This window comes from Leucoraja erinacea, chromosome 26 (assembly GCF_028641065.1).
Source record: "Leucoraja erinacea ecotype New England chromosome 26, Leri_hhj_1, whole genome shotgun sequence".
Taxonomy (NCBI): domain Eukaryota; kingdom Metazoa; phylum Chordata; class Chondrichthyes; order Rajiformes; family Rajidae; genus Leucoraja; species Leucoraja erinaceus.
Window position 1 is genome coordinate 32,576,935 of NC_073402.1, and position 71,755 is coordinate 32,648,689.

At 49.2% G+C, this 71,755-nt stretch overlaps 3 protein-coding genes across 4 annotated transcripts in view; 1 reads left to right on the forward strand and 2 right to left on the reverse strand.

The window, feature by feature from the left end:
- The first annotated feature begins 15,192 nt into the window (after nt 1-15,192).
- LOC129709961 (testis-specific serine/threonine-protein kinase 3-like) lies at nt 15,193-18,543 on the forward strand. Its single transcript, XM_055656676.1, has 2 exons — nt 15,193-15,851; nt 17,861-18,543. Exons 1-2 carry the CDS (start codon nt 15,707-15,709, stop codon nt 18,526-18,528), a joined length of 813 nt encoding a protein of 270 aa, XP_055512651.1. The 5' UTR covers nt 15,193-15,706; the 3' UTR covers nt 18,529-18,543.
- Nucleotides 18,544-22,766: 4,223 nt separating this feature from the next.
- bsdc1 (BSD domain containing 1) lies at nt 22,767-42,642 on the reverse strand. 2 transcript variants are annotated; one of them, XM_055656678.1, is made up of 11 exons: nt 42,572-42,642; nt 40,252-40,315; nt 38,950-39,066; nt 35,086-35,253; nt 34,693-34,747; nt 32,087-32,202; nt 29,931-29,999; nt 27,802-27,889; nt 26,868-27,407; nt 24,255-24,361; nt 22,767-24,152 (listed from the first exon to the last, which is right to left on the reverse strand). In XM_055656678.1, exons 1-11 carry the CDS (start codon nt 42,580-42,582, stop codon nt 24,120-24,122), a joined length of 1,368 nt encoding a protein of 455 aa, XP_055512653.1. In that variant the 5' UTR covers nt 42,583-42,642; the 3' UTR covers nt 22,767-24,119. The 2 variants fall into 2 exon arrangements, with proteins under 2 accessions (XP_055512653.1, XP_055512652.1); XM_055656677.1 differs by lacking the exon at nt 42,572-42,642 and adding an exon at nt 41,937-41,959.
- A 10,337-nt stretch (nt 42,643-52,979) lies between these two features.
- Nucleotides 52,980-71,755, reverse strand: part of LOC129709583 (uncharacterized protein KIAA1522-like) — a 40,457-nt gene continuing 21,681 nt past the window's right edge. Inside the window, exons 2-8 of the mRNA XM_055656033.1 lie at nt 67,679-67,840; nt 63,857-63,927; nt 62,935-63,079; nt 61,055-61,180; nt 58,068-60,220; nt 56,459-57,377; nt 52,980-54,195 (exon numbers count right to left, since the gene is read on the reverse strand). Coding sequence (XP_055512008.1) covers nt 54,152-54,195; nt 56,459-57,377; nt 58,068-60,220; nt 61,055-61,180; nt 62,935-63,079; nt 63,857-63,927; nt 67,679-67,840 — 3,620 coding nt within the window. The 3' untranslated portion in view covers nt 52,980-54,151. The remainder of the gene's footprint in view (nt 54,196-56,458; nt 57,378-58,067; nt 60,221-61,054; nt 61,181-62,934; nt 63,080-63,856; nt 63,928-67,678; nt 67,841-71,755) is intronic.

A 71,755-nucleotide genomic window follows, 5' to 3' on the forward strand; every position in this document is an offset into this window, starting at 1 on the left:
GGGGACCTATTTGTGTTGGAATGCCGCATTGAGTTAGCTGTAATATAAGGCCGCATTCAAGAAACTTCAATCAGATAAACTTCAAAATGTTCATTATTTTGTAAAAATCTAACTACTATGTACTGACTTCAAGAAAATGAACAAAATGGTTCATTCTAAAGTTAATGAACGTTTTAATGACGTTGTTGAGACTGCTTTTTGGTGGGAAAGCATTTGAATATTTGGTTGCAACATGGAGATACGCAGTTTCAGCTGATCTTCTAGATGGGTATCCACCATTTGTGACCTTATTGAAATCATATTCTATGTCGCTCCTCCAGGGAGATGCTAAATGCATTTCGTTGTCTGTGTACTGTACACTGACAATGACAATTAAAGTTGAATCTGAATCTGAATCTTAAGTGGTTGAAAAGCAAGAAAGCATTTTTCACGCATGTCAAAGTTAACGTACATTCTAGAGTCGAATTAGAACCAAATCATGAGCATAACAGGTGTTAAAATAGCCCTCATGACTTACTAATGTTTTAATTGTTGCCGTCAGTCGGGGAGGATTATTTCGATGGATCCTCTTTTACTCTTTGGTGTTTTAGATACGTTCATCTTAAGATTAAAATAAGAATAATAAAGACCAACAAAAGCATATTAATAAAAATAAAATGATTTGTTCTACAACATTTGGATTCATTCAAAACATAGAAACATAGAAATTAGGTGCAGGAGTAGGCCATGCGGCCCTTCGAGCCTGCACCGCCATTCAATATGATCATGGCTGATCATCCAACTCAGTATCCCGTACCTGCCTTCTCTCCATACCCCCTGATCCCCTCTCAATCTTGTAAGTTTCTATAAGATCCCCTCTCAATCTCCTAAATTCTAGAGAGTATAAACCAAGTATATCCAGTCTTTCTTCATAAGACAGTCCTGGCATCCCAGGAATCAATCTGGTGAACCTTCTCTGCACTCCCTCTATGACAATAATGTCCTTCCTCAGATTTGGAGACCAAAACTGTACGCAATACTCCAGGTGTGTTCTCACTAAGACCCTGTACAACTGCAGTAGAACCTCCCTGCTCCTATACTCAAATCCTTTTGCTATGAAAGCTAACATACCATTCGCTTTCTTCACTGCCTGCTGCACCTGCATGCCTACTTTCAATGACTGGTGTACCATGACACCCAGGTCTCGCTGCATCTCCCCTTTTCCTAATCGGCCACCATTTAGATAATAGTCTGCTTTCCTGTTTTTTTTTGCCACCAAAATGGATAACCTCAAATTTATCCACATTATACTGCATCTGCCAAACATTTGCCCACTCACCCAGCCTATCCAAGTCACCTTGCAGTCTCCTAGCAACCTCCTCACAGCAAACACTGCCCCCCAGCTTCGTGTCATCCGCAAACTTGGAGATATTGCCTTCAATTCCCTCATCCAGATCATTCCTATATATTGTAAACAGCTGGGGTCCCAGCACTGAGCCTTGCGGTATCCCACTAGTCACTGCCTGCCATTGTGAAAAGGACCCGTTTACTCCTACTCTTTGCCGACTTAATGGCCTAGAAGGCCGCAGGTTCCTCACCCCTGATCTACCTCATTGGTGACCCTTGGACTATCCTTGATCGGGCTTTACCTTGCACTAAACGTTATTCCCTTTATCCTGTATCTGTACAGTGTGGACGGCTCGAGTGTAATCATGTGTTGTCTTTCCACTGACTGGTACACGTGACAATAAACTAAACCCCCCCGCCCCCCGCACTTGTCCCCCCCGCCCCCCATTGTCGCTGTTTGATGATATTTAAGTCTTTGGAATATTTAACTGCAGCGTCTCTAGGGTCAAAGCCTCTGTTCCCATGACAACGGCAGCGGCGCCTTTAATTTCAGAGCCGCGTCTGTTCGGTGGAAAAATGCCAAGTCCTTTAGTAATCGTGGCATTTACATGTGGCATTTACATGTGGCATGTGTGTGGCATTTACACGTGGCATGGGAGGCATTTGTATGAGGCATTTACGTGGGGCTTGTTGGTGGCATTTACATGTGGCATGTGTGTGGCCTTTACATGTGGCATGTGTGAGGCATTTACATGTGGCATTTACATGTGGCATGTGTGTGGCATTTACATGTGGCATGTGTGTGGCATTTACGTGTGGCATTTACATGTGGCATGTGTGTGTGGCATTTACATGTGGCATGTGTGAGGCATTTACATGTGGCATTTACATGTGGCATGTGTGAGGCATTTACATGTGGCATTTACATGTGGCATGTGTGTGGCATTTACATGTGGCATTTACATGTGGCATGTGTGAGGTGGCGTGTAGCGACAGAGGGGCACCGACCCGCCCTCCCCCTGCCCGCAGCGACATGTTCTGCGGCTTTCACCCCCAACACCCCCCCCCCAACCCCTTCTACCCCCCCCCCGCCCCCTCCACCTCCCCTCCAGCCTATTGTGTGTTTCACCATTTACACCTCTGCTCAAAGAGAAGCCTTGTCCACCTGCTTTCAGAGCGAATCTTTGCCCTGAGCCGACATTTTGTATGGAGCGCTGACCCTGGCGAGGGAGGGGGAGAGGACGAGAGAGGAGGTGGGAGAAAGGGGTGGGAGAGGGGGGGGGGGGTGGGGGTGGGGGTGGGGGAGGGGGGGGGGGGAGGGGGGTGGGGGTGGGGGGGGGGGGGGGGTGGGGGTGGGGGTGGGGGGGGGGGGGGAGGGGGGAGGGGGGGGGTGGGGGGGGTGGGGGTGGGGGTGAGGGTGGGGGGTGGGAGGGGGGAGGTGAGGGTGGGGGTGGGGGGTGGGGGTGGGGTTGGGGTGAGGGAGGGAGAAGGGGACGGGGGAGGAAAGGGTTTGAATGAGTAACTCCACAAGATGAGAAGGGACGGGGGGAAGGGAGTGTTGTAGCCACACATCGGACGCTGTGAACCCGCACGCCTGCTCCACCGCTCCACCTAGTGGCGGCTGCCGGACCAGCAGCCCACCCGCTCCAGCACCAGCCAGCGTTGCATGTATGTACCGTTGCATGCGGCGAGCAGTGCAGATTGTGCCGCCTGTGGTTCTGCATCCGTGTTCCTGCTCCTCACTCCACCCACCAACAGCACAAGGAGCTGCCAATCGCCTCACAACCTGCACCTCCCCCACCCACCGTCTGCCTCAGTCTCTGGGAGACAAATATCACCACCATCGCCAGAGTGATGCCGCACACTCACTGGATGAACAGCTCCTCGTATTCCGCTTGGGTAGTTTACAACCAATGTATGAACATTGAACTCTCCAATTACAAGAACATCCCCGCCCCACTCCCATCCATTTCCACGAACATTTATCCCACTACCCCAGTCCCTGCTTCACAAAATCAACACCTTGTACAAGGCAGAGATATCCTTTCCAAATGAAATAAATCCCATGATTAACTGGAGGCGCGGGGAACTGCAGATGCTGGGATCTTCAGAAAAAGTGTTTGGGTCAGGCAGCATCTGTGGAGGGAACGGGAGAATCGTCCTAATCCGAAACTTCCACCACTACATACCACCCCCACAGATGCTGCCTGACCCGCTGAGTCTGTCCATTCCCCCCACAGATGCTGCCTGACCCGCTGAGTCTGTCCATTCCCCCCACAGATGCTGCCTGACTTGTTGAGATCCTCCAGCACTATCTTCCTTCCTCACCATGAACTGTCAGATATCTTATCCGTGGTCCCACCTACAAGTAGCACTAGAACTGGGTTTATTCTCCCGTCAATAACATTTCTCGATACATTATGGATTTGTATTGTTCTCCATTTCCAAGATGCTTTAAGGTTTGATATATGAATGTCAGTTTATAAACCAGGGCTGTGCAGCTGAATGCAGAATGTGTGGCTTGTGCCTGTTGACTATATTGCATGAATGTGGGGCCTGCAGGTGATTAGTTCTGAGCTCAGTTGTAAACAACTGGCCATCTGGTGTTTTGTCCGAATTTCCTTGTCAACGAGGTGTTGTTTTTAATACCTGATGCGTGCCAGGAAATACTGAATGATGTGATCAATGTTCGAGGCTGGAGACTCCCAACCACAATTAGATGTGACTGGATATCATGAAGAACAAGCATTTCATTGTGTCTCAGTACAAGCAATAAAGGAACTAAGGTAAATAAAGTAACTAATTTGCTGCAAGGGCCAGGATCACAGGAATTGATTAATGATAGACCTCTATCCAGAGGATATTGATTGACAATGGGCAACACAGTGGCGCAGCGAGCGGCAGGGACCCAGGTTCGATCCACTCCTAGGGTGCTGTCTGTGTGGAGTTTGCACGTTCTCCCTGTGCCTGCGTGGGTTTCCTCCGGGTACTCCGGTTTCCTCCCACATCCCAAATACGTGTGGGTTTGTAGGTTAATGGGCTTCTGTGAAGTGCCCCAAGTGTGTAGGGAGTGGGATATTGTAGACCTAGTGTGAACGGGTGATCAACGGTTGGCACGGGCTCAATGGGCCGAAGGGCCTGTTTCTCTGCTGTATCTCTAAACTAAACAAACGACAATCCACTGCTTAGAGATATTAACAGTTGAAAGATCTGGTCAAATATTACAGACCATGTTTGGTAATAAATTCAATTATCATCTTCCCAATGTGAGACCATTTTGGAAGGAAGTACAGTCAATGTACAGATACCAGTGTAACATCACCAACCCTAAATAGGAACTCTGTTTCTCTCCCCACGGGCACCGCCCCGCCCGCTGAACATTTCTATTTTCTGCCTTTATTTCAGATTTTCAGTATCTGCAGCTTCCTCAGTTTATTGACGACCTGTCTCTGCCCATTGTTTGGTTCAGCACGTACAAATATCGTGAATACTTGCCGATTCCTCATGGGTCCAAGACTGAAATGTCACATTTCCAAAGCTCACAACTTTCACCCGAATGTACAGAGGATGAGGTGAAGCCAAGACCATTGTCATCACACCAGCCAATCTGTCATTGTCACTTGATGTAATAGATGGGATGAGACTTTTCCCCAGAGTCTGGGAATCAGGAACCAGAGGTGAGAGGGGAAAGACTCAATAGGAACCTGAGAAGAAATCTTCCACCATCACACTCTGCTTCCTTCCATGAAGCCAATTTGTTATCCATTCAGCTATCTCTCGTTGGATTCCCTGCGGTCTATCCTTCAAGAGCAGCCTACTATGCAGCACCTTGTCAAATGCCTTACTGAAACCCATGTACACAACATCTATAGATCTGCCCCGTCGACTTTTTTTGTCACGTCTTCAAAAAAATCCATCAGATCAGCCCCAAATCAGCCCTTGCCCATCCAAATACCTGTATAACCTAACCCTGAGAATACTCTCCAGTAACTTTCCAACTACAGATGTTAAGCTCACTGGCCTATAGTTCCCAGCGTTTTCCCTGCAGCCCTTCTTGAAAAGAGGCACAACATTTGCCACAGTCCAGTCTTCTGTTGTGATAGGGTGAATTGAACATTGCCTGATAATAGGTTTGAACAAACTGTCCCTGAATCTAGACGTGTGGATTCTCACCTCTATACCTCTTGCCTGATGGGAGAGGGGAGATCTTTACATTTTTAGTTTTAGTTTTACTGATACAGTGTGGAAACAGGCCCTTTGGCCCACCGAGTCCTCGACACCCCACACTCTAGTTCTATCCTACACTCTAGCGGCGATTTACAGAAGCCAATTAACCTACAAACCTGCATGGCTTTGTAGTATGGGAGAAACACAGCTTCTTGACTTGATACAGCTTGACCAGCTGCCTGGCACAGCGGATTGAGCTGGTGTGTTAGCAATGTTGCCACAACATGACAATGACGTGTGCAAATTGGCACTAGGGCAGAGGCTGGGCTGGGTCACCAGGAACCTCATTACAACCCGTCTCGGGGCAACCGCTCCAGGTGCAGAGACACCAAGCCAACACCAGCTGTGTCAGTGCCTCTATCAAAGCTTCCTGTTCACCTGCCAAACGGGGACAGACCACAGCGACCACACGCCCAGTTACAGCTCAGTCTGGGACCTGCATAGAAACTGCATGCAGCACCTGCTTGATACAAGAGGAATAAGAATGGGACTTTCAGACCACAATATCTGCGCTGAAAATGAGGCCATCACTTATCTGCCTGCACATGACCCATATGGTGCTTCAGCCCACAATGTCTATGCTGTACATGACCCATATGGTGCTTCAGCCCACAATGTCTATGCTGTACATGACCCATATGGTGCTTCAGCCCACAATGTCTATGCTGTACATGACCCATATGGTGCTTCAGCCCACAATGTCTATGCTGTACATGATGCCACCTCCTCTGTCTGCACATGTCCCACATCCCTTCACTCCCTGCTGATCCATGTTCTAATCAAAAAATCTTTTAAACGCCACTATCGTATCTGCCTCCACCACCACCGACAGCAGCACTTTCCAGCAGGCACCCACCACCCTCTGTGTAAACATCCTGCCCTGACCATCTCCTTTAAACTTTGCCCCTCTCACCTTAAACCTATGCCCTCTAGCATTTGATTTTTCCATCCTGCGGAACAGATTTTGACTGCTTTATCTATACCTCTTGTTATCTTAAGTCTGCCCAACCTCACCCTTGAATCCAGGCATCATTCTGGTCAACTCCTCTGCACTCTCTCCAAAGCCTCCTCATCCTGTAATGGGGCGACCTGAATTATCTGCAATACTCCAAATAATGTAATGTGCAAGATGTGGTCTGTACTGTTCCGTGGCCGAGGTCGGATCAAGGTCATGAGGGTCGTGAGGGTCGTGAGGGTCATGAGGGTCGTGAGGGTCATGAAGGTCATGAGGGTCGTGAGGGTCGTGAGGGTCGTGAGGGTCATGAGGGTCGTGAGGGTCGTGAGGGTCATGAGGGTCGTGAGGGTCATGAGGGTTGGTTCAAGAACCTAACGGTTGCAGGAAAGTAACTGCTGCTGAATAATTTATGTATAATTTATTAAATTGTCATTTAAAACTGGGGTGCCTGGAAACTTCTAGAATTCGCTTCCCCTGAGGATGGTGGAAGCCAAATCTTTGGCACTATTCAAATTGGATATAAATAAACATTTGAATGATTGAGGAAATAAAAATGATGGGGAGCCGGTACAGAGAGCCCAGCATTGATCAGCCAGGATCTCAGTGGACAGAGAGGCATCTGTCAGGGCAAAGAGACTCTCTTTACATTCTTCTTCCTGATGTTGGGCAAATGATTGGCCAGTAAGATTCAGTACATGATTACTGTGCAATAATACTGTACATGGTTAGGACACAGGAGTACTATACAGGAGGGCTATACATGGGTATGATACATGATTACTCTACATGATTACTGTACATTATTACTGTACATTATTACTGTAGATGATTACTGAACATTATTACTGTAGATGATTACTGTCCATGAGTACTGTACATTATTACTATACATTATTACTGAACATTATTACTGTAGATGATTACTGTAGATGATTACTGTACATGAGTACTGAACATGATACATGAGCACAATACGACCAACATTCCAAAATCGTCATTTATGTTCCAATGATTAGCAAATTGATATTGTATCATTATTATAATGACAACACAATGATAGGATTTACAATTGGGATGTAGAATGGTGTTAGATGAATCCAGGAGATTATTCCGGCCTCAATTCATGGGAAATTTTCAATGTGTGAATGGAATCATTGTCCATTATTCAAATTGAAAAATACTAACAATTGCAAACGTTCGATGTTAATGCCAGAATAAGAATTGCTTCATAGGATGATTTTCCTTTGGGATTTATAAGCGGAGAAGAACATGATTATCTGATCAGGGATGTGATGGATTTGTGGCGTTACTATTCACATTACCATTGGATGGTCCATTAAAAGATGTGAACACTACAGAGCTTTGTGTCCTGCAGTGTGTTCTGTGTTGTGAAACCCCCAATCTCTGGGGAGCCGAACGATGTACAGTGTGTGATCCAATAAGACAATGGCTGAAGCAAAACCGCACCTGGACCAAAAGGGGAACCAGCTGAATACGAACCCACGATGGGTTTAACTCGTCCCTGGTGATTCACTGAAGGAATATATTGGACTCAGAGCGGCCTGATCAGTGACAGGGGGTTCAATCGATCATTCAGCTAAGTGCTGTTGTCCCTTAACTTATTGATCATGGGCTGAATGCATTCAATTAGCATCAACTGAATCAGGTTGAATGAATGGGGCATTGTGTTAAAGGCTCTTAAAATAGACCTTGTATCAAATTGGAGTCAAAATGTTGACATTTAAACTCACCTAACACAAGGAAAGCAGGAATGCATGTGTCAGGAACGAGACCTAACTCCCAAATTTGGCGGAGTGGTGGCAGGAATTTAATGCAGACAACTATGAGATCATGTATTTCAGGACATGCAAAGTAAACGGCAGGGACATCGGCAAGGTTAATGTCAGAAGGACCTTGGAGCACAAATGTCCACATAACTCCCTGAAAATGACAGTATGGGTGGAGAGGGGTGAAGAAAGATTGCCCTTCGTCAACTGATCGCATTGATCAGCCAATACTTGTAGTAATGTGTACAGTTGTGGTTACCAGAGGAAGTGTGTGGTTTCATGAACTGACACTACCATGGGCTTGTTTAGCATCAATCTGATCTGAATCTGAATGGTGGCCAGCCTCCAATGCCAGAATAACCATGCTGACACTGCTTGATTTGGGAACAGCTCCATCCAGGACCGCAAAGAATTGCAACAAATTGTGGGCGCAAGCAGCCTAGACCAGACCATCACACAATCCAACCTCCCTGCTATTGAACATTGATAACTCACACAGCCTGAGCAAGGCCAGCGGCATAATCAATAATCAGTCTCACCCCAGTCACTCCCTCCCTAGTCTCACCTCTCCCATCAAGCAAAAGGTACAGAAGTGTGAAAACGCACACCTACAGATTCAGGGAAGTTTCTTCCCAGCTGTTATCAGGCAACTAAATCACCGTACCATCAACTAGAGAGCAGTGCTGAACTACTATCTACCTCTTGATGTCCCTCAGACTATCCTTGTTCGGACTTTGCTGGCTTTACCTTGCATTGAACGTTATTCCCTTATCATGTATCTGTACACTGTAAAGACATTGATAGTAATCATGTATAGACACAAAATGCTGGAGTAACTCAGCGGGACAGGCAGCATCTCTGGAGAGAAGGGATTGTAATCATGTATTGTCTTTCTGCTGACTGGTTAGCATGCCACAAAAGCTTTTCATGGTACCTTGGTACACGTGACAATAAACTAAACTAGAGACCAGATGTGTGTCCAGATGTGGCCACACTAACACCGTGTAGAACTACAACAACATTATTTCCAAACTCTCATTCTCCCACATGAAGGTCACTGGGCCTGTGGCCGTGGTCATGCACCACACACCCAGATCACTCCGATATTTACTCATCTGCTGACCTTCCCCATTTGGATAATTATACGGGCGGTACTATTTGATTACGGGTTAAGGGGAGAAGACGGGAGAATGGGGTTGTGAGGGATAGATAGATCAGCCATGACTAAATGGGCCGAATGGCCCTCTGGCCCAATTTTGTTCCAATCACATGAATAGATTCTTGCTCCGGTAGTGAACTTGCATAATTGGGCATGCGATTGACCAGTGCAGGACAATGCAAGGTGGCACATTCCCATGCCCCCTGGACATAGTGGGGCATTTTGATTGAGAACAAGCAGGGTACATTCTAGAGGAATGGAATTCACCACAAGGTAGATATACTAACCCTCATTGGGGCAGGTTGCAGATAATGCCACTGCAGTGATTGGATCTCCAATAATAATGAGGTGGAGTACACATAGAAACATGGACAATAGGTGCAGGGGAGGCCATTCGGCCCTTCGAGCCAGCACCACCATTCAATACAATCATGGCTGATCATCCAAAATCAGTACCCCGACCCTGCTTCCCCCCTATATCCCTTGATTCTATTTGCCCCTAAGAGCTCAATCTATCTCTCTCTTGAACACGTAGCAAGATCCAGTGAAATCCATCTTCTCCACAGATGCTTCTCCCAACAAATGTTGTCTTTTTAAGATCCTTGTGTCGACGGTAAATGCTTGTTCAGCGACCCAGTCAAACCATGACGTACATGCAAGACAATTGGGCGACAATGTGCCAGCTGTTCATCAGAAACAGATCATATTGTTGTTCTGGAACCTTCTCTTGCCCACACGGGCCTTGGACAGAGTTCTAAATGTACTGAAGGCGCGAGCAACTGTGGGTGCTGGAGTAACTCAGCGGGTCAGGCAGCATCTGCCGGGAACGACCCACCCACGTCCTCCACAGATGCTGCCTGACCCGCTGAGTTCCTCCAGCACTCGGGTGAAGGAAGGGCAGCGACGTGGATGGTATCTGAAGACTATTTTTATTGCATGTACAGAGACATTTTCTGAGGCAGCCACTACAATACCCTAGTCTTCCACTACCTGCTCCCATATTCTCACATTTATACTAATATTCCGTGGCTGGTTACGTGGCGCGGGCCGGAGGGTTCCTGTCCATCGCGATATACACGTCGATGGACACGTGTGGAATCGTCAGGCAGTGACTCCCCGGACATCTCCTCAGCTGTCTGGCGGGGGAGAAAAAGCTGCGTTAGGTGTACACACGGCCATAGAACAGAGTACACAAGAGGTGTACACACGGGCAGAGAACAGTGTACACAATAGGTGTACACACGGCCATGGAACAGAGTACACAAGAGGTGTACACACGGCCATAGAACAGCGTACACAAGAGTGTACACACGGCCATAGAACAGAGTACACAAGAGGTGTACACACGGGCAGAGAACAGTGTACACAATAGGTGTACACACGGCCATGGAACAGAGTACACAAGAGGTGTACACACGGGCAGAGAACAGTGTACACAATAGGCGTACACACGGCCATGGAACAGCCATAGAACAGTGTACACAATAGGTGTACACACGGCCATAGAACAGAGTACACAAGAGGTGTACACACGGGCAGAGAACAGTGTACACAATAGGTGTACACACGGCCATGGAACAGCCATAGAACAGTGTACACAATAGGTGTACACACGGCCATGGAACAGAGTACACAATAGGTGTACACACGGCCATAGAACAGCCATAGAACAGTGTACACAATAGGTGTACACACGGCCATGGAACAGAGTGCACAAGAGGTGTACACACGGCACATAGAACAGTGTACACAAGAGTGTACACAGGGCAGAGAACAGATTATAGGGGCGGCGCAGCGGTGACGTTTCACAAAGTGCTGGAGTAACTCGGCGGGTCAGGCAGAATCTTTGTTGAGAAGGAATGGGTGACGTTACGGGTCGAGTCCTAGCAAAGTTACTCCAGGTTTTTGCGTCGGTCTTCAGTTTTACGCTGGGATTTGATTTGCGAATGAGTCGGCGTTGTTGGTCCAGGTCAACCACGTCACAGACCCATCGCCCAGAGTCCGCGTCCCGACCCGAACCCTCACCTATCCATGTTCCCCACAGATGCTGCCTGACCCGCTGAGTTACTCCAGCACTCTGTGAAACGTCACCTATCCATGTTCTCCACAGATGCTGCCTGACCCGCTGAGTTACTCCAGCACTCTGTGAAACATCACCTATCCATGTTCTCCACAGATGCTGCCTGACCCGCTGAGTTACTCTGTACTTTTTTTTGCGGGGAATGTCAACTTGGTCGGCATGGACAAGGTGGGCCGAAGGGCCTATTTCCGTACTACACGGCTCTGTGACTCTCCAAGTTCATTGTTTACAGGTTAGGAATTGTCCGGGCAAGGGGCGCAGTGAGGAGACGAGTCGGGCGCACAGATTGCAGGCGTGGGACCGGGAGACGGGGCCATCGCGCCGGCGCTTCTTGCCTTGAACCCGCGGCGAGACGGCCCGGGCTCTGTGGCGTCACAGCGACCTCGCCCGGGCCCCGGGATCTCGGTGACTTCAGGACTTTCACAGCCGACAAACTGAATGCCCCCTTTCCCCGGGGCCCCTGTACCGGGACAGGCCGGGACAGACCGGGACAGAGCGGGACCGAGAGGGACAGACCGGGACGGAGCGGGACAGACCGGGACAGACCGGGACAGACCGGGACAGAGCGGGACAGACCGGGACGGAGCGGGACAGACCGGGACGGAGCGGGACAGACCGGGACGGACCGGGACAGACCGGGACGGACCGGGACGGAGCGGGACAGACCGGGACAGACCGGGACGGAGCGGGACAGACCGGGACAGACCGGGACGGAGCGGGACGGAGCGGGACAGGGCGAGCCGAGCCGAGCCGGTCTGTGAGATGACGCCAGCATTGCTCATTGCCGGTGCCGTGACGCGCGTGGTCCCGATTACCCGCTGTCCCGGGCGCGGTCCCGCGGTCCCGCCGGCGGCGCGCACCTACCTGGCGGCTCGCTGGCTCGGGAGCTCGGGCTCCGGATTGAGTGGCCGGGACAGAGAGCCCTTCGAATCGCCCGCCTCGATCGGGAATCTCCGTGGCTCGGTGTGCGTCGGGGAGCTCATCTCTGGGGGGGCGGGAGGCAGAACAAGGTCAGGCCGGGCGCGGGCACGGTGTGGGCGCGGGCACGATGTGGGCGCGGGCGCCGGCACGATGTGGGCGCGGGCACGATGGGTGTGAGCGCGAGCATGGTGTAGGCGCGGGCACGGTGTGGGCGCGGGCACGATTTGTGTTGTCGCGGGCACCATGTGGGTGTGGGTGTGGTGGGCGCGGGCACGGTGTGGGCGCGGGCACGGTGAGAGTGTGGGCGCGGTCACGGTGAGGGTGTGGGCGCGGGCACGGTGTAGGTGTGGTGGGCGGGCACGGTGTGGGTGTGGGCGCGGGCACGGTGAGGGCGCGGGCGCGGGCAGGGTGTGGGCGCGGGCACGGTGAGGGTGGGGCGCGGGCACGGTGAGGGTGTGGGCGCGGGCACGGTGTGGGCGCGGGCACGGTGTGGGTGTGGGCGCGGGCACGATGAGGGTGTGGGCGCGGGCACGATGAGGGTGAGGGCGCGGGCACGGTGTGGGTGTGGGCGCGGGCACGGTGAGGGTGAGGGCGCGGGCACGATGAGGGCGGGCACGGTGGGGGCGCGGGCACGATGAGGGTGAGGGCGCGGGCACGGTGTGGGTGTGGGCGCGGGCACGGTGTGGGTGGGGGCGCGGGCACGATGAGGGTGAGGGCGCGGGCACGGGTGGGGCGCGGGCACGGTGTGGGCGCGGGCACGGTGTGGGCGCGGGCACGGTGTGGGTGTGGGCGCGGGCACGGTGTGGGTGTGGGCGCGCGGGCACGGTGAGGGCGCGGGCACGGTGAGGGCGCGGGCACGGTGAGGGCGCGGGCACGGTGAGGGCGCGGGCACGGTGAGGTGTGGGCGCGGGCACGGTGAGGGCGCGGGCACGGTGTGGGCGCGGGCACGATGTGGGCGAAGGCGCGGGCACGGTGTGGGCGCGGGCACGGTGTGGGAGGGGTGGGCGCGGGCACGGTGGGCGCGGGCACGGCGAGGGGTGTGGGCGCGGGCACGGTGTGGGCGCGGGCACGGTGTGGGCGCGGGCACGGTGAGGTGTGAGGGCGCGGGCACGGTGAGGGTGGGCGCGGGCACGGTATGGGCGCGGGCACGGTGTGGGCGCGGGCACGATATGGGCGCGGGCACGGCACGGTGTGGCGCGGGCACGGTGACGGTGTGGGGCGCGGGCACGGTGAGGGCGGGGCGCGGGCACGGTATGGGCGCGGGCGCGGGCGTGGTGAGGGCGCGGGCACGGGGCGCGGGCACGGTGGTGGGGCGCGGGCACGGTATGGGCGCGGGCACGGTGTGGGCGCGGGCACGGTATGGGCGCGGGCACGGTGTGGGCGCGGGCACGACGCGGGATTGGCGCTACTCACTGGCATCAGGAGATGGAGTGAGTGGTTTAGCGACAACTCCGCTCGGGCTCCGATTGATCAGAATGCGGCGCCGGGGTCGGCGGCTCAGCCGGTTCACGGCCCCGCGTCACAATCAGCGCCGTCAATGGACGTCGGCAGCGCGCCTCGGGAGCGAGCGCCGCCTCTGGGCCTCGGGAGCGAGCGCCGCCGCTGGGCCTCGGGAGCGAGCGCCGCCGCTGGGCCTCGGGAGCGAGCGCCGCCGCCGGGCCTCGGGAGCGCGCCGTTCCGCTGCGCTGGTGGGGATTGGACGCAGCTCCGGCCTTTCCCCGGTTTCCGTGGTGTCCGGTCCGGCCCGGGCCGCGCGGACAGAGCCCCGGGGACGGGCCGAGTGGTCGCGGCGCGATGTTAGAGACATCTTGGTCATCGCTCCTCAACCTTCAAACTGGTGATTGGATGGATTTATAAACAGAGAAAGCGCGGGGAATTGTCAGCGGGTCGGGCAGCATCTGTGGAGAAAGACTGAGCGGGAACGTTGCAGCTCCAACGCGTGATCAGGAACCAGGGTTTGGTTCTCTTTGGACGAGGCATCAATGATTTGGATGAGAACATACACGGCAAGATTAGCCAGTTTGAACTAACAACAAAAGTGAGTTCCTATAGTGAAGAAGGTTGTGAAAGATTGCAGCAGGATCTGGATCGATTGGCCAGGTGGGCGGAGGAATAGTTGATGGAATTTAATACAGAGGAGTGTGAGGTGTTACATTTTGGGATGTCGAACATGGGCAGGACCTACACAGTGAATGGTCGGCCTCTGGGGAGTGTTGTAGAGCAGAGGGATCTAGGAGTACAGGTGCATGGTTCCTTGAAGGTCGAGTCGCAGGTAGACAAGGTGGTCAACAAGGCTTTTGGCACTTTGGCCTTCAACAGTCAGAGTATTGAGTATAGAAGTGGGGAGGTCATGTTGCAGTTGTACAAGACGTTGGTGAGACCACAGTTAGATTATTGTGTTCAGTTCTGGGCACCATGTTATAGGAAAGATTGAAAGGGTTCAGAATAGATTTACGATGATGTTGCCAGGACTAGAGGGTGTGAGCTATAGGGAGAGGTTAAGTAGGCTGGGTCTCTACTCAGGATGAAGGGAGGATGAAGGGTGATCTTATAAAGGTGTACACAAGCATGAGAGGAATAGATCGGGTAGATGCACGGAGTCTCTTGCCCAGAGTTGGGGAATCGAGGACCAGAGGAAATGGGTTCAAGGTGAAGGGGAAATATTTAATAGGAATCTGAGGGGTACCTTTTTCACACAGAGGGTGGTGGGTGTATGGAGCAAGCTGCCAGAGGAGGTAGTTGAGGCTGGGACTATCCCAACGTTTAAAAACAATGACCCGCACCGGCTCCAATCAGACCGTGCCATTGACGGAGAGATTTCTCCTCGCCTGCAGCGAGACGGTCCCGGATGGGCCGAGTTCCCCCCGACGCTGGCTCAGTTTCACAGTAACAGGACCCGCCTGTGACGTGGAATTAAGGGGTTAACTTGATCACCACTACCGCCGCGTCAAGAGATCAGGCACCAAAGCTAACCAGACCCTAACCAGTAACCAGTGAAACTATCAATGCTTGTGGCAGGCGGGGATCCCACAAGTCTCCTTAGTAACAGCGAAATTGTGGCATCACAATCAGGACACATTTATATCTGCTGGGATTACTATGCCTGAGTGGTCACACCCGGGATTGCTTTTTTTATAATGTTCAATTTTAGAAATAATTTAGGAAGCCCAGAAACGTTGGTTAGGTTCCGTGGAACTGGATAAATTGAGGAATGTGATCGCTGAGACTCGCTGGAAGGTGGATGCAAAGCGATGGATAAACTGCTCCTGTCTAAAGGATACCAGCTGGGGGAAACTATCGGAGAGGGCACATACTCCAAGGTGAAGGAGGCGTACAGCAGGAATCTGCAGCGCAAGGTGGCCATCAAAATCATCGACAGACGCACAGCGCCGAAGGGTAAGGTAAACGCCGCCTCCACTCAGCCCAGATGTGGTTTAGATCCCACTTAGTGTCCGCTCAGCTGATGACAGTTTCCGCCGGTGACGGACAGCTTTAGCTCAAGGCTCGTCATAGAGCCACAGAGCTGGACAGCACGGAGACAGGCCCTTCGGCCCACCTTGTCCATGCCGACCAAGTTGGCGTACAGGGCAAGTCCAATGTGGCTGTCATTGGCCCATGTCCCTGTAACCCCAGTCTATCCACACATCTGCCAAGGGGACACACAAGGATCTACAGATGCTGGAATCTTGCGTAGACCAGGAAATGAGTAACTCAGCGGGGAGGTCAGCGTGTCTGGACAACACGGTGAGGTGACCCTTCCATCTACATCTGTCCAATAGTCTTTTAAAACTTGTCACTGTACCCGCCTCTAAAGCTTCCTCTGGCAGCTCGTTCCAGCCGCGGACTAGCGTCCGAGTGGAAAAGTTGTCCCGTGGCCAGTCTTAACTCACCCCTCTCTCGCTCCAAGCCTCTGCCCCCTAGTTCTAGAGTCCTCTGCCACGGAAAATAGTGAACGTTCAACTTTATCCGTGCCCCTCATGCTCTTGTACACCTCAGTAAGTCCCCCCCCCCCCCCCCCCCCCCGCTCCAGAGTTAAAGTCCCAATCGGTCCAACCTCTCCGTCACCCGGGTAATATCCTGGCCATTCGCATCTTCACCCTTTCCAATGAATCGCGAGATCTGATGCGATGGACAAAGTTCATGTCCATAAGTGATAGGAGCAGAATTAGGCCATTCGGCCCATCAGGCTTACTCCGCCACTCAATCATGGCTGATCTAACTCTCCCTCCTAACTCCATCCTCCCGCCTTCTCCCCCGACAACGTGATGTGATGAATGGAGAGGGTAAACAGTACAACAACGCTCCCGTTATTATTGGGGGGGGGGGGGGGGGGAGTGAGGATGGGGTCAGGGGGGAGAGGGGTCTGAGGAGACATCTCCACATAGAGTCTAGTACACGGTGGGCGCAGAGAAGCGGCGCGGCCGACACTAATCGCCCAGATGTTGACTCTCAGGTGGTGGGGATAGATTTACCTGGTAGCCAGCAGAGACACGATGGGCCGAAGCGCCTATTCCACGCTGTTTGGTTGGATGATGGAGGAGTGAAGCAGCGGAACAAATTATCTTTAGCACTAGTAAAACAAATGCTGGAGGAAGTCAGCGAGTCGAGCAGAGACCCCCTCCCTCCCCCCCCTTCCCTTCCCGCGGGCGGGGCAGTACAGCACAGAACAGGCCCTTCAGCCCAACTTGTCCATGTCCACCAAGTCAGCAAGGCGGGGAGTCCAATATGGCCCAATCCGTGAAACACCTCCCATCCACAGATCTGTCCAAATGTGTTTTATAACTTCATCTGCCGCTTATTCCTGATACAAACCACACTCAGTGGAAAAGTTACCCCGAGGGACGGGAGCGTGGACTTCCCTCTTAAATCTACCCCCTCTCGCCTTAATCCTATACCCTCTGCTTTCCGGATCCTCTCCCCTGGGAAAAGGACTTTGGGCGTTCACTTTATCCGTGCCTCTCATGATCTTGTACACCTCAATATGTTCACCCCTCCGCCTCCTACAAAGAATAAGGCCCAGTCTATCCAACCAGAAGTGGAATTATCTGCCACAGAAGGCAGTGGAGGCCAACTCACTGGATGTTTCTAATGGGGAGAAGGCAGGAACGGGGTATTGATTGTGGATGATCAGCCATGATCATATTTGAATGCGGTGCTTGACTCGAAGGGCCGAATGGCCTACTCCTGCACCTATTTTCTATGTTTCTAACCTCTTATAACTCAAGCCCAAAATTGGAGCCGGGGCAGTTGTCGGGGGGCCGGGTTCTCGGGCCGGGGGGCGGGGGGCCGGGGGGGGCCGGGGGGGGGGGGGGGGGGGGGGGGGGGGGGGGGGGGGGGGTTCTCGGGGCCGGGGGCTGGGGGCCGGGCCGGTTCTTGAAGCTGATCCATGCGCTATCCGCCTGCAGATTTCATCCACAAATTCCTGCCGCGGGAGCTGCAGATCGTGCAGGTTTTGGACCACCAGAACATCGTGAAGGTACACGAGGTGTGGGAATCTGAGGACGGCCGTATCGGGATGGTGATGGAGCTGGCAGAGGGCGGCGATATCTTGGAGCACATCCGTAGGGAGGGGCCGCTGTCCGAGCTGCTGGCGCGGCCGCTTTTCCGCCAGTTAGTGAACGCTATCCGCTATTGCCACGACCGCGGCATCGCGCACCGCGACCTCAAGTGCGAGAACACTCTGCTGGACAAAAGCTTCAACGTCAAGCTAGCCGACTTCGGCTTCGCCACGCACTTTGGCGGTGGCGCGGCCGAGCTGAGCCAGACCTTCTGCGGGAGCACGGCGTATGCGGCACCCGAGGTTCTACAAGGAGTGCCGCACCAGAGCTCCAAGAGCGACGTGTGGAGTTTGGGCATCGTGTTGTACATCGTGCTGTGCGGCCACTTGCCCTTCGACGACTCCAACATCCCCAAGATGCTGTGGTTGCAACAGAACGGTGTCGCCTTCCCGCAGCAGCGCCAGCTCAGCCGCGAGGTCCGTGACCTGGTCGGTCGCTTGTTGGAGCCAGACTGCTCTCTCAGGCCCCTCATCTCCCACGTCTGCTCGCACCCCTGGCTGGCGGAGCCGCAATAAAATGCTCTTACACTGGCGGCTCGCCTCTGTCCCTCGCTCCCGCCCGCCCGCGTCCGGCCGCTCCCCCCCCCCCCCCCCCCCCCCTCAAATCCCCCCAACCCCCCCCCCACCCCCCGCTTCCCCCAACCCCCCCACACCCCCCCCTCCCACATGCGGGTGTGAGTCTGCGAGGGGACAGCCCCGCCCAGGCAGCGGAGACAGAGGGAACGGGACATGGGGCGGGGGGATTGTAGGCCAGGTGACCGTGAACACCGGCAGGGCTGTAGTAGACGTCCCCTGTGATGGAGACAGAGAGATTAACAAAGGGGAGAGAGGTCCAGGTGAAGCTGAGAGCAGGTTGGGTTGGCGGCGAAGATAATGAAACCTCTAACCCTAATGCAGCAGAGATAAAGCTGGGCCCGTGGCTACAGCGCTCTGGGTCGGTGGTAGAGCAGTGGCCGTGACGGTGGGGGTCTCTCACCCCCTGCCCCACCCCCTGCTCACTTCCCAGTCGCACTAAACGGCTGGACCTGAAACTGTTTCACTTCCCACATCTACCTCGCCCCCAGCTGCTCCCTGCATTGTCCTTATTTCAGATTTCCAGCAGCTGCTGTTGTGAGATCGGGCCTTGCTTGAAACGAGGTGTCAGACCATGCCCCAAGATTACTGGGCTCATGATCTGTGAGCAAGGCTGGCCAGATGTACATCAGTCTGAAGAAGGATCGCAACGCGAAACGTCACCCATTCCTTCTCTCCAGATTCCAGATGCTGCCTGTCCCGCTGAGTTACTCCAGCATTTTGTGTCTGTCTTGGGTTTAAACCAGCATCTGCAGTTCCTTCCTACCCAGCGTATATGGTGGAGAAATGGCAGATGGAATTTAATCCAAGCAAGACTTTGAGAGGTTGATTGTATGGGGAAAATATACAAGAACATGATTCGCAACAGCTCCAAGTCCAGAGCTCTCTGAAAGTGGCATCACAAGTAGATAGTAGTAAAAAATGCATGTGGTATTCTTGCTTTCACAGGCAAGAGCATTGATTACAAGAGTCAGGATGTCATGATGCAGATTGTGAGGACTTAGGTTCAGCCACATTTGGAATATTACATGGAGTTCTGGTCTCTCTATTAGAGGGTGGGTGTGGAGGCTTTGGAAAGGGTGTGGGTGCAGATGAGATTTGCCAGTATTTAGGGAGAAGGTGGACAGACTTTCATTGTTTTCCCTGGCATGCCAGAGGCTGCAGAGAGACCTTGTAGAAGTATAAACATTATGAGAGGCATAGCTTCATGGTAAGATGTGCGGAGCAACACACTCACTGGGTGAGTTTCAGGGGTTTGTGGTGGAGGCATATACAATAATGGCATTGAAGAGGCTTTTGTATAGGAATTGGAGGCATAGATAGGTGGTCTTGGCATTATGTACAGCTCCGGCACTATGGGCCGAATGGCCTCTCCTTGTGCTGTTCTATGTCTGCAACTTCCACTAAAAGCAAAAGCAATCCTCAAACCAGCAAGGACAGAACGTTGCTATGGAAACCCGGGCTCAGGTGTCCAGGTAAGGATTCCCATATAAATGTTGCTGGGTCATCATTGCCCAGTTGTACAATACCCTTCCCTGAGAAGTTTTGCTGCTACCTGCGACACTTGCACGCTTACATCGCAAACATGGCAATAACAAATCACATTATAACTATGTACATTACATAAAACAAACAGTAACTTCAATATCTGCTTTTATTTTGCACTGTTTCCAAGTAGTAAAAAAACTGACATTGAGATCCTAAGACTTGGAAACTCAAACATTAAGTTAAATAATGTATAATTTTTCTAAAGACCAATGATTTTCAAGAAATGCTATTCCTTAAAACAAGAGGCAAGGCAGCTGTACGGAGATAATACTATAAATTATTCGGAAAATGTAAAAATGGTGGGTGCTGGAAATGTGAAACGAGAGAGAGAATGCAGAGAATGTTCAGTAGGTCAGGCAGCATCTGTGGAGAAAGACAATGTACCATGCTGACTGCATTTCATCACAACATTGCCCCACTAGCCACAGACAATGCCTGCTGTCTATTCCTGATGTTTGCCCATTTACTGGGAAGCTAATGTAGGGAAATGTAACGTCCACAGCCACAGTTTCATATCACAATATTTGTTTGATGTTGCCACTTAAAGGTACTGGTACATTTAAATATCAATGATTCCCCTTTCACTGAAACCGGACAGGAGGGAAATGTCAACAAATATTTTCCCCTTTTGATAAGAAGCAGAAAAGTAGTGAAGAGGAAGGATAAGCAGACAATACTCACATCATGCACCTCACTGCCCTCCTCTGTACCACCAGTCCTCTCCCTCCTGCCTAGTGGTCTCACCCAACTTCTAAATGCTATCCCACGAGTTCTCGTGGAAGCCACAGCCACGGTGATAGAATTAGATGGGAACGCATTTAATTTTAAAGACAATTGAAGCATCACATAAGTCTGTAGTTTAGAAGTTTACTTTTGTGAATAAAACTCACTTGTGCTGATGGGAGTTGAGGGGGGGAGGGGTGGTGAGGGGAGGAGGGGGATGCAGGGAGGCGAGTCGGTCACTGCTGCAACAGCCAGTTCCATTAATGCACAGCAAGTGGTTCATCCTATCCAAGACTCTGCACCACTTTGTGAAGCTTCGAGATATATCTTGATCTCAGTCACACGCCCACAGGTCACAGAAGCACACCCCGTGACAAAATACCATCTGCACAAATAAACAAACAAACTAAATACGTGTCTTGAGATTATTTGTGTAAATTATTGAGTGGTTGTTTGCAAAAAGTGTATATTTGGGTTTTAATCAACTGGTGCTAGAATAAAAATGGTAATGTTGCCAGGTTTACCACTGTCCTGTGTGACAAGAATTTAGATTTTTACATTGCTTAACATTTAAAACCTCAGAGCAAACCCTGTCACCATAGGATCTGTGCCTGTGTCGGGACAGTCTGATGCCCACAGAGTATTAGACCCATGATGTAATCATGGGTGGTAAAGGGGTGGCCAGGGAGGGGAGGGGAGGTGATGAGGTGATGTGAGGTGTGGGGGGAGGTGAGGGGGTGGGGAGGGCAGGGGAGGGGAGGGGTGGTGGGCTGGGAGGGGAGGGGGGGGTGGTGAGGGGAGAGGTGGTGAGGGGAGGGGGTGGTGAGGGGGAGGGGAGGGGGGGGGGGTGGTGAGGGGAGGGGGGGGGAGGTGAGGTGAGGGGAGGTGTGGTGAGGGGATGAGGGGGTGGTGAGGGGAGTGGAGGGCAGGTGAGGGGAGTGGAGGGCAGGTGAGGGGAGGGGGGGGAGGGGAGGGGGGTGAGGGGGGAGGGGGGGTGGTGAGGGGAGGGGGTGGTGAGGGGAGGGTAGTGAGGGGAGGGGTGGTGAGAGGGACGAGGGGAGGGGAGGTGAGGGGAGTGTGGAGGGGGAGGGGTGAGGGGAGGGGGGGGAGGGGTGGGTGAGGGGAGGGTGTGGTGAGGGGGGGGTGGTGAGGGGAGGGGGTGGTGAGGGGTGGTGAGGGGAGGTGAGGGCAGGGGAGGGGGGGGGGGAGGGCAGGGGTGAGGGGAGGGGGAGGGGAGGGAGGTTGGAGGGTGAGGGGTGGGGAGGGGGGGAGGGTGGTGAGGGTGAGGGGAGGGGTGGTGAGGCGAGGGGAGGGGGGGTGAGGTGAGGGGAGGGGGGGAGGGGTGGTGAGGTGAGGGGAGGGGAGGTGAGGGAGTGGAGGGCAGGTGAGGGGAGGGGGGGGGGGGGGGGGGTCAGGGGAAGACACTGCACCCCAAGCACTACTCCACACTACAATGATCACAAATGGATCAGGTGAGCTGCTTCCCTTCAGCCTAGAGTCGCGTAGCATTGATTACTACGGGTGTCAGGGGTTACGGGGAGAAGGCAGGGGTGGAGAAGGAAAGATAGATCAGCCATAATTGAATGACTTAATGGACCGAATGGCCTAATTCTGTTCCAATCACATGAGCAGAAATCTGGCCTCCTGAGGTCTTGGACTTCCATTTTAATTCATTTGTGTGGCTTCGAGAACAGTCTTTAAAACTGAAAATTAATTTAATCATAAATGCCTAAAGTATATTTAATAACTACTCAGATAGTCGCAGCATCTGTGCAGAAAGATTCGTGGCACAAAGGATTGCAGGTATCCTGCAGCATGGCACTAGCTGAGCACTGGTCCACGTGATGGCTGGGGGTTTTGTACAATCGTGCTCCAGTTTAACATCCGCCGCATGCACAAACACATCTGACTCCAGAGTATCTCTCGTTTTTAATTCTCGTTTCTAATTTACATAAGCTGCACTTAATTTCTTTAAGAAAAATCCATCTGTTTTGTAGTGATCTCTTCAAACTTGAACCTAGTCCGACAGTAAGTGAGTGGTAGCCCAGAAACAGTGGTGGTGCACACATGAGCAAGGTCGCACAAAGAGGACATTAATGAGGAAAGCAAAGGGCAGGTCCACAGATCAAAGCAGAGTGGCTACTGCAGGTCAAAGATCATTCATCAAGGGAAAGGCCCTGGATTTGAAACATTTACTCTCTCGCTACAGATGCTGCCTGACCTGCCGAGTAGGTCTAGCACTTATTATTTCAGACTCAAATCGTGCTTTCAGATTCTTTATGGAATGCAAGTTTTACGTTTTCACAAAGCATTTGTTTTCTTTTATAACGTTCTCACCTGTCACAACCAGAAAGCACGTTGAGCAGAGAGATCTCAGGTTAAAGACCCAATAATCACAAGCTGAACTCTGCTCCTGCCCATCTCTCTTCAAGCCCTTGCCCCTGGTGAGGCTGAGCTGTAAACACTAACCTCCAGCGCCACCCTGCAATAAATCTCTGGACATATCCCACCGTCACCATCACCGTGACAGGGTGGATGGGGCATGTTAACATTTCCACATCCCCGATTCAATATTCAACGTTCAAAACAGAATTCAATTGACATTAGCTTATGATTGGCTACAAGGAATGATTTTTTCTTAAATAGAGAACTCACAGGATTTTTAAATGCCAATAGATTTGGCATCGAAATTATTTTCACTTTTATTTTGTAATGCTCCAGTTTTAAAGCAGCTTTCTCTTCACTGTGACTAATGGAGAAACAAGTTCCCATCAGCATTGTTGCTGACTTTTTATTTAAAAGGTGCTCAAACAGAGAACGCATTAGTGAATTAACTGTATAATTTAACTTTCATAGCTGCAAGTGCAAATCTGTAAAAGATCTAAGGGAATTTGAATTACAAAACTAATGGTTTCTTATATCTGAGGGCTAGAAAATGCATGTATAATTTAAAATATATATTGCACAAACAACCAGCTTCATTACCAGGAAACAAAATATCATTAGAAACATTCAGTGATGCCTCTCACCGAATAGAAGTCAACAGTAATAAACCATGCTGATTTATCTGGGAGTCCGCCACATGCTCAAAAGCCTGTATATGATACAATAACATGCAGTAGAAAAGATGTTCCTCAGCTTATTGAAGCAATGACATACAATACCTGTATTTACACTACGGGCTAAGAATATAAACACCAGCTCCATTACATCAAGAAAAAACAATTTGAGAAATCAGCGGGAAATGTAGTGTCCAACGCATTTTATTCCCAGTTCTCCCAATCCTCATCTTCCAGCTGAAAGAGAAGACATTTACAAATGAGGCCACCTGTCGGGCAGTAGATACAGTAGTATTTACCAGCGTACAGTCACAGCTGACACAAACCAAGGCGTTGTACCTGATGATCTGTCACATCCACCTGCGATAGTGCCAACTGGACCTCCTCCTCAGTCATATCCAGATCAAAGTCTTTTTCCCAGTCCTCACTGATGTCAGTGCTCGACCCTGAAATTCATATTCAGAGTGAAAGACGGGAACAATCTGACATTTACTTTGTAAGGAGATGACCAAATGATGAACAATTAAGGAGAAAATCAAGTAGCTCCAGCACTCCTCAGCAAGAGTTATAAATATCTTCTTGTATTATATTAGTATTTACATTATTTTATGGATGTTTGCACAAATGATATTGGGAGGAAAAGTCGAGCTCCTGCAAAATGATTATAGGGAGTTAGGCAATGGTTGAAAAGCAGAAGCTCCAGGGTAGTGATGTCTGGATTATTCCCGGTGCCACGTGTTAGTGGTACAGCAGGAACCGAACAAGGTGTTGGCTTTAATTGCATTTATTTTAATGCGAGAATGTCTGACAGGTGAGGTGGATGAACTCAGGTGGTGGGTAGGTATGTGTGATTGGGCCGTTACGGACACCTGGCTAAGAAGGGGACACGACTAACAGCTTAATGTTCCAGGTACACAAGCTGCAGGAGAGAGAGAGAGAGAGAGAGAGAGCGTTGGGGGTAGACAGAAGGGCAGTTGCTTAATTCATGAAGGAGAGTGTCACAGCTGTAATTTGAGGATGTAACTAGGAAAATGGAAAAGGGAGGGCCAGTGGATGTAGTGTACCTGGGCTTTCAGAAAGCCTTTGATAAGGTCCCACATAGGAGATTAGTGGGCAAAATTAGAGTACATGGTATTGGGTTAGAGTGCTGACATGGATAGAAAATTGGTTGGCAGACAGGAAACAAAGAGTAGGGATTAACGGGTCCCTTTCAGAATGGAAGCGCAGTGACTAGTGGGGTACCGCAAGGCTCGGTGCTGGAACCGCAGCTACTTACAATATAAGTCAATAGATGAAGGGATTCAAAGTAACATTAGCAAATCTGCAGATGACACAAAGCTGGGCGGCAGTGTGAACTGTGAGGAGGATGCTATGAGAATGTAGGGTGACTTGGACAGGTTGGGTGAGTGGGTAGATGCATGGCAGATGCAGATTAATGCGGATAAATGTGAGGTTATCCACTTTGGTAGCAAAAACAGGAAGGCAGATTACTATCTAAATGGTGTCAAGTTGGGAAAAGGGGAAGTACAACGGGATCTGGGGGTCCTTGTTCATCAGTCAATGAAAGTAAGCATGCAGGTACAGCGAGCAGTGAAGAAAGCGAATGGCATGTTGGCCTTCATAACAAGAGGAGTTGAGTATAGGAGCAAAGAGGTCCTTCTGCAGTTGTACAGAGTCCCAGTGAGACTACACCTGGAGTATTGTGTGCAGTTTTGGTTCCCTAATTTGAAGAAGGATATTCCTGCTATTGAGAGAGTGCAGTGTAGGTTTACAAGGTTAATTTCCTGGATGGCGGGACTGTCATATGCTGAGCGAATGGAGCGGCTGGGCTTGTATACTCTGGAGGTTAGAAGGATGAGAGGCGATCTGATTGAAACATATAAGATTATTAAGGGTTTGGACACGCTAGAGACAGGAAACATGTTCCCCATGTTGGGGGAGTCCAGAACCAGGGGCCACTGTTTAAGAATAAGGGGCAAGCCATTTTACACTGGCTTACACTGGCTCTGCCATTTATTCATCCACCCTTTCAACTTGTCTAAATCACCTCAAAATCTTCCTACATCCTCTTTATAATTCCATTGTTTAGCCAACCTTGTGCTCTGTTCTTTTATGCAAATCATTGCCGCACCAAAAAGCAGAGAAATTGTGTTCCGTTCATTTTCTATTTTTAAATTCTCCATCTCTCTTGATGGAAAGTATTAACTCATTAATTCATATTCCTGCACATTAAGATTTAAACACCACCTTTCTTTCAGGTGTAACTTTGAACTGGATTAGTTTGACCGCATGAAGTTTTAGCCTCATGTAGCAAATCAATGTTTAGTTTAGAGATACAAGCGGAAATAGGCCCTTCGGCCCACCGGTTTCACACCGACCAGCGATCTCCGCACAGTAGCACTATCCAACACACACTAGGGACAATTTACACTTATACCAAGTCAATTAACCTACAGACCTGCACGTTAGGTTTGGAGTGTGGGAGGAAACTGAAGATCTCAGAGAAAACCCACGGGGAGAACATACAAACTCCGTACAGACAGCACCCGTAGTCAGGATCGAACCGGGGTGTCTGGCGCTGCAAGGCAGCAACTCTACCGCTGCGCCACAAATATGATAGATCATCACGACTATTACAATGGGCAACATGAGGATATTACAATTTTAAAATCAAATCTCACATCTTTAAAAAAAATGCCTGTAAATGTATCGGACAGCACAGTAATCTTCAACGATAATCCACACCTCCCCCCCCACAGTAATCTACCACAATGACCCCCCCCACAGTAATCCACCACAATGACCCCCCCCCCCACGGAGTAACCTACCCCCCCACAATGACCCCCCCCCCCCCACAGTATCTACCACAGTAATCTACCACAATGACCCCCCCCCACAGTAATCTACCACAATGACCCCAGTAATCCCCCCCCCCCCCCCTTCAAACATTACCTTTCTTTCCATTATTGGATGGCGTGGACTTCCCGCTGTCTGAATTGAGTTCATAAACTCTCAAATCAGTTGGTCCGCCATCATCTTTTGTCGTCTCCAGTCTCACTGTATGCTTTGGCTCAGCCACTCCTCCAGTCGAGCCCTTTGCTTTCTGATCTTTCGATGCTCCATTTGCATCTTTGGCCAAGGTGGGAACCCGGTCCTTGGCTGTGGGAAGATGAGGTTTCTCTTCCTGCTCCGGCACCAATCTTGCCGAGCTTCCCTCGGCTTTCTCCCCAATCTCCTTCACTGTCTCCTCAGACCTCGATGTCTCACTAGAAGTGGACACCTGGCTTTGAAATTGGAGTTCTACAGGACTCTGTTCAGCAGTTGTAGACTGGTGCTCTGATGGTGCTTGGCCAATGGCACTAACATCCACACTCTCAAGTTCAACAGAGTTCTCTGTTCTGGAGCACAGCACCGGAGGTTGCACAGGTAATGATGAGTTCAGTGACAAATGCTGAACATTTGAGTTAAGAGGCAAAGCCCCAACAAATTCATCTGAAAATGTACAATCGTGGAATAGAATTATTTCTATCACTCATTATACACAATCAAGTTTTAACTACAAAGCCGCGACTATTCAGGGTTATATTACCAAACTACTTGGATAACTGGTTGGTTGGAGTAATATGCCACTAAGAAAATGCTACTTCATTACTTCAAGTTTATAATAAACTTATCTGCTCTAGGCATTTATACAATTTCATAAATATTATTAACTTTGCTTTAATTTGAAATATTTAATCTTATTTGCCAAACACTTGCTCTTGGTTTGTGTAGAGACTCCCCCAGCTGCTGCCAGAGTCTCTACACAAACACATGTTTAAGTGGCATCTTGAAAGCTATTTACTCTTAGCCTCCAAAGCAGAGTAATTGCCAGTGACGTGCTTACCCTCCTCCTCCTCCTCTTCCCACTGGAGTTCCTCGGACTGAGAAGTCTGCTCCGCTCTCTGTTTCAACGCTATTCTCCTGCTTTCCTCCTGAAAGCAAACACAATGACATAGCACCTGCAGGGAATTACACTATTTGTAGTAGACTACAGGGACAAGTTACTGAATATAAATTTTAATATTAAATAATAACCCTATTCTAATTTCTTAGATACTTAGAAACTAAGTATATAAGCAACTTGACATAAAGTTAAGAAATTTCATACAGAAAAACAGTATAGTGGCCTCCATAATGTTTGGGACAAAGACCCACCATTTATTTATTTGCCTCTGTACTCCACAATTTGAGATTTGTAATAGAAAAAAAATCACATGTGGTTAAAGTGCACATTGTCAGGGTATTTTTATACATTTTGGTTTCACCGTGTAGAAATTACAGCAGTATTTATACATAGTCCTCCCCATTTCAGGGCACCATAGTGTTTGGGACACATGGCTTCACAGGTGTTTGTAATTGCTCAGGTGTGTTTAATTGCCTCCTTAATGCAGGTATAAGAGAGCTCTCAGCACCTAGTCCTTCCTCCAGTCTTTCCATCACCTTTGGAAACTTTTATTGCTGTTTATCAACATGAGGACCAAAGTTGTGCCAATGAAAGTCAAAGAAGCCATTATGAGAAACAAGAATAAAAACTGTTAAGGGACATCAGCCAAACCTTAGGCTTACCAAAATCAACTGTTTGGAACATCATTAAAAAGAGAGCACTGGTGAGCTTACTAATCGCAAAGGGACTGGCAGGCCAAGGAAGACCTCCACAGCTGATGACAGAAGAAATCTCTCTATAATAAAGAAATATCCACAAACACCTGTCCAGCAGATCAGAAACACTCTTCAGGAGTCAGGTGTGGACTTGTCAATGACCACTGTCCGCAGAAGACTTCATGAACAGAAATGCAGAGGCTACACTGCAAGATGCAGATCACTGGTTAGCCACAAAAATAGGATGGTCAGGTTACAGTTTGCCAAGAAGTACTTAAAAGAGCAACCACAATTCTGGAAAAAAGGTCTTGTGGACAGATGAGACAAAGATTAACTTATATCAGAGTGATGGCAAGAGCAAAGTATGGAGGAGAGAAGGAACTGCCCAAGATCCAAGGAATACCACCTTATCTGTGAAACACGGTGGTGGGGGGTGTTATGGCCTGGGCATGTATGGCTGCTGAAGGTACTGGCTCACTAATCTTCATCGATGACACAACTGCTGATGGTAGTATCATAATGAATTCTGAAGTGTATAGACACATCCTATCTGCTCAAGTTCAAACAAATGCCTCAAAACTCATTGGCCGGCGGTTCATTCTACAGCAAGACAATGATCCCAAACCTACTGCTAAAGCAACAAAGGATTTTTTCTAAGTTAAAAAATTGTAAATTCTTGAGTGGCCAAGTCAATCACCCGATCTGAACCCAATTGTGCATGCCTTTTATATGCTGTAGAAAAATCTGAAGGGGACTAGCCCCCAAAACGAGCATAAGCTAAAGATGGCTGCAATACAGGCCTGGCCGAGCATCACCAGAGAAGACACCCAGCGGCAACTGGTGATGTCCATGAATCACAGACTTCAAGCTGTCCTTCATAGAAAGGATAGGCAACAAAATACTAAACATGACTACTTTCATTTACATGACATTGCTGTGTCCCAAACATTATGGTGCCCTGAAATGGGAGGAACTTATTTCTGCCAGAGGAGGTAGTTGAGGCAAGGACTATAACAGCATTTAAAAGACCTTTGGACAGGTACACAGAAGGGTTTAGAGGGATATGGTTCTAGTTTAGATGGAGCATCATGGCTGGCATGGACGAGTTGGGCTGAGTGTCCTGTTTCTGTGCTGGATGATCTATGACTGGGCAAAGCATACATTTATATCAAGCTTCAACATACTGTGTTTGTTAATTTCCAGATATTACCAGAAACACAAAATTACAGTGTGAAGTAAACATTTCATATTGAGAATAAATTGCAAACCAACTTCCACCCTAGTTTGAATTTCTACCTGTTCAGGTGCCACTAACAGCCCACAACATAATGACAAAAGTGGAGACTGTGGATTAAATTTGCCATGACTACTTACCTGATCAAACTGGTATAATTTATAAAAGTATCGATGCCAAAACTCTGAATGTGACACAGCCGCTGGCACCTGTTCAGGGAAAACGACACAGTTACAGTCCGAGTTCAAACACAGCTTTAAACCAAACACTCCAAATAAATCATTAATTGCTTCGTAAATTGGAGGATTTAATCATCTCTACTGTTGATGTCTTGTCTTGCTCTCTCTTCCCATCTTCAGGTTGTACCACACCTTGGAACAGACGATTGTGAGCCCGGCTAATTCCCAGACCTTCAGGGCATCTGGCATGTGAGCGTATGTATCCAGATGTCACAATGCTCACCTGACCCCATGTGTCAATGTCTGCGGTGCATAAGACCCACAGGAACACTGAACATACCGATCCAGGAGTGGGGCCACACCCCTCCACCATCTATTCCCCACCTCAACACCATTCTCTGCACCAGCACCATCTTCTCCCATCCCATAATATCCAGACATCCAGCGATCTTTGAATGAACTCTTGGGTAAATAATTCTAGGATTTGCCAACTTCTGAAGAAGTATTTCCTCATTTCAGTCCTGAGCATCCAACCCTGATGAGATTCAGCAGAGGAAACATCTTGTGTATCCAGCCTGAGCAACCCTGAATTTGGTACATTTCAATACGATTATGCTGCCAAACTGTAGAGAATGGCACTGAGGACTTAACACAATTGGCATACAGCTTTCAATTGAACAAACCATGTCCCTTTGAACAAATCAGACTCAGTGTGTTTCATTCAGCAAGTGGGAAACACAAATATATTCACAGCCCATTTGTCATATTCTCCTGAGGATAATAAGGTCACAGGACTGCAGATATCACTTGGTGGCGACATCAATGGCAATGTTGATGAAGGTATACAAGGACGTAATGAAAGTTTTGACCAGTTAGGCAGGGTAGCCGCAAGCCGAAAACGAATGTAAAAAAGGGTAAGGTGAGATGCCAGATAACTGAAGGGCTGCTCGTGTTATGCCTCTATTTAGAAGGGCTGTGAGGAAAAGCCTGGGAACTATAGACCACTGACCATAACATCTGTGATAGCCATGTTACTGGAGATGATTCTGAGGGATAAAATGTACATGCATTTGGATAGATAAGGGGAGCTCAGAGATAGTCAGCATGGCTTTGTACGTGGGTGATCACGACTTACTAATTGAAGTTTTTTGAAGAAGTTACCAAGAAGGTTGGCAAGTCCATACCAAGGCAAAAGCCTTTGATTGTGATCTACATGATGGGCTACTCTGGAAAGTTAAATCGCATGGGATTAGGTAGAATGAGGTAACTGGAGTCAGAATGGGCTTCCTGGAAGGAAGCAAAGGGTGGTGGTGGAAGGTTGTTTTTCTGACTGGAGGCCTGTGGCCCTGCAGAATCCTCTACAGTAACTCGTCAACAAGAGATGATGGGTTTTCTGGTCTATAGTTCCAAGGCTTTCCTTACAGCCCTTCTGAAACAGGCACAATATTAAAAATACTATTTCCACAGTGGCTGGAGATAAGGCAGAAGGGGCCTGCTAAACCATTCATTACATCTTGACCTTTAACATGAGAACATTGACAACTGGTCAAAAAGCACATTCAAGCTTTGCCCCTGACTCAATATGGGACTAACACCCCGGGCAGGCTGGAATCGGGCCGCAGTCTATGGGGAGATGACACGGGGAACGAGACTTTGGTGCCTTCCCACACAGTGGGAAACTTTGGTTCTTGCTGTGTGGGGATGTTTTGTGTGAATTCTATAGTGATGAACATGTCCAAGGATCTTTGTTCTTTGTTCCAGCCTATGCCATCATTGTGGGCCACTCGGTTTAACCGGCTGCAGCTTGGGAATTTACTCCGCAGGAACTGGAGTGGAAAATTGTAGCATTCCGTACTGTTCCATGGCATTCCGGGTGGGAATACAATCACCATTATTATAATACATGAAATATAAAATACATGAACATGTTCCCTTCACTATGGTCTATACCAAAAACAATCACAAAACTAGTGACTAACTAATAAATAATTAAAACTATTATAGCTGTGGCTAACCCATTGGTAGTTGTTCAAGTAATTTCACATTGAAACTACCCGACAATACAAGTGGGAATGACTGAACGGATCCGGTGCATTAGTGAAGTACGCAGTACTCACCATATTTGTATAAAGCGCACGCACTGAAGGGCTGTTTACCAACAGGTCTGAGATTTCCCCTTTCCGCTCATCAAGATTAAAACCAGCCACCCACTCATCGTAAAGCTCCAGGGGCCCTGCAGAGAGACAGAACAAGCAGATATTACAAACACACTGCCTGAACACTAATATCAAGCTGGGAATTGGGGAAGTGTTGTGTTAACCTGCTGCGTCTGGGGAAAGGGGCTGAGAGAGGTTGTTCCAATCTACCATTTGTTTAAGAGTTTTATGCAAAATATGAGGTGCTGTTCCTCCAATTTGCAGTGGGACTCACTCTGACCATGGAGGAGGCCCAGGACAGAAAGGTCGGATTCGGAATGGGAGGGGGAGTTGAAGTGCTGAGCCACCCCTCACTTCCCAGCTCTCCCACAGCCCACTGTCTCCGCCTCTGCCTTTCTTCCCACACCCCCCACCCCCCCCCCACATCAGTCTGAAGTAGGGTCTCGACCTGAAACGTCATCTATTCTTTCGCTTCATAGATGCTGCCTCACCCGCTGAGTTTCTCCAACATTTTTGTCTACCTCCAATCCATCATTGATTCCTCAACTCCCAATCTTCAGCTAAAACAAACTCAAGCATAAAGTTCAGCTTCTCCTCAAAAACATGGGGGAGAAAGTGTATGTGACAGTGTGCGCAGTTTGATTCAAAAAAAGATTTTACATTCCTGCTGAATTATAAATCACTGAATAACAATTAGTTTTTTGTTTTCCCAATACAGCTAGTTCTGCTATAACACTCATTTTCATGATTGGCTAAGGTGAAGATGGATTAGGGAATATTATCTGCATTAAGCAGGCCCAATTAGTTTTAACAAAATTTTGATTGGGAACTAGAGAACCATTTAAAAGTTATTTTAGAAATTGACACACAGTAAAAAAGTTTATTGAATTCAAACAGAAGAGGGGGGGGAGAACGTGTTTTCATGAATCGTCCCCACAGTATTCAAACACCACTGTCTCTCAACAACACGGACAGTTTAACTGCAGATGGACAATTGAAACTGACAAGCAATCACCTCTATGGACACTTGTGAAAGGATACTCCATTAAACAATGTAACATGCAGCCTTTAGTATTTTCAGCTTGCAGAAACAAAACTGCTATTGAAAAGAGCTTTATTTTTTTAAATGCTGTGTGAAAAATAACTTAGTGAATCAAACAATAACCCCTAACTCCCTTTTCCCCACGGAGTCAATTGTCTTTTCGTTTAGTTTAGAGATACTGCGGAAACAGGCCCTTCGGCCCACCGGGTCTGCACTGACCAGCGACCCCCCACACACTAACCCTATCCCACTAGGGACAATTTTTACATTTACCAAGCCAATTAACCTACAAACCTGCACGCCTTTGGAGTGTGGGAGGAAACCAAAGATCTCGGAGAAAACCCAGGCAGGTCATGGAGAGAACGTACAAACTCCGTACAGACAGCACCCGTAGTCAAGATCAAACGCGAGTCTATGGCACTGCATTTGCTGTATGGCAAAAACTCTAGCAATGCACCACCCGGTAACATGATTTTCTACAACAGAGCTTGTTAGGAACCCAACGACCATGTGGTGGCAGAACTGCCTGCAGGTTTTACAATAACATACAGTGTACAGTAATAACTGAGTGATAACCTGTAGCCTGATGGATCAGATCTGAAGCACAATATACAGACACCAATGATAAAAAAGGACTGGAACAACCACATCTGGGACAATGCACACAGCTTTAATCGTGATGCTAGGCTAAGAATTTAACCGCACAGCAAAACAACAATGCTCAAAAACATCAGAACAAAAAAACCTTTGAAAACAGTTAATAATTTGAACTTGGTGAGAATACAAGATAAATGATCCCAGCTAACCATTTTAATCGGTTAACACTGAGAAGGCTCAAGTTTTGCAGCAAGGCGGCACAGATTATTTCAATTTAAATGCTTGAGTGTGGTGAATGTGTGGAAGAGAGTGTAAGAAGCAGAATGGAGGGCAGAAGCAACTCTGGAAATCTCAGAAACAGGCTACAAAGAGGCATCAGCTTTGGGGACTGACCAGAGAAGTGTTGTCTTTTGCAGTTGTACACTTTTCAGTCATAGAGTGAGACAGCACGGAATAAGGCCCTTCAGCCCAACTTGCCCACACCAGCCAACATGTCCCTGCTACACTAGTTCCACCTGCCTGCGTTTGGTCCATATCCTTTCAAACCTGTCCTATCCATGTACTTGTCAAACTGTTTCTTAATCGTTGGGATAGTCCCAGCCTCAACTACGTCCTCTGGCAGCTTGTTCCATTCACCCACCACCCTTTGTGTGAAAAAGTTACCCCTCAGATTCCTATTTAATCTTTTCCCCTTCACCTTAAACCTATGTCACCTGGTCCTCAATTCCCCGACTCTAAACAAGAGACTCTGTGCATCCACCTGATCTAATTCTCTCACGATTTTATACAATTATTTTTTTTAAACAAAAGCACTTATAGAGTTACAATTATTTCAGTATTTAACAGCTACTAGAATGGAGTAAACCAAGACAATATACTAAAATTCTGAGGCTATAACTTGTATCAAAAGGCATCTCAAAAGTCTCACCGTCGGGTTCATTGCAGTAGGTGGCAGGATCAGCCTGGAGCGTGTAAAGCCGAGCCTGTAACCAACACATACGGGTTAGTGAACAAACTGATGCACACAGGCTGCCCGCCCGTCAGTCCGAGGGCCTCATGCAGCACAGGGAGTTTACCCGTACCTCTCAAACATCACTCAGCATGAGGAGTTTGCCAGAACCCCTGACCCTCATTCAGCGCAAGGAGTTTGCCCAAATGGTGAAGGCTACAATACATACAAAATTAATCTTTTGTACTAACAGTTGAACAAATGTAAAAACTAGAAACTGCAGGTTTACAAAAATGGACACAAAATGCTGGAGTAACTCAGTGGCTCAGGGACCATTCTCGGACACTGACAATTGAAAATGGTTCCATGTACCTTTGTGCTGTCGTAGAGTTCTGTAGTGCCAGAGGGTGTTGCAACCAGTGTGATAACATCGCAGTCAATTGTTTTGTCCGGAGGAGGAGCAAATGTGTCGGAGAGGACTCCCAGAATGTTTGATAATCCTTTCTTGACTTGCTGGCCTGCTCCTGTAGATGTTTCTGCCTACAGACAAGGGATGAAGCAAACACCGTACAATTAATGTACTGAACTAGTTCATGTGTAACCGCCTCATTTGAAAGTCAGGCTCTGACTGATAAATACAGCTTTATTTTTAGGTACAATATTTTTGCCTTGTAGTCATTCTGTACAATTTAAACAAAATAACTTTAAACAACATTGAGAGTTGAAGAGCTGGCCTGCACCAGGGAGTGTACTGAGAGAATAAATACTGTAATGTCATTCAGATCCACCTGATAGACTCTGTCCAGTAGTATAGGGAACTGCAGATGCCGGTTTAAACCAAAGGTTGTGGGGAAAGGCACCAGGGGAAGGGGTGGCTTGGTGGGAAGGGATGAGTTAACCAGGGTTGACCAATACTGTGTAAAGAATCTCGGTAGCAAACACAGCTAGCCCGACATGCCTCTATTTCCTGTTGTCCACGTCTACAGCTTGAATACAACATGGAGTTTGAATTACATTTCAATGTCCTTTCAGCAATTACACTGCCCATTGAATCGAAACCCTTCAGATACCTAGAACGGTATACAAATCTTGCTGACGTGATATTTTTATAGAGCGTGTAGTGAAAACAATGAGAACGTTGCGAAACTGGATAACTGTGAATGGAAACAAAAGATTAAAGTCAGATAACCATAGAATAGAAACTCACAAGGGTAGTGGGTATAATGAACAAGCTGCCAGAGGAAGACACTTAGACAGGTACATGGATAGGAAAGATATAGGAAGATATGGATCAAATGGGACTAGCTTAAATCGAGAATCTTGGTTGGCATAGACAAGTTGGGCCAAAGGGCCTGTTTCCGTGCTGAGGACTCCGACTCTTGAAAATCAGTCAGGAATACATACCGACTAGTTGCTTAAATATTTGATTTTACTGTAAGCAGAGGATCCAGAATCGAATGTTGACTAAAGTCGACTATCTGGGACACATGACAATTAACTCTTGAATCTTGAATCTATCCTTGCAGCTGTCTTTACCTGTTCTCCACAGAAAAGTCTGACAATGCATTTCTTGTCATGGGGAGGGGGGAGTATGCCCACCCTCTGGGGAATGCCTCGTTAACAGCATCACACTGGGACACTTTATATTAATCTATCCCGGTCGATGGATTTCGACAATAATAATGTGTTTACCCACTTCCCCCCTCCTCGCCTGTACATTCTCTTCACACTGTAACAATCTTCAGCTCCACGGCACTACTGAAACAAAGGAAAGCTGCTTACTCCATGTATCTGACCTGCTATATAATCCAACTATCTAGCATGTTATTCATTCAACACAAACATCAATACTTTATATTCATTGTACAAAACATATCCTGATTACATCCACAGGTGCTGTCAATTGGCAGGATATTTCTGAATTTGGGATTTGTGCAGGCAGGTTTACAGCTCAAGCAAATAGAACCTTATCAAATGTATGTTTTAGTCTTATGCTTACATATTTTTAATGGAAGTAGTAATTTATTTTGAATTATTCATTGACAGAGCAGAGATATAGCTAGAAGGAATCACATTTATTGCTCAGGCTCAACTGCCCCTGAAGCGAGTGCCATGCTGGACAAATTCAGAGTTATTCTGAGTTAAGAGAGAACTACTGCTTCATGTTGCCTCGATAGATTCCCTGCATCAGAAGAGCGTTAATAATCAACATGGCTTTATATAACAACGCCGAGGCCCGCTTTATCATTATTTGAAATTGTTTTGTTTAGAGATACAGCGCGGAAACAGGCCCTTCGGCCCAATTCCACGTAAACTAGTGATCAGCCCGTACACCAGCACTATCCTACACACAAGGGACAATTTACTATTTTAACAAAGTCAAATTAGTCCACAGACCTGTACGTCTTTGGAGTGTGGGAGGAAACCAGGGAACTTGGAAAAAAAACCACGGGATCACGGTATGAATGTATAGACTCCGTACAGACAGCACCCGTTGTCAGGATCGAACCTGGATCTTTGGCGCGATGATGCATCAACTCTACCGCTGCACCACCGTGCCATCCTGGCAAATAGGCTGCCAAGAGTCATAGAGTAATTCAGTGTGGAACAGGCCCTTCGGCCCAACTCGCCCACACCAGCCAACAATGTCCAAGCTACCCTAGTCTTCCTAGCCTGAGCTTGGTCCATAACCCTCCAAACCTGTCCTATCCATGTACCTGCCCAACTGTTTCTTAAACGATGGGATTGGCTCAGCCTCAACTACCTCCTCTGGCAGCTTGTTCCATACACCCACCACCCTGTGTGTGAAAAAGTTACCCCTTGGATTCCTATTGAATCTTGTCCCCTTCACCTTGAACCTATGTCCTCTGGTCCTTGATTCCCCTACTCTGGGTAAAAGACTCTGTGCATCTACCCGATTGATTCCTCTCATGATTTGGTATACCTCCATAAGATCTCCCCTCATCCTCCTACACTCCGTGGGATAGAGACCAAGCCTACTTAACCTCTCCCTATAGCTCACACCCTCAAGTCCTGGCAACATCCTCATAAATCTATTCTGAACCCTTTCAAGCTTGACAACATCTTTCATATAACATGATGCCCAGAACTGAACACAATATTCTAAATGTGGTCTCACCAATGTCTTATACAACTGCAACATGACCTCCCAACTTCTATACTCTGGCTGATGAAGGCCAAAGTGCCAAAAGCTTCTTTGACTACCTTATCTACCTGCGACTCGACCTTCAAGGAACTATGCACTTGCACTCCTAGATCCATCTGCTCTACAACACTCCCCAGGGGCCTACCATTTACCGTGTAATGTGATCATCAGCCATGATCACATTGAATGGCGGTGCTGGCTCGAAGGACCGAACGGCCTACTCCTGCCCTATTGTCTATTGTCTGCCCTTGTTCGACATCCTAAGATGCAATACCTCACACTTCTCTGTATTAAATTTCATCAACCATTCTTCCGCCCACCTGGCCAATCGATCCAGATCCTGCTGCAATCTTTCACAACCATCTTCACTATCTGCAAAACCACTCACTTTTGTATCATCAGCAAACTTACTAATCTTGCCCTGTATGTTCTCATCCAAATCATTGATGCAGATGAGTAACAGTAACGGGCCCAGCAACGAACCTTGTGGCACACCATTAGTCACAGCCCTCCAGTCTGAGAAGCAACCTTCCACCATCACCCTCTGCTTCTTTCCATGGAGCCAATTTGCTATCCATTCAGCTATCTCTCCCTGGATCCCATGAGATCTAACCTTCCAGAGCAACCCACTATGTGGCACCTTGTCGAACACCTTACTGCAGTCCATGTACACATCTACAGATCTGCCTTTATCAACCTTTTTGCTCACGTCTTCAAAAAAATCTATCAGATTTGCGAGACCCGACCTCCCATGTACAAAACCATGCTGGTTACTATCCCTAATCAGCCCTTGCCCATCCAAATGCCAGTATATCCTATCCTTCAGTATACTCTCCAGTAACTTACCAACTACAGATGTTAAGCTCACCGGCCTATTGTTCCCAGCATTTTCCCTGCCGTCCTTCTTGAAAAGAGGCACAACATTTGCCACCCTCCAATCCTCTGGCATCTCTCCTGTATTTAAGGACAACTCATAAATTTCAACCAAGTATCAGAAGGAAACTTATTTCTGTGATTTGAAGATCCTGGATTGTACCCAGTTGCTCAGTAACTGAATGCCGTATACTCACACTCAGCTTCTCTTTCACCGCGTTTGCAGTAGCAGCAATTGTACACGCTGTATCATGTTGCACAACATGCGAGAATTCGGCAAGGTCCCGCTTCATAAATTCCAATGCTTCCGTAGACTGCCAGGAGAGGGGAGTAGAAGTCAAACACATCACCGTTAAATTCACCAAGAAAGTTTTAAAAATCTTCTCTTAATTTCTTTCATCCTTCATCCACGAAGGGGTCCACCAGAGCAGTGGTCTCCGCCCATCACCCATTAATGGCACTCTAAACATTATACACTTGGAACAGCATGCCACTTTGATTTGTTCTCTACTTTGGCTTTCCTCGCTATACACAAGTAATCTCCTCCACTCAATCCCACACTGCAACCACCAAGATTATTCAGTCACAAAAACGGAGAGAGGGGATGTACAATCAGCACACTGTCAGGCATGAAACCCACATCTAGCTCACACTGCTAACCGAAGATCTCATTGGCCAAACATTTAAGAGCCCATTGAAATTTATATAGAGGCATCTTATTGCATGCCCTGGGAACTAAGTTACAACCCACACTTCATCTGATCACTAAAAGCAATGGAAAGCATGTATACAAAGCCTCTTACACCCCATGTATACTGGTGTCACTCCACAGTAGCTGAGGAAGCAAAGGCTTGCTCCTTATCATTCTACAATTGATTCGGAAGTCATCTTGCTTTGATAGAGGGGAGAGTGTTTAATGTTTTAACATGGTGTGCAAAGATTAACATCCCTATTTCACAAGTTCAAATTTCAGATGGCAAGATTATTAATAGTCTTATTATTAACTGGTTCTCTTTCCTGAGATGTCACGGGGCATGCTCAGTGTTACAGGTTTGGGGAGAACCCCGACTGAATGTTGAATGGAGCGGTTAAAGTGCAGCTGAATCAGCCCTGGTAAGGAGCTAGCAGGCTTGGTCTGGTACCTGTCAACATCAGTCAAGACACGGCCAAACTTGGAGTCAACATCCCAAGGTCAGCCGACTGACTGCCTCCTGATACATACATAAACAATAACCAAGCAAGGTATTACCTGGAGAGACATCATTCAGACAGGTCATACACTTGTTTTCCAGTCCTCCTTCCAAAAAGGTCACCAGGTGAAAATGTCTTAATTCAAATAATTCAATTAAAAAAAGGACACTTCTAAACTCTGAATGGTCAAAGATTGACACCACTCTATATCTGCTGCAAAGGATATTTTATACACAAACATGTTGTAAAACAAATTCTTGCAAATCCTTCAACTCTATTCATTACAACGCAAACATTTATTTGCTTACCTTTTCTTTGACTGATTGGAGACCATCTTGTATCCAACTGCCCCACCAACTACCACCAGATTCCCTGCAAGGAAAGATATTCCTCCAATTCAATTTCTTAAATTAAAAAATATATAATATATTTATATAGCCCAGACATTCGGGGACTTGACAACCAAATCAAAACTGCAGCATATTCTTTTGTGGTGAAAGAGCAACATCTCACTGTAGGGAAACAACATCTAACCGACAGCACAGCAGCGTGACAGCAATCTAAAATCCATCTAGAAAGTTGCTTGCTTATTATATTCTGATTGGTGCCAATAACATAATGAGAAAAAAGGACAGAGACCCCTGAACTCCACAGCACATCAAGATCAAACAACTGTCAGAGTAGAAATCCAAGGTTTTTCAATTTACTAATTTTTCTGGATGAGATAAGAAATAGGCCTTTCGGCCCGAAGCGTTGCCTATTTCCTTCGCTCCATAGATGCTGCTGTACCCGCTGAGTTTCTTCAGCATTTTTGTCTACCATAGGCCATTGTAAGCTGTTTTGAGGGTGAAAATGAAAAGTGAGAGAAATCAATGTTCATACCACAGGGCTGTAAGCTGCCCAAGCGAAATATGTGATGTTGTTCCTCCAATTTGTATTTAGCCTCACTCTGACAATGGAGGAGACTGAGGACAGAAAGGTCTGTGTAGGAATGGGAAGCAGAATTAAAGTGTCCAAGGAGATCAAGATTGGTTCAAGCGGGCTGAGGGAAGGTGTTCTGCAAAACGATCACTATCTGCGTTTGGTCTCACTGATGTATAAGAGTCCACATCTTGAACAATGGATACAGTAAATGAGGTTAGAAGAGGTGCAAGTGAACCTCTGCCTAATCTGAAAAAACTGTCAGGTCCCTGGACAGAGTCAAGGGAGGAGGTTTAGAGACAGGTCTAAATTCAGTAGCTCCCTGGAAAGCAATGACATAAATTTCACTGGTTAAAATCCTGACACTGTCCACCCAACTGCATAGGTTTGTGAAGATTTCTCACCACTTTCTCAAGAGAAATTTAGAATAAATAATAAATGCTGACTTTGCTAAACTACATCCATGATCTATTCGCAATGATTACTTTAAAGGCAGGTTATTTTGTTAAATATTACGGCCAATCAATAACACTGTTTACAGAAGGTAGACACAAAATACTGGGGTAACTCAGCGGGACAGGCAGCATCTCTGGAGAAAAGGAATGGGTGACTTTTTGGGTCGAGGCCCTTCTTCAAAAATACTGTTTAATATGGCTGCAAAATAGATCCCTCCATGCATTGCAAGATTTGTTTAAATAATACTGATGCAAGCTGTACTTAATATATTACAAGTCAGAAGTGTATTTGCACACACATACATGTCTGCCGATTAGAGTGACTTTAAGCAGTTAAGTCTAAAACCTTGAGGTAGTCACACACACAAGCTGCACAACCAATGCTCAGTAAAACGTCCCCTGCGGGATTCCCTCCACAGATGCTGCCTGACCCATTGAGTTTCTCCAATTCAATGTGTTTTCACTTTTACAACGAAGACCACCTTTCTGTTTGCCATTGATAGGCACAAGATGCTGGACTACCTCAGATGAACAGGCAGCATCTCTGGAGAGGATGATGGGTGACGTTTGTGTAGGAAGGAACAGCAGGTACTGGTTTAAACTTCTGTTTGCCCCACCCACACATGAAGGTCCAGGGACAGCCAGGTGCCTCTGAATAATGACACCCTTCAATCATCCAACACTTCAAAAATAATCACATTTCTTATCAAAATAACGACCCCTAACCTCAATACTTTTCCACTTGCCAATACTTCCCTATTTATTGATCTAGCTATGTTATCCTACAGCTTTCAACTCATCCCCATTCCTTCCCCACTCCTCTATTTCCCCCCTTCTTTCTGCAATCTCTTTCATCCCTTCGATGTCCACCACATCTGCAGTTCCTTCCTTCACTCCCCCCCCCCACCCCACCCCACCCCACCCCCATTTCTCCATCCTCCCCTCTCTCTCCCTCCCTCCCTACCTGGCCCCGTCCTGATGACCCCCCCCCCCCCCCCCCACCCACCCCTACACCCGTCCCACCCGTCCCTGCGCCCCTCCTCCTCCCCTGTCCTGCTGCCCCAACCCCCAGACAGGCCTCCCCAGTCCCTACCCCCTCCACACCCAAGCCTCTGTCTCCTGCCCCTGCCCCTCACACCCCTACCCCTACCGCTGGTCCCGCTACCCCTCAGGCCCCTGCTGTCCCTCCTGCCCCTACCCCTACCCCCCCTCTGCCCCCTCGCCTCCATCAATCCCGCCCCCCCCCACTCACCCATCCGCCATCTTCCCTCGATGGCGTCATCGATAATATCACCTTTCACCCCGACGTGACGTCACGAGGACACGCCCCGTATCCGCGCATGCGCTGCTATGACGTGTTGACGTTTACGTACATGTATGTAAATCAGGGTGAATGCGTAATGACGCCGCGGTGAGATGCCCGCATAGACACAGCCACTAGGGGGCAGCAGGAGTATGAGGCCGTTCAGCCCATCGAGCCAGCACCACCATTCAATGTGATCATGGATCATCCACAATCAGTTCCTGCCTTCTCCCCATATCCCTTAATTCCGTTAGCTAAATGTAACTTTCTCTTGAAAACATCCAGTGAATTGGCCTCCACCGCCTTCTGGAGCAGAGAATTCCACAGATTCGCAACTCTCTGGGTGAAAAAGTTTTTCCTCATCTCAGTCCTAAATGACCGACCCCTTATTCTTAAACTGTGGCCCCTGGTTCTGGACTCCCCCAACATTGGGAACATTTTTCCTGCATCTAGCCTGTCCAATTCCTCAAGAATTTTATATGTTTCTATCCTCCTTCTAAATTCCAGTGAATATATGCCCAGTCGACCCATTCTTTCATCATATGTCAGTCCCGCCATCCCGGTAATTTACCTGGTGAATTTACGCTGCACTCACTCAATAGCACAATGTCCTTCCTCAAATTAGGAGACCAAAATTGCACACAATACTCCAGGTGCGGTCTCACCAGGGCCCTGTACAACTGCAGTAGGACCTTCTTGCTCCTAAACTCAAATCCTCTCGCAATGAAGGCCAACATGCCATTAGCTTTCTTCACTGCCTGCTGTACCTGCATGCTTACTTTCAGTGACTGGTGTACAAGCAGATCTCGTTGTACTTCCCCTTTTCCTAATCTGACACCATTCAGATAATAATCTGCTTTCCTGTTATTGCAACCAAAGTGGATAACCTCACATTTATCCACATTATACAGCATCTGCTATGCATCAGCCCACTCACACAACCTATCCAAGTCATCCTGCAGCCTCATAGCATCCTCATCGCAGCTGACACTGCCACCCAGCTTTGTGTCATCCGCAAACTTGGAGATGTCACATTTAATTCCCTCGTTTAAATCGTTAATATATGTTGTAAATAACTAGACTGTCACCACCGAGCCTTTCGGCATTCCACTTGTCACTGCCTGCCATTCTGAAAAGGACCCGTTAATACCTGAAAAGATCATCCACACATTTATCTCCTCCCGCCTCGATTACTGCAACTCCCTCTACAGTGGCAGCAGCCAATCTTCCCTGTCCCGCCTGCAATTGGTCCAAAACACCGCAGCGAGACTCCTGACGGGCACCTGAAAAAGGGACCACATCGCCCCGATTCTGGCCTCTCTCCACTGGCTCCCTGTGCGGTTCCGAATAAATTTCAAGATCCTTCTTTATGTTTACAAAGCCCTTAACGGGCTTGCCCCCACCTACATCAAAAGTCTGCTCACCCACCACACCACCTCCAGGTCCCTCAGATCGGCCGACTTGGGGTTACTGAACATCCCGCAGTGTCGGCATAAGCTCAGGGGCGACCGCACCTTTGTGGTTGCAGCTCCTAGACTGTGGAACAGCATCCCTCTTCCCATCAGAACTGCCCCCTCCATCGACTCCTTTAAGTCGAGACTTAAAACTCATCTTTATTCTCAAGCCTTTCTTGATGTCCCCTGAGGGAGGGCTATATGTATGTACTTAATCTATGAACCAATGTTGCATAACGTTAGCACCTCCACCAATGTAAAGCACTTTGGTCAACGAGTTGTTTTTTAAATGTGCTATAGAAATAAAAGTGACTGAGTGAAGTGACTACTCTTTGTTTCCTGTCTGCCCACCAGTTCTGTATCCATGTCAATACCCTACCCCCAATACCATGTGCTCTAATTTTGCACACTAATATCTTGTGTGGGACCTTGTCAAATGCTTTTTAAAAGTTTAGATACACCACATCCACTGGCTCTCCCTTATACATTCTACTTGTTATATCCTCAAAAAATTCCAGAAGATTATTCAAGCATGATTTCCCCTTCATAAATCCATGCTGACTTTGACCGATCCTGTCACTGCTTTACAAATGCATTGCTATAACATCTTTAACAGTCGACTTAAGCATCCGATGACCTCTCTTGGACCCACAATACCTCAACTCTGGTCAAGAAGGCTCACCAGCATCTCTTCTTCCTGAGGAGACTGAAGAAGGTCCATCTGTCTCCTCAGATCCTGGTGAACTTCTACCGCTGCACCATCGAGAGCATCCTTACCAACTGTATCACAGTATGGTATGGCAACTGCTCTGTCTCCGACCGGAAGGCACTGCAGAGGGTGGTGAAAATTGCCCAACGCATCACCGGTTCCTTGCTCCCCTCCATTGAGTCTGTCCAAAGCAAGCGCTGTCTGCGGAGGGCGCTCAGCATCGCCAAGGGCTGCTCTCACCCCAACCATGGACTGTTTACCCTCCTACCATCCGGGAGGCGCTACAGGTCTCTCCGTTGCCGAACCAGCAGGTCCAGGAACAGCTTCTTTCCGGCGGCTGTCACTCTACTCAACAACGTACCTCGGTGACTGCCAATCCCCCCCCCCCCCCCCCAGACACCCCTCCCACAGGAAAAACACTATCTGTATGCATGTAAATAGATTTATTTATTGAAATCATATTCTATGTCGCTCTTCCAGGGAGATGCTAACTGCATTTCGTTGTCTCTGTACTGTACACTGACAATGACAATTAAAGTTGAATCTGAATCTGAATCTGATCTTCCCCACTACCGCTGTCAGGCTAACTGGTCTATAATTCCCCGTATAATTCCATACAGTCCACAGGAACTGATCCAGAGTCGAGAGAACATTGGAAAATGATCACCAATGCATCCACGTTTAAGAAGGAACTGCAGATGCTGTAAAATCGAAGGTAGACAAAAATGCTGGAGAAACTCAGCGGGTGAGGCAGCATCTGTGGAGCGAAGGAAATAGGCAACGTTTTGGGTCGAGCCCCTTCCTCAGACTGATGTGAGGGTGGGGGGGGGGGGGGGGGGGGGGGGCGGGAAGAAGAAAGGAAGAGGCGGAGATAGTGGGCTGGGAGAGAGCTGAGAAGGGGCGGAGAAAGCAGGGACTACCTGAAATTAGAGAAGTCAATGTTCATACTGCTGGGGTATGAAGCAAAATACGAGGTGCTGCTCCTCCAATTTACAGTGGTCCTCACTATTGCCATAGATGATGCCTAGGACGGAAAGGTCGGATTCAGAATGGGAGGGGGAGTTAAAGTGCTGAGCCACCGGGAGATCAGATTGGTTATTGCGGACCGAGCGGAGGTGTTGGGCGAAGTGATCGCCAAGCCTACTCTTGGTCTCACCGATGTAGAGCAGCTGACATCTAGAGCAGCGGATGCAATTGATGAGGTTGGAGGAGGTGCAGGTGAACCTCTACCGCAGCTGGAACAACTGCTTGGGTCCTTGAATGGAGTCGAGGGGGGAGGTAAAGCGACAAGTGTAACATTTCCTGCAGTTGAAAGGGAAAGTTCCAGGAGAGGGGGTGGTTTGGGTGGGAAGGGACAAATTGACCAGGGAGTTACAGAGGGAGCGGTCTCTGCAGAAAGCAGACAGGGGAGGAGATGGGTAGATGTGGCCAGTGGTGGGATCCCGTTGGAGGTGGCGAAAATGTCGGAGGATTATCTGTTGTATGTGACGGCTGGTGAGGTGGAAGGTGAGAACAAGGGGGACTCTGCCCTTGTTACAGGTGGGGGGATGTGGAGTGAGAGCAGAGTCACTGGGTGTAGAAGAGGCCCTGGTGAGAGTTTCATCTATAGTAGAAGATGGGGAACCCCCGTTCCCTGAAGAATGAGGACATCTCCGATGCCCTGGTTTGGAATACCTCATCCTGGGAGCAAATGCGGCGTAGACGGAGGAATTGGGAGTAGGGGGATCAGCTGTCACACACAACAAATAATCCTCCGACATTCTGGGATGTAGACCATCAGGCCCTGGGGATTTATCTGCCTTTGGTCCCAACAGCTTACCTAACACCATTTCCTGGCTAATGTGGATTCCCTTCAGTTCCTCCCTCCCACTAGATCCTCGGTCCTCTAGTATTTCTGGGAGTGTTTTCTGGGAGCATTGCCCATCACTGATTGCATCAAAACGGAGGAATCAGCTAAACATCCACCTTGTTGGTGGACTGGAGACACATGTTGGGCCAGACTGGACAGGCTGAAGAAGGGTCTTGATCCAAAACGTCACCCATTCCTTCTCTCGAGAGATGCTGCCTGTCCCACTGAGTTATTCCAGCTTTCTGTATCTATTCGGTTGAAACCAGCATCTGCAGTTCCTTCCTACACACTTGGTAGGTTTAGGTAGATGTGTAATTGAATAGGTTTTGACGTATACCTTTGGGCCAAAAGGCTTGTTCGGAAACAGGCCCTTCAGCCCACCTTGCCTATGCCAACCAAGTGGCTTTGTGCAGGAGTCAGTGAAGAAATATCTTGTCAGCATCGTCACATTTCATTCCAGTCACCTCTGATCCACCTCGATCTAGCAAACATCTCCTGGTGTACACAATCTTCATGAGTGATGTGATCTTGCAGGAACTTGATTTATTTTGTGTGGCAGGGATACCAAAGGATTAAAATGAAGATCTGAATGATAACTGGAGATGTGGTGCCCCATTAAAAAGTGACTTAATTCAGAAAAAGCCACTGTGGCCTTGAGATGTGGATGTTCTGTTGGTTCACGCAGTTTACACTGGAGATCCCCAATACTTTACATGTGTGGATCTTTATTACGTGTCTATGAGTTTGTCTGTCCATTACCACCTCCTCCATCCTTCTCCCCCGCCCACACTGCACTGATCACAAAGCATCGGTTCATGTAACAAAATAAAAAATTTCTCTCAACATAAACGATGCCTCTGATAAATGACAATAATTCCAGGTGTTCTAAATGCCTTCCCTTGCTCCTGCATTGAACCTGACCTTGACATAGTCTTGAAGTTGGGGATTGAGAGGGCAGGCTGGCATGGTGCGGAACCACCTACTCTTTCCCCGCCAGAGAACCATTTATTTCCACATGTTAAAGTAATGAAGGTACTTCAGTCAAATCTGAGGTTAAACCCCAGTGTAGACTGAAACAGCAACAGTGGCTCTGCAAGGGCAGCGGTGGCGAAGAGCTTCCAAGATGTGCTTAGGATCATTTTGTAGAACAATTTCTGGTCCAACAAGAAAGGAGATAGTGGTCATAACATCACAACATTTCAGTTTGACAAAGAAATGAGGAGTAATGCAAAGCAAAAATAATTAACTAGAGATGACAATTTCACTGAGATGGACTTGGATCTTAAACCCCAAATTAATTGCAAAACTGCAGCTGGGACAGACTTTGTTCAGTAGGAGAACCTTTTTGGAATAATGATCACAACTCTGTATGTTTTATGATAGTTATGAGTAATGATAAGCCTTGACTTTGGGGAAAAGTTGGCAAATTACAACATTATTCGGCAGGAGATAAGGAGACTAAATTGGGAACAGCTGTTATTGGGTAAGTCCACATCTGGGAATCATTTAAAGGCTGGTCGATCAAAGTTCAGGTCCGGCAATGCCCAGTAGGGAGGAGGGAGAGGGATGGCAAAGTGAGAGAACCTTGAATGACTAAAGAGGTTGTCAAAGATAAATAGAAAGTGCTCAGCCAAAAGGAACCATCCTTTTTCTCCAGGAAAGCTGCCTAACCTGCTGAGTTACTCCAGCACTTTCTGTCATCTTTGGTATAAATCAGCATTTGTGGTTTCTACAAGAAGGATGTGAATTTGGTTACAGGTAAAGGAAACACATGTAAGGTTTAGGAAGATCAAATCAGTCAGGGCTTTTGAGGAATATAAAGCAAATAAGAAATAACTTGACCAGGGAATTGGGAGAGCCAGAAGAGGCAAGTTGGATTAAAGGGATTCAAGCCCAAACCAGACTTGAACAACATTTAAGACAGAGATTGACAGATTATTAATTAGTACGGGTGTCAGGTTTATGGGAGAAGGCAGGAGAATGGGGTTAAGAAGGAAAGATTGAGCAGTCATATTGAATGGCAGAGTAGACTTGATGAGCTGAAAGGCATGATTCTGCACCTAGAACCTGTGAACAAGTTGATAACATCCAGGAAATGATCATCTCCTAAAGGCAGAGCTCCCTCTGTGATAGTCAATTACCTCTTACCCAGAGATCACCATCAACGTCCTGGAACCGCCGTTGAACAGACACTCACCGTAACTCTGTGGTTGTAAAGGCAGTCAGTGCCTGCAACAGGTGGCTCTGCTTCTGACAGTCCAAAGCCCAGATGTACAAAGACAAACATGGATGGGAACAGCCCAGATATTGAGAGCAATATTGGATCTCTGATCAGTTGTTTGTTTCTGTTCATTCACTGTGTCACTGATGCCTCTAGTTTTCCCTCATTGTGTTTTTCAGGAATACTTATGTAGATGTCATCCTCTCAGACAATGTAGATAAGTCACGCTGTCAGATAAGGACATGTAGAAACCTGGAAAATGGTCCGAAGTTCATAATTGCAGCAATTTGTTCTAATTTACTCAGGAGTTAAATTAATTGGAGCACAGGATTGACTCAAATGTCTGGGATTTTTGGTGTGTGGTTCAGTAACTCAAACGCTCAGGAGACTATAGAGAGTGGTGGACACTGCCCGGTCCATCACAGGTACTGACCCCCACGCCACACACTGCCCGGTCCATCACAGGTACTGACCCCCCCATCACACACTGCCCGGTCCATCACAGGTACTGACCTCCCCACCATCGAAGGGTCTACAGGAGGCAGCCAGCATCATCGGAGACCCACACCACCCTGGCCACGCTCCCATCTCACTGCTACCATGGGGAAGAAGGTCCAGGAGCCTGAAAACTGTGACCTCCAGGTTCAAGAACAGCTTCTTCCCAACAACCATCAGGCTCTTGAACACTGCACAACACTGACCAATGAGCTATGGACTGTCCGGTTGCACTCAGGACTTTGGGCTTTTTGTTTGCACTAGTATTGTGGTTATTAGTTTATTTATTTTTTGTTTCTGACATATATTTATGTATATTGTGTTGGCCTGTACTGCTGCTGCTGCAAGTGAGCATTCCATCGTTCCGTTGGTACATATGACAATTAAACACTCTTGTCTTTTGACTCAAATTTAATTCCTCAGTGCAGACACATTAAAGTGAGACAAGTTGGAAACTCATTTGCTAATTTATTAACAGTAGAGAAATATATATATTATGTCATTGCACTAATAATATTTTCCTAAAAATATTTGAAAATCAGTTTATACCCTTAAGTGATTGTTTAAGGCCACAGGCCACTTTAATTGGCAGCTAGGCTGGATCTAAAATGCAATATAAAATATACAATGTGCAGAAAATCTTTATTCCTTTGCATTCATACTGCAGCTATGATTCATTAAATTGGCAGTAGAGATGGAGGAATGAGGGAGCTGGGTGACAAGGAACAAGCAGAGAAGGTGGATGGAATGTTGTGGTGGAGTAAACACAATGAGTATGTTCCAATGTTGCCTAATTCCATCAACATTCAGATGGACACAGTCAGATGTCCTGAGCACCCTGGTGGTGGTGGTGCAACACAGGGCAGCAAAGGCCACTCTCTCTGGTTTGCCCCGGTGAACAGTATTACCACCTGACCTCCCTTTGGAGGCCAAGGGTGCATTTAGGCAATGCTTGGGAGGGAACACCAGTCCTGGTCTCTTTGGCATTAAATATACCAGCTCACTCGTCCCTTTTGGGAAGGTTAATCCAAACTGCAGCCATCGGGATAGTGCAGAGGTTGGAACAAAGCATCAAGTGGTTCTCAATAGTAAATCAGAACATAGTCCCATGGAACCTGCCCTCTAATATTGGTCGCTGCAGGAAGCAAGGACCACATCTATACAGAGCTTCTAACCATGGAGAGTGTCCTTCCATTATGGACCCAGCATGGGTTCAGGAAGGTCTGAATTATTCACAACACATGATCGTCGCCCCTTGCTGCAGTAGAATTGTGTCAGGAATCAGGTTGACGTTACTGCTCTTGCAACATGAGGATTTGGGGAGTGGTGAATCGTTCATGCACCTGTTGCCCCCACACCACCTCCGTCCCACACCCCTGTACTCCCTCTCCCTCTCTCTCACCCACACCACCTCATGTACTCCCCTCCCTCTGGCCCAATCATGTTGACCCTTGGCCTGTAAACAGTTTGGAAACACTGGCCTGTGGTCATTTGGCATCTGCTGTTTAACTTCCCACTGTACATACGAAAGGCCTTTAGATTGAAGAAAATAAATGTTTATTTCAATATTAATTTATGTAAGCCAAATATTGCCTCAAATCATTTGCACTCATACTTCTAAAAGTGCACTTTGTAAAGAATTTTCAAAACGTGTTGGTGCCACTGTTGTGTTTGAGGGCCCTGTAAGGGCCAATTGTCAAAGTTCGTTTCTTTGACTTTTCTCAGCACTTGAAATTAAATTTAATGTGCCAAAAGCAAATGAATTAGCATTTTCTATGTGAAAATGTCCAGCTTAGCAATTTACAAAAATGCATCCCCATTATTTACTGACAGTTGAGTCCTGATAGCTTTATAGTTCCCAGAGATGAAGCCACCATTTACTGAGTTATACAGCTAAAACAGATCTTGTAACAAATCATATTCTACGGAAATGAATGATGTATGAGATGAGATTTGGCAGTGAGCAAATGTTAATTGTTAAGTATTAAAATCGACACAATTGTTAATTTTTCAGGATTCCAATGAACATTTTGATTTGCAATAAACAGTGAAAGCTATATACAAACAGATCTTGCAGTTAGAGACAATGAACAGGCTGAACTTAGAGGAGTCGCATATTAATTTGCCAGGGTGAATACCAATTATTGAGGGATTTAAGAACGTTATTCAGCAAAGTCTATAGGAGTCCAGTCCGCCAGGTGAGATACCCACACTCACTGAAGTCATGTTCAGACTAAGGTACCTCCTCTAACATTTAACATAAAGATATTTGGTGTCATTCACAACCAGACAAGTCCCGTAGGCAGGGCAACAGAATTATTTGCATTCTTTATTCTCTGTGCCCATACCAGATCTTTAGCTGTTAAATTCCATGCAATCCACTCACCAGTCTTGAGCATAACTGAAATGTTCAGTCAAAGCAGATTCTGGCTACGTTCTGAGGTACCAATTTCACATTTGCCAGAAAGTGGTAGAACACTGTGTTTCTCCTGGGAAGAGGTAGAAAGAGTCACTTGAAGATTCTGGTGTAACAAAGGAGAACAGGAATCATCTCCTCTGTAAGAAGAGTTAACAATTTCTGTTCCGATCTCCTGCTAAAGAGGCAACCACAGAATGTCCAGCAACAAAGCATGGCTGTGTTCAGTGATGACCATCAGGAAAAGCTCATCCATTTTGGAAAAGACCTTGATCAAACAATGCAGATGTAACATCAGGAATGCTGTCTAATCTTCACTTCCTGATTCCAATCAAGGCAAATGCAATCGCTACTCTAACTGTGCAAAGTGTCTCTATTTCAGGAAGACAAGGTCATTGCTAAAAGCAAGAATCGTAAAATCAGGATTAAATGCTTGGTCCAATTGATCAGAGTTTGGTCAGAAAGCAACAGACAGTGGCACAGTCCAGTCCCTCTGCAAATCTCTGCTGATAAAGCTGTCAGGGCAGCTGTTCCATTCAGGTATGAGGCAAGAACCATACAGAGATAAAGCAGTGGAATGGATCTCTCCTTCAGTGAAGGTTCCTGTTAACCTGTGTGTGACAGCTTTCAGGTAGTGTCAACTCACCTGTATTTGGTCAAATAAGAATTAGTTAATTTACAACTCAAATAATGGAGCTTAATAGCAGCAAAACAGAGCCCCTCACACAGCCAGTACTAAGGGCCAGTTTAACATGTTTAAGAAGGAACTGCAGGTGCTGGAAAATCAAAGGTAGACAAGAGTGCTGGAGAAACTCAGCGGGTGCGGCAGCATCTATGGAATGAAGCAGGGTTTCGGGCTGGTCTGAAGAAGGGTTTTGGCCCGAAACGTCGCCTATTTCCTTCGCTCCATAGATGCTGCCACACCTGCTGAGTTTCTCCAGTACTTTTGTCTACCGCCAGTTTAACATTGCGAGCCCTATCCCACTGTTTATAGCCAGGCATTGATCTCATGCAAGGACACAGAGTGCTGGAGTAACTCAGCGGGTCAGGCAGCATCTGTGGAGAACATGGATAGGTGACGTTTCAGGTCGAGATGCAACTGGTGATAATCCAGTGATGATTATTAAGCACCTTTCATTCACTGGTTAGCCGATCACCTGAGGACATCCGCTCAGTTATCAGTGACTTCTCCAGGTGAGGGTGTGGTCAGGTGAGGGTGTGGTCACCTTGGGTCTTCCAGGTGAGGGTGTGGTCACCTTGGGTCTTCCAGGTGAGGGTGTGGTCACCTTGGGTCTCCAGGTGAGGGTGTGGTCACCTTGGGTCTCCAGGTGAGGGTGTGGTCACCTTGGGTCTCCAGGTGAGGGTGTGGTCACCTTGGGTCTCCAGGTGAGGGTGTGGTCACCTTGGGTCTCCAGGTGAGGGTGTGGTCACCTTGGGTCTCCAGGTGAGGGTGTGGTCACCTTGGGTCTCCAGGTGAGGGTGTGGTCACCTTGGGTCTCCAGGTGAGGGTGTGGTCACCTTGGGTCTCCAGGTGAGGGTGTGGTCACCTTGGGTCTCCAGGTGCTGGCTGCAAGTTGTCAGGTTCAATATCAATCAGCCGCTGTAGCTGGTGCCCATTCACCACTCCACTTGCCGCACCACCCTCCCTGAATGTGCTGCCACACACTGGAAGGCACAGCACCCTCAGATAAAGGCACAATGGTGGGTGGAAGGATCGCCGGAGGAACTGACCAGCAGTTTGTGAAGGCTGTGACAGTGCATAGCTCATTGGATGAGGCTCCCTGTCTCCATGGACTCTGGTCAGTACCTACACCGACTCCTGATCTAAGCAGAAGGGCATTGCTGTTTGACAGAACTTTTGGTTTGATTTTGGGTGACTAAAATCTTTCTGCATAAGTTAAGACAGAAAATACATTTGTAAATCACGAGCGGCTGTTGATTTGCAGATAAATTAAACCCAACCCCCTCTCTTGACATAAGTGTGCTTCCTTCTGATTTTGTAAAATGTTTGATTGGTTGATTAGGCAAGGCAATAATATTCTCAGCTGCAACGGTCTCAGATATTCTGGACAGTTGAAACCCCCACCAGGGACATCCAACCACCAGGGGCATGACAATTGCACAATGCAGAACCAAGAGGTGCTGCTTCCATTGTTTAAAGCCTTTCAACAGTTTCTCCAGCAAACTCATTGCTTCATAGAAAGCATCACTACTATACAAAGTCAAGGTGCAGCAAACATTCTTATTTTTGCATTAAAAGGCTATTATTTTTCAGCAATAAGACTTTTCTGAGAATTGTTTCTTTGGATTGTAAGGTCCACTCCAGCAGGGAAGTTATCTTTGACCAGTAGTGCAGCAATATCCTGAGGATTGGCATTGAGATCTTCAGTCCTCCAGGCACACTTGCCCATTCCCAGTCTTCAGCTTCCCTAAAGATAAGGAATGAAAAGCTGAAAGTCATGGATATTCAACACATTGAATGTAAAGGCCAGTCCACAACCGCACAGCATGGAAACAGGCCCTTCGGCCCAACTCGTACATGCCAACCAACATGCCCCATCTAAGCCAACCTCATTTCCCCTTGTTTGGCCCATCTCTATATAACTTGTTTGTGCCCACGATGTGTCTCTGTGTCAATCTGGTTGATCCCCATCATCTTCCAAACGCTAGGCCACAGCCTTCCCATTTTCACACATCCCCTGTGGTGATGATAAACATCTTCCCGTCACATTTCCACCTATATTTCCGAAGTTAATAATCCTTGAAATTTTAAAAACAGCCGATTTCTTCAAACTCACCCATTTTGAAAAGAAAATCTCAGTGACGTCACAATGCACTCACAGGGCAGAATGGGCCACTCCGGGGAGGAGAGGTGCCCTCCAGCATTCACCACCCCCCCTCCCACTCCCCAGCCCGCCTCCCCCTCTCCCCAACCCCCCTCCCCCCCCCCTCCGCAGCCGAGCACCCCACACCCCCCCCCCCCCCCCCCCCCCCCCCCCCCCCCCCCCCCCCCCCCCCCCCCGGTTATTCATGATCAAAGTTTTTTTTAAAGCCAAAATGGTTGCGTTAGGGGAACGGGTGAGTGGTGGAAAATTGCATTGGGGGAACAGACCCATTGGGTCTCCATTTGGTCTAGTGTCCCTCTACATTTTTCCTATCCATGTACCCGTCTAAGTGTCCTTTAGACGTTGTTACTGTATCTGCCTCAACAACCCCTTCTGAAGGCTGATTCCACAAACCCAACACCCTCTGTGAAGAAATTGTTGCTGGTCAGGTTTCTATTAAATCTTTCTCCTCTGCTGCCAACATTTCCGTTCATCTCTCTTCCTTCAGACAGATTTTGTCTAAATCTTGTTGTGACAATATGTGGGTGTCAAAGGTTACAGGGTGAAGGCAGGTGAATGGGTTTGAGAGGGAAAAATAGATCAGCCATGATTGAATGGAGTAGTAGACTTGATGGGCCAAATGGCCTAATTCTGCTCCTGTGACGAATGAACAATTTCAATGCAGCTTAATTGAAAGAGCAAATAGAAATATGTTTAGTAGGTGAGCTCGGACACAAAGTGCTGGAGTAACTCAGTGGGTCAGGCAACATCTCTGGAGAAAAGGAATAGGAGATGTTTGGGGTCAAGACCCTTCCTCAGCTTCAATGTAGCCAGTGGTGAGAGAGAGACGGTGGGATGTGCATATCCAGTGGAGATTACTGGCCATCAACTGGAATGGGAAACCTACAAACCTCTTCACTGTACCTCAGTACACATGACAACCAAGAATCAATACCGCCGGCCACCATTCACCAGTGTAGGCATGTTCATAGATTTCTATCACACCTGTATTTGCTCCTTAACGAGTTGCCACAGTGAACGGGAACATTCTGTGGCTGCAGGGCAGGTCTGTTTGTGCCAACACACTTGGAGTAACCATGGTTACTGAACCACAGTAACATAACAGGTTGCAAATTCAGTTTTGCAAAAGGAATTAAAGTATACTGGCTGCTAATGGCTGCTTTATATTAGAAACATAGAAAATAGGTGCAGGAGTAGAGGCCATTCGGCCCTTCGAGCCTGCACTGCCATTCAATATGATCATGGCTGATCATCCAACTCAGTATCCTGTACCTGCCTTCTCTCCATATCCCCTGATCCCTTTCTAACCTGCCTAGACATATTTTAACCTCCCGAGCCATTTTGTTGCAAATGACTGCGTTGGAAGAGGTGCAAGCAGTGTAAACCGGCAGTGTTTTATTGAGCCTAACATCACATTATGAGAACAGAAGTCAGGAGTAATGGCATCTGCAGTTGCATGCAGCCCCATGGCCGATGGCATTTTACAGCAGTGTCACAAAGGGCAGGCAAAGACATATGGTGGATGTTGGAGCAACAGGTTGAGACAGGAAGTGAGCAGGGTTGTGAGTATTCTTCACTCCTCCACTCTGTAAGTTACCGCCCACAGTGACCATACTGTAGTCACACCAATGTATTAGGCAAAAATACTTAGACATGGATTCACCGCATCTAGTTACACCAATTAATGCAGTTAATTTGGGCAAACAGCAAAGTGCTGGAGGCATTCAGGTCAGGCAGGTGACATTTCTACTCCCTACAGACCAACTCACCAACTCACTCCCCCCCCATGGCTTTCCCCCTGACAATTACTAACCCCTCCCTGCTGTCCGTCTGTCTGGACAATTACCTTTCTCCTGGTGTTGACCGCTGGTCTCCTGCTGCAGCCGTGCGTTTGCCTGTGTGGCGGGCATCTCTGGGCCACAGGTGGAGGTGGAGGGCAGTCGCTGACCAGCGGGTAGGAAGGAAGGTTTCTTGGCCACAGGCGGTGGTACCCTGCCCGTCTTTCCCTGAGCCTCGGGGGCTGCTTTACCCGACAGGCCCGACCAGCCCTTGGAGGCCATTCGGCCCGACACGGAGCTCAGCTCGGCCATCAGGTTCCTCTTGGCCTCAGCCTCGGCCTCTGGTGACCGTGGGCTGTCGAACACCAGCTTCTTGGAGCCCACGTTCTTGGAGAAGACAAAGCTGGCGGTGGAGGCCGGAGACTTGAGTGGGGTCTCCTCCTCAGCATGTTTCAGCAGGACGCTTCCCTGAGCGTTGGGACTGAGGGGAGGGGACCTGAGCTGGAGGGGTGCGATGGGGATGGGCCCGGGGTCAGTGGTGGACAAGCGCTGGGTCAGGGACTTGCGAGCGGGTTTGTTGGGCGCGGCTGTGCTGCCCTTGACCGGCAGCGTGGCCTGGCTCAGGCCATGGGATCCCGGTACGGGGTCCAGCACAGTGTTGGTGCTGCCCTTGACCGGTGGTCTGGGGTCTGGAATGGCCACTGCTGACCGGTTCATCTGTCCAGAGCGCAGCCGCACCATCTGCAGCAGGGAGGGGGCAACATGTGGTGACCCCCCCTCTCCGTCAGTGACCCCTCCAGCAGACAGCGCCCCACCTCTGCTCCAGCCCCCACCGGTCACTACGGGTGTGGGGGAGACCTGTCCCTCTAGAGGCCGACTGGCTGACTGTGTCTTTGGCTGAGGTCGCTTGGTGGCCACAGGTGACACGAGCGGGGGAGGGGCTGAGGAGAGGCTTACTTTGGGGGGGTGGGGCGAGGAACCGAGGGGTAGTCGGGGGTGGGGGTGGGGGGTGGGGTGGGGGTGGGGGAGGGGGTGGGGGGGTGGGGGCAGAGAGGGGGGGGTGGGGGTGGGGGTAGGAGGGGGGTGGGGCAGAGAGGGGGGTGGGGGGTAGACGGGGGGGGGTGGGGGGGGGGGGGGGGGGGGGGGTGGGGGGGGGTGGGGGGGGTGGGGAGGGGGGGGGGGGGGGGGGGGGGGGGGGGGGGGGGGGCTGGGGGGGGGGGGGGGGGGGGGGGGGGGGGGGGGGGGGGGGGGGGGGGGGGGGGGTGGGGTGGTGGGGGGGGGAACAGAAACTCTGCCTCTGACGGGGCAGATGCCTCAGACCCCCCCGATGTTGGGGGCGGCCCCTCTGGTGCCAAGGGGGGGGGGAGGGGGCCAGTAGGTGGGTGGGGACAGGGATAGTCGAGGGGGATGGAGGAGGGGGCTGGGACAGCCTCGTCCTCTGTGGTGGCAGGAGGTGGTTGATGGGGGGGGGAACAGGGGAGGGGGACGGGGAGAGGCTCGCTCCCCCCGGTGTTGGGGGCTTGCAATGTGGTGCAGCTGTGTGTGGGGGCGACAGAAAACGGTGTGGTGGAGACTGGACAGATGTGGCCCCAGGGAGGAGATGTGGCCCCAGGGACAGATGTGGCCCCAGGGACAGGTTTGGGCTCCGAGTCAATGGGCAACAAGTCTGAAGCCAACAAGGCTGGACCAATGACTGCCGTGGTTGGAGGGGGTGTGGGGGAAGGGCTTGTGCTGCAGGGCTGTGTGGTTGGACAGAGAAACAGATGTGGCCCCAGGGACAGATGTGGCCCCAGAGGCAGGTTTGGTCTCCGAGTCAATGGGCAACAAGTCTGAAGCCAACAAGGCTGGACCAATGACTGCCGTGGTTGGAGCTGGTGTGGGGGTGACCAATGGGGTTGGAGCAGGTGTGGGGAGATGACCAATGGGGTTGGAGCAGGTGTGGGGGATGACCAATGGGGTTGGAGCAGGTGTGGGGGTGACCAATGGGGTTGGAGCAGGTGTGGGGGTGACCAATGGGGTTGGAGCAGGTGTGGGATGACCAATGGGGTTGGAGCAGGTGTGGAGATGACCAATGGGGTTGGAGCAGATGTGTGGAGATGACCAATGGGGTTGGAGCAGGTGTGGAGGTGACCAATGGGGTTGGAGCAGGTGTGGAGATGACCAATGGGGTTGGAGCAGGTGTGGGGGTGACCAATGGGGTTGGCAGGTGTGGAGCAGGTTGGAGCAGGTGTGGAGGTGACCAATGGGGTTGGAGCAGATGACCAATGGGGTTGGAGCAGGTGTGGGGGTGACCAATGGGGTTGGAGCAGGTGTGGAGATGACCAATGGGGTTGGTGCAGGTGTGGAGGTGACCAATGGGGTTGGTGCAGGTGTGGGGGTGGAGGTGGGAGGAGAGTGGTGGGGACGAGGTCCATGTGTGGCTTTGTTGAAGAGGAAGGAAGGTCTCCTTGTGGGAGGTAACGGGGCTGGCCCTGGTGGGGGAGGTGGGATTCTCTCTGGTCCCCAGTGATACAACATTGCTGCAGGGAACTTTGGTTGTCGTACATTGGGAGGGGGTGGGGCCGGTGAGGAAGGAGGAGGAGGGATATCAAACAGGTTGGCGTAGCGTGAGGATGTGGAGGGAACGGTTTCTGGGCCGTGGAGGGAGCAAGATCTCTGTGGTGCATTGGGCTTGGACATTCCAGTTGGCGACGGGGGAGGCACGAGGGTGGTCACTGTCAGCGGGCTTCCACTCTGTATCGGGCAGAGACTGGACAGGGCTGTTTGCTCGAGTCGATGGTGTGAAGTCTTTGGTGACTGAAGGATATTCCCGTTGGATATTGTCCGTGTTCCATTGTGGGGCAACACCAGCTTTTGACTGACGGCAGAATCTACAGTGGTACTAGGTTGGGAACTTTGATCATCTCCTGGAGCAGTGTGCCCCGGGTCCTCACCCTGCTGCAAGGAATGCATTCTCTGCGGAGGAGCGGGGGGTTTACGCATTTTTCTGACCGACAGGCTTCTGGTGACAGACTGTTCACTGATCATGCTGTGCGTGTCAGATGCATCAACAATACTGCATGTGCTTTGTGCAGGAGAGAGTGACTGGCCTCCATAACCATTGCTGTTGGCCTGAGTGGGTTGAGAGTTCTGGTGTGCAGAGCACGCACTCACCCATCTGCTGGTACTGGCTCGCTGATTCACAGGTGAATCTGTTAAGTTGTGATCAGCTTTCTCACCAACTTCTTGCTTGGAATGATTATTTAATGGCGTTTCGGTGTTTCCCTGCGACGAGATTGTGGAATTGTTGGATACGATGGTTTCCGAAGACTGGGAATGACTCCAGGCATCACTGGAAGCGTAATCTCTTGCATCGTAGGTGTGTATGGAGATGGATCGAGAGATGGCTGGGGAGGGAGTGGACAGAACGCTACTGTTACTGAGTTTACGCAGATTGTTCTGACTGGTGTTGATCATCACCACATCCACAGCGGGAGGCAGGATGGCGTTGGGAATGATCTTGGATAAATACGTTGCCTGAGGTGACATGGACATGACTGGACTGGGAAGTTCACCAGGTGATTTTTGAACTGCTAACGAATTTGACCTGTTGCAAGAGTTGATTAGTGCCCAGTTGAGTTGGTAATTATGTTCTAAGGTGTTTCGAAAGTCATTGTCTACCCTTGAAGGGTCAGTAAAAGTTACAGATCGCAAGGAGCTCCTGGCCTGTAAATGGGAGACGTTATTAAAACAATAGTTCTCATCGCCCCTGGATACCAAGACCACGCCAGCGTTGTCTGCGGCCAGTTCTGTTCCAGCCGTCTTCGAAGGACGGGACCCTTTCCCAAGACCTGTTGGGACCAGAAACAACATCATTAAAACCCCTTGGTTGGAACCACTGAATCATGCAGGACCAAAGCAGGCCCTTTGGCCCATCATGTCCATGCTGACCATTGATCTGTCTGTACTAATCCAATTTACCCACGTTAAACCCGTGGCCTTGTATACCTTGGTCTGAAATGCTTCAACGGGCAGAGAGAACCTCCTCTCCCCTGATGTAACCATCCTCCTCGCGCCTCTCCCGATCTCCTCCCACGCAACTAAACCACTGCCCCTTTGCCTAACGCACCTCACCTTGGCAGAAAGATTCTTCCCATCTACCTCGTAACTTTATGTATCTCTACACGGTCACCCTGACTCCTGACCAAATATCCCAGCCTATCCAGTTTCTCCTCATCCTGAAATGCTCCAATCCAGGCACTATCCTTGTGAAGGCACAAGGAACTGCAGATGCTGAAATCTTGAGCAAAACACAAAGTGCTGGAAGAACTCAGCAAGTCGTCAGCATCTATGGAGAGAATGGATAGGTGAACTGTCAGGTAGTCCACAGATGCTGCCTGACCCGCTGAGTGTCTATACTCTCCACAGATGCTGCCTGACCCGCTGAGTCTGTCCGTTCCCCCACAGATGCTGCCTGACCCGCTGAGTCTGTCCGTTCCCCCACAGATGCTGCCTGACCCGCTGAGTGTCTACTCTACTCTCCACAGATGCTGCCTGACCCGCTGAGTGTCTATACTCTCCACAGATGTCCCAGTGAATGGAGTGGTCACTGGTTGGCACGGACTCAGTGGGCTGAAGGGCCTGTTTCTGTGCTGCATCTGTAAAATAAGAGTTAGTGCACAAACCCAGTTCCTCTTGCACGTGTTGGGGAAGCCCCATGATCGTCGATCTCCGAATCCGTTTCTCTTTCAGTTTTGGTGCTTTAAAGGAAGATTGAGTCTTCTGCTGTTCTTGCGGTTTAAACTTTATTCCTGCATTATTTAAAACAAAACTTCAGAAATTATTCACTTTTAAAGAATTAATTATGAGACAAAATATACTTTTCTTGGTCGACACAAAAAGCTGGAGTAACTCAGCAGGTCAGGCCCCATCTCTGGAGAAAAGGAATAGGTGGTGTTTCGGGTCTTGACCCCTCTTCAGAAGAAAAAGTGTCTCGACCTGAAACGTCACCGATTCCTTCTGACCTCGGCTATCTCCAGTCAGGAGCATCCAACAAAACGTTGGATGGAGTCGGACTCAACATTGGGTGAGAGTCAAAGTTCTGGACGTCCTGGGAGTCCAGGTGACAGACAGGCTACATTGCCCTGGCCTGACACTTCCTTCACCCTCCTCACGCTCACACATAGGACCAACCCTAGTTCCACCAGGTGTGCAGTAGGACAACACCAGCTCCACCTGATGAGGTCCCCCCCAGGGCACCCGGGACAAACTCTGGGCTTGTCAACAACACCCAGATCCTGTCAAGAAGTTCGCAGAAGGACACAGAGTGCTGGAGTAACTCAGCAGGTCTGGCAGCATCTGTGGAGAACATGGATAGGTGACGTTTGCGTACAGTTTTGGTCTCCAAATCTGAGGAAGGACATTATTGCCATAGAGGGAGTGCAGAGATGGTTCACCAGACTGATTCCTGGGATGTCAGGACTGTCTTATGAAGAAAGACTGGATAGACTTGGTTTATACTCTCTAGAATTTAGAAGATTGAGAGGGGATCTTATAGAAACTTACAAAATTCTTAAGGGGTTGGACAGGCTAGATGCAGGAAGATTGTTCCCGATGTTAGGGAAGTCCAGGACAAGGGGTCACAGCTTAAGGATAAAGGGGAAATCCTTTAAAACCGAGATGAGAAGAACTTTTTTTTCACGCAGAGAGTGGTGAATCTCTGGAAACTCTCTGCCACAGAGGGTAGTTGAGGCCAGTTCATTGGCTATATTTAAGAGGGAGTTAGATGTGGCCCTTGTGGCTAAGGGGATCAGGGGGTATGGAGAGAAGGCAGGTACGGGATACTGAGTTGGATGATCAGCCATGATCATATTGAATGGCGGTGCAGGCTCGAAGGGCCGAATGGCCTACTCCTGCACCTAATTTCTATGTTTCTATGTTTCACAAAGTGCTGGAGTAACTCAGCGGGTCAGGCAGCATCTGTGGAGAACATGGATAGGTGACGTTTCACAGAGTGCTGGAGTAACTCAGCGGGTCAGGCAGCATCTGTGGAGAACATGGATAGGTGACGTTTCACAGAGTGCTGGAGTAACTCAGAGGGTCAGGCAGCATCTGTGGAGAACATGGATATGTAAAGAAGGGTCTCTACCTGAAACCGAGATGCTGCCTGACCCACTGAGTTACTCCAGCACTTGGTGTCCTTTGATGCAAAGCAGCATCTGCAGTTCCCTGCCTCGACAAGATGCAAGCAAACATACTCTGAGTTTGGACAAAATGGGATCTGAGACCAACAAATACAAATATGACTGACAAAGGAGCAACTAACCAAATTATTTGCAATCTAATATTCTATTATTCCCCGTTTTCTTACTAAAGTTGATACTTTGTGGCTGGCCTCTAATGAGGAGTTCATTATGGTCACATTTAAATATCGTTTTCCTGTGTAAGTCATTCTCTGGCTAGAGTATTCTGCAGGGTCAAGCCCATCTATTATGTGACCAGAGGTTTGGGGGGTTGGGTTAGTTCCGGCCACTGGACACACGCACACTGATGGCCATGTACTCACCGGCTGAGCTGACCGATGGCTGGATTCCCAGAGCAGTCTTTCGGATTTCATCGGGAGTGGGCGGTGGAAGTGAGCGTGTCTTTGTCCACACTTCATCGCCAGGCCCACCTGACCTGGAGTTTGGGGTCACCGGCAGATCTCCATCCTGTAACCACACACAACAAATCACAACGGCAACATCTTTGGGGCATTATTTCTACTTCCGCTGAGCAGTGGGTAGTGCTGCTGTCCCACGCCTCAGATCAATCTGGACACTTGTGACCAACACATCACCAGTCCAGGGGCACAAGTCGAGCAACTCAGTGGGTCAGGCAGCATCTCTGGAGGGAAGGAATAGGTGACGTTTTGGGTTGTGACTCCTTCTTCTTACGTACCTGTCCATGGGCACCTTCTGACCCATGGGCCCATCCTCCAGCACTTTGTGCTTGAACCAATCATCCTCCCTCATTGGCCCCCACCAATCAACCTCCCTCTGAGATTCCCGATTGCCCATGGACCTCCTGTTGGGCAAATCCTGGGGATTTCCACTGGAGATCTTTGCTGGCCTTGCGGAAAGCAAGCGGCAGGAAGGGGACAAGAGGTTCCCCCCCCCCCCCACACCCCTCGAGGTCCTGGCCTCTCGCCCCCGTGGGGAGTGGTGGTGCCACCACAACCTCATCCAACCAATACCTTAACCAGGAGGCTGTAGACATTTAAACAATTCCCACTATAGTTATTTTAAATTTGCAAATATGTTGAGTGTTATCACTTTGCCGAAGAGAATGGATTGTGCCCAGGTCACCAACCAGTGAACATGGACCGTATTGGCCAAAAGCCAGTGTATATTTACATTCCCTGGTGTTGGTGTCCACTGGAAATGGCCCCCACCCCCCCGCCCCCTCACCTGCGGCATTCACACCTGTAACCAGGAACCAACACTTACTGCCTCACTACAGTTGTCCATACTTTCCTGGACATTTCGCAGCTGGGGTTGCGAGCAACTTTCCAAGGTCCCTGCAGGAGAATCACACAGATACACACAGGTGTATTTGTAAATGGACATTCCACCCTTAGACCAACACACACAGAACAGTTAGAAATGGTTCACAAATGTAAATGTCCAAGTATTGAGCAATGAGAAACACACAGTCGGGCATCAAGCAATTCAGACCCTTCACAAATTACTTGTCCATTCTTTCTTGGTGTCAGAATCTTGCTGGACCTTTGGGCTCGATAACTGCAAGTCAGAGTGGAATGACTGACCCTTGACAATGACATTGGACCTTTAGTTGCCCATGGGAAGGGAAAACTCATCTCCAATGCGAAACATAACTCTATTTCTAGTACTTGCTTTTCACATTCTTGTTAGTGCAGTGGAGTGCAGGATACGGTGAAGTCTGGTGTCATGATTAAAGAGTTTGTTGCTTCCCTGCAGATGGTTTCAGTCAACCAGGACTATTTAATTTTCTTGACCAGGGAATTTGAACAAGGCAGGATTAGAACTTAATTAACTTGAAGTTCTGTTTGGAAATGATTCAGTGTGAGCTTAAACCTAAAGCACTTTCACCGGCCTCCACGTAAGCCAGTGGAAAGACAACTTATTTCTAACAACTATCTGGCCTATATTCCCCGTCATCATCCCTTCTGCCTGCATGGACATCACAACCTGAACAAGATCACATTGAGCCCAGGTCATTGAGTTGAGTTTATTGTCAGATGTACAAGTCAGTGGGGTACATTACAGGGCTAGTCACAATTGGCCAGTCTCACTGGGGTTCATGGGGCTGAGGGGTGACCTGGATAGTAAGGTGCATGGATTAGATAGATCCATGGGTATCGGGATCTGAAACACAGGTTTATGGTGAGAAGGGAGACAGGGACCTAATGCAGGCAAATGGGATTGGTATAGAATAGCATCAAGGTCAGCATGGATGAGATGGGCTGAAGGGCCTCTCTCTGTGACGTGCAACTCAGTCAGCATCTAGACCAACACTTGCATGGCCAAGGCAAAAATGCTGCGGTCCAAATGGGATTGGTGTGGAAAAGTGTAATGGTCGGCATGGACATGACGGGCCGAAGGGCCTCTTTCTCTGCTGTACAGCTCTATGACTCATGTCTATCAAAGGATGTGCCATGAAAACCGAGTTCAGGACAGGCATCTCACACGGACAAATTGGTTTAAAATATGACAGAGCACATTGATGGCTTAATACGTTCAGCTCTGGAAGCTCTGGGCATCAAGTAACACGGACAACTACAGAGGCAAAACATCACTGACCAGTGGGGAAGGTGTCCAGTACATTTGCCAGCATCAGTGTAACGGCAAGGGTCAGGGTTATCAAGGTCTGGCCATTGTAAAACGCAAACCCCTCAGATCACATCGAGTCACAGAGATAGTTGTAGGATCCTGAATCCATGACAACCTTCACTGGGAATGTTCCCAACATGAGTTGAGTTACCACAGTCTGGGATAGTTTATGTATAAAAATAACTTTTCCCCGATTCAAATGAATGTCAAAATGGAATTTCTTAATGTCCTCCACAACTCCCTGGCTGGTCAAAACCTATCATTTCCTGGGTCTGCTCTAGTGAGAAACATGCCAGTGCTTTGCCTCATGCTGTGTTTGGTGGTTTTTGTCACAATTAATACCAGGCACCAACTCCAACCCACACATAGACTGGGTGACAGAACAGGATAGAATGGGTTAGTAACAGTGAATTCTCCAGAACAGTCACTCCCACATCTTTCACAATTCCTGCAAATCTATAGAGTAGAATGTGAGTTGTGAAATGCCGTGTGTGTGGAAACTACACATCGATCTGTTACTGTTGCACATGTGTACAATGGCACCAAGATCACCATGCTGTTAACCTTCATACATGGACTACATCATGTGTACAGCCCTGGAGCAGGCCATTCAGCCCAAGTGCTGTGCTGACCTCAAGGTTCATCTCCTCACTGTGCACAGCCCTCCATCCACATCTCCTCACCTGCCTGCCCAGCTTCTCCCTCATGCTGGTCACCAAAACCTCTGATCCCCACGTTCTCTCTGCTCTTTTGGGAGTGAAGTTTCTTCTAAATTTCCTGTTGGATTCCTTTACTTTGCCTCTGGATTGTGTGGACTCCACCACACCCCAGCCCCCTCCACCACCACACCCCAGCCCCCTCCACCACACCTCCACCCCAACCCCCTCCACCACACCCCCTCCACCACACCCCAGCCCCCTCCACCCCAGCCCCCTCCACCACACCCCAGCCCCTCCACCCCAGCCCCCTCCACCACACCCCAGCCCTCTCCACCACACCCCAGCCCACCACCCCAGCCCCCCTCCACCCCCCCCCCCTCCACCCCCCACCCCCTCCACCCCAGCCCCCTCCACCCCCCACACAGCCCCCTCCACCACACCCTAGCCCCCTCCACCACACCCCCAGCCCCCTCCACACACCCCGCCCCCTCCACCACACCCCCCCGCCCCCTCCACCACACCCCAGCCCTCTCCACCACACCCCACCCCCCTCCACCACACCACGCCCCCCTCCACCACACCCCAGCCCCCTCCACCCCAGCCCCCCCCCTCCACCACACCCCCCTCCACCACACCCTAGCCCCCCCTCCACCACACCCCAGCCCCCTCCACCACACCCCCAGCCCCCCCCCTCCACCACCACCACGCCCCCTCCACCCCAGCCCCCCCCCACACCCCAGCCCCTCCACCCCAGCCCCCTCCACCACACCCCAGCCCTCTCCACCACCACACCCCAGCCCCACTCCACCCCCAGCCCCCTCCACCCCCCCCCCCCTCCACCACACCCCCTCCACCCCAGCCACCCCCTCCACCCCACACCCCCTCCCCCACACCCCCTCCACCACACCCCAGCCCCCTCCCACACACCCCGCCCCCTCCACCACACCCCCGCCCCCCCCCCACCCCCCCCCACCACCCCACCCCTCCACCACCCCCCCCCTCCACCCCACCCCCCTCCACCACACCCCCTCCACCACACCCCAGCCCTCTCCACCCCCGCCCCCGCCCCCTCCACACCCCCTCCACCCCAGCCCCCTCCACCCCCGCCCCCTCCACCCAGCCCCCTCCACCCCCAGCCCCCTCCACCCCCATCCCCCTCCACCACACCCCCTCCACCACACCCCAGCCCTCTCCACCCCCGCCCCCCTCCACCCCCCACCCCCTCCACCCACCCCCCCCTCCACCCCCCCCTCCACCCCCACCCCCTCCACCCAGCCCCACCCCACACACACCCCAGCCCCCTCCACCACCACCACCCCCTCCACCCCAGCCTCCTCCCACACCCCAGCCCCCTCCACCACACCCCCTCCACCCCAGCCCCCTCCACCACACCCCAGCCCCCTCCACCACACCCCAGCCCCCTCCACCACACCCCAGCCCCCCTCCACCACACACCAGCCCCCTCCACCACACCCCCTCCCACCCCAGCCCCCTCCACCACACCCCCGCCCCTCCACCACACCCCCGCCACCACACCCCCGCCCCCTCCACCACACCCAGGCTGTACCTGCCCCACCTGCGTAGTCTAAAGGTCCCACATTGGCCACATCAACATCTGGACTGAAGTGGGAACCATTGTCAATGTACCCCGGTAGAGTTCTTGCACAAACAACACACAGCCAGACTTCCTGTTACTTGGTGACCATGTCACCCTACAAGACTTGGTGAGGAAGTGCACTGGGTCTGCCAGGGACCAGTGGGACCAGAACTGTATCCCGGCACTCTCCCCTCCTCCTACCTTGCTCCTGCAGGGATCTCAGGCCGAGTTCCGCCTCTTTGTGCAGGTCCTCTATATCAGCGGGTCGAGTGGACGGGAGGAAGACGTTCTCCTGCCGATGTTGATACAGAGATGGTCTATAGTGCACTGTCCACTTTGCTTCATCATCAGACTGAGAGGAGACTGCAAGAAAATAAAACTAAGCATCAGACCCAAGGTAGACAACATATTCACAAGCTGTGCCATAGTTTTACATTAACAACATGGCAGTACTTCAGAGGTTCAACAAATTGTATTGTTGGTGAATGAAACTGCAGCAAAGAAACAGCAAATATTTCCTCTGGATTCAAGGGCAAAGCTGAATTACCGGGTGATCAATTTTCTGATATTAAACATGGTCCAGTTCACAACAACTCAAGCACCAAAGAGGGGAATAGGCCACTCGGCCCCTACCCTGCTCCTACCCCACTGATCTATGTTGGCCCCACTCCCCTTACAAACATTTATCTGCCTCCACATGACGTACATCCACTGACCCGTCTCCAGCTGACATGGGGCAGAAATTCACCAGGGTTACCCATCCCTGAGAGAAGAAACTCACTTGTTCACCATCTTCCAATCTGCCTCCTTGTGGCCCTTGCGTTTCTTTATCTGCACTTTCTCTATAACTGTGACACCTTATTCCTCTCATTTATTTTCATTTTTGCTCTGCCTGATGTTCTCACGAATGACATCATTTGACTGGAATACTCATAAAACAAACTGTTTTGCTGCCTCAGCTACACGTGACAATGAATGATATACCAGTGGCTGGCCTCATTTTGTAACCATGTTCCTCTGTTGGAGACTCCAACATCTCCCCTGTCAAGCCTCCTTGGATCTTATCGGTTTCAATAAGGTCACCCCTCATTCTTCGAGATAACCAGGAATACAGACCCAGACTACTTGGTCATACAACCATCTGACACAGAATTAGTTGGTGAATCTGCCTCAGACTGTATCCTGTACATTCCAGTTAATACACAAAAAGACACAAAGTGCTGGAGTAACTCATCAGGTCAGGCAGTCTGAAGAATGGTCTTGACCCTTAAAGTCACCTATCCCTGTTCTCCACAAATGCTGCCTGACCCGCTGAGTTACTCCAGCACTCTGTGAAACGTCACCTATCCATGTTCCCCACAGATGCTGCCTGACCCACTGAGTAACTCCAGCACTCTGTGAAACGTCACCTATCCGTGTTCTCCACAGATGCTGCCTGACCCACTGAGTTACTCCAGCACTCTGTGAAACGTCACCTATCCATGTTCCCCACAGATGCTGCCTGACCCACTGAGTAACTCCAGCACTCTGTGAAACGTCACCTATCCATGTTCTCCACAGATGCTGCCTGACCCACTGAGTTACTCCAGCACTTTGAGTCTTTTCCTGTATCCAGGTGTGGTCTCACCAACACTTGTAGTTCAATTGTAGCAAACCTCCCTATTCTTACACTCCCTTTGTACAAAGGCTGATATCTTGTTTACCTTCCTAACCACTTGTTGGACCTGCCTGTTAACTTTGTGTGATTCATGCACCAGACCTCAGACTATCACTCTTGCACTCTCTCTCTCCATGTGGCCAACCCGACTCCTCGACATGTACACCATAGAAACATAGAAACATAGAAAATAGGTGCAGGAGTAGAGGCCATTCGGCCCTTCAAGCCTGCACCGCCATTCAATATGATCATGGCTGATCATCCAACTCAGTATCCTGTACCTGCCTTCTCTCCATACCCCCTGATCCCTTTAGCCACAAGGGCCACATCTAACTCTCTCTTAAATATAGACAATGAACTGGCCTCAACTACCTTCTGTGGCAGAGAGTTCCAGAGATTCACCACTCTCTGTGTGAAAAATGTTTTCCAGCCAGACCTCCCACATTAAACTGCGTTTGCCGTGTTTTAGCCCAGTCCCTCACTCTATCTCCAGTGTGGAGACAAGTTCCACATCACAACTTGCCCCGACAGCTCCTTTCATTTCATTGATACTTGGAATCATTAGATTTTGTTCCTCCCTACAGGCTTTTTTTTTATGGTGTATGGTGATGTACAGGTGTGTACAGAATTTGATTCTGTGTGCAGTTCTGATCGCCCAGTTACTGAGAGGATGCAGTGGTTACAGGAAGCTGCCTGGATTAGAGGCATTCACTGTAAAGAGTTTTCTCTGGAGTGTTGGAGGCCCCATAGAAGTTTAAAAAATGATGAGAGGTTGAGACTAGGGAGTCAGTCAGAAGTTTTTTCACAGGATAGAAATGTCAAAGACTTTACGGTGAGAAGGGCAATGTTTAAAGGAGATGTAAGTGGCAGGTTTTATGGTGATGGTGGAGGTAGATATGACAGTGGTGTTTAAGAGGGGGTTAGATGGATATGCAGGCAGAGAATGGAGATTTGTTTAATTTGGCATCATGTTGGGCACAGATATTGTGGCCGGAGGGTCTGTTCCTGTGCTGTACAGTTCTATGTTCTAGGTAAATGCCGGTATTTAAACAATGTTCTGGTCTCACACCAGCCCAAAATGCTCGGACTGACAAACAGCTTCCGCTCAGTAAGGGAGCTGGTTAATCATCTACACTTAATCTTAGAAAATAAAGGTCACTGCTCATTAATTAATAGCTGAAGGGAACTCAGAGTCCATTGTAACAGAGAGGCAAGCCAGTGAAGCAACAAATGGAGTCAAGTATTTGTGGCATGCCTTTGATGTGCTTGCTGCCCAGCTCTGCTCAGTAATTGCCCGCACCAGCTTGTTGTGGGCACGAGGAACTATGTCACTTCAAGCTCTCGTCGGGGTTCACATTTGAACCTGAACCCCATCCGTTGGTGAGTTCTTGCACAAACACTGACAACACAACCCTGTTCCCACCTCAGCAATGGAACGTCACCGCACCGACCACCTCTTGCTCTGCCCTCGACTTGTTCTCCAATTTGCAACAATATCCTGTTTTTGCACCTTCTTGATCCTTTTTACACTCTTGTACAATTTGTGTGTTGAGCCTTTGTGCCTGTGATGCTGCTGCAAGCAAGATTGTCACTGCACCTGTACTTCATCACACCTGTACCTCACCTGTACCTCACCATACCTGTACCACACCACACACCTGTACTTCACCGTACCTGTACTTCACCGTACCTGTACATCACCATACCTGTACATTACCGTAGCTGTGCATCTGTCAGTAAACTCCACCCCTCGTGAGATCCAAATTATTAATGAGGTGCGAGAGAGTATCAGCTGCTTCTACACAAACCCTTCAGAGTAACGGAATGTAAGAAGATTCTCAGCAACATTCGGTGTGTTGGATAACAACAGGACACAGAGCATGATGTACAGACCCTTCAGCCCTCAGTCCTTCTACACTCCAAAGGCTTTGCAACACACTCAAGATGCTGCTAATTACTTGAAAATAAAATCCCTGCTCCACCTTCGCACAAGATCCTTGTCTTCATCAGTCAGGTACTGAGTGCAGGAGTTGGGACAGCATCTTACAGCTGTACTCGATGTAATGAGACACACTTGGAGAACTGTGTACACATCTGGTGGCCGGCTATACGAAGGATTGTGAGGATGTTGGCAGGTCTGGAAGGTTTGAGTTACATGGAGAGGCCGGGACTGTTTGTGAAGGAGACCTATCATGATGGGCATGGATAAGTTGAATGGTCACAGTCCTGTCCCCAGGGTCTAATACGGTGAGAGGGGAAACATTTACAAGGGAGACGAGTGTCATTGTGGTGCCAGAGGAAGAGATGGTAAAATCACTTGGGTACATGGACAGGAAAAGGTTTGGAGGGATGTGGGCCGGTACTGCGTGGGACTGGCTCAGTCGGCACAGATGAGATGGGCTGAAGGGCCTGTCTCCATGCTAGACCGACGGGAACACAGTGGCGGTGGTCAGCCATCGTCTTATTGGATGGCAAACACTGGCTCAAAGGGCAGTACATCAAGAATAAATACTATTAGAAATGTCTGAGCCACGAGTCCGTGTGCAGGGAGTGGCCTCGCCCAGATGGTTGAGTCTTGGGGCAGGGATACCACACAGGATGAATAGCCTTCCACACAACAA

Bases quoted from the DNA above. Each gene is read 5' to 3' on its own strand.
- bsdc1 (XM_055656678.1), bottom strand. The intron at 32,203-34,692 runs GTGAGACTTTTG...GTCTCTCTGCAG, and splicing joins CTACTGCAATGAACCCGACG to GGCCCCTGGAGCTTTACGAT. The intron at 24,362-26,867 runs GTAATGTTTGAA...TATGAATTTCAG, and splicing joins ATCCAATAATGGAAAGAAAG to GGTCGAGCACTGACATCAGT.
- LOC129709961 (XM_055656676.1), top strand. From the start codon at position 15,707: ATGGATAAACTGCTCCTGTCTAAAGGATACCAGCTGGGGGAAACTATC. The intron at 15,852-17,860 runs GTAAGGTAAACG...ATCCGCCTGCAG, and splicing joins CAGACGCACAGCGCCGAAGG to ATTTCATCCACAAATTCCTG.